The following is a 72089-nucleotide window of genomic DNA, read 5'->3' as shown; positions in this document are numbered from 1 at the left end:
ACCCACATTGGAGAAGGTAATCTGCTTTACTCAGGTTGCTAATTCAAATGTTAATTTCATTCAAAACACCCTCACCGCCTGGCTTGGAATAACGTTTGACCAAATAAATCCGCGGGCACTTCGTGACCCAGTCAAGCTGACACATAAAATTACCATCACACATTGTTTTCACAGGATTTTCCCCACTGCCCAAAACAATCAAGGCGGCTCTCAAAGTTGGAGCTTAGGGTCAGAAGACTCACCTCCTCTGGGGTAGAGTGACATGATGACAGAGCTCAGGCTTTGGAGATAAATTGGTCTGGATTGAAATCCCCACATCTCAGCCACTTTTTAGCTATGTGCTCTTGGACAAGCTGATTAACCTCTCAATTTCCTCACCCACAAAGCACAAAATATCACAGATTATTAGGGGAAATATTTGTGATGGAATTGTCACATACATAAGCATTTAGTACATCATACCTATCATCATTAGTGCTTCCCTCAGGATTTATATATCAGTGTTCCAAAAAATAACTATTCTGCACTTAGTACTTTAGGTAACATAGAAAATAGCGTGTAGATGGAAGATAAATCAGAGTACTTGAATGTAGTATTTTTGAAGGTATGTTCAGTGCTTTTTTTTTTTATCACCAAAATGTGTCCGCAACTTTAAACTTGAAAATCAAACCAGATCATGATATTAATTCTTTATATACTCCACATTCCTCTATAATGTGCTTTGATTTTGAGACATCCTGAATCTTCACTGAGTCTCCAATGTGCCAAATTTGGCAAGGCAAGCCGAGGGCGTATCTTGGTCAGCGTCTGCAGTCAGCAGAGTGTTCCCTCTTGTTTACTGCACTCTCCCCATTAGGTCATGCCCATTTGGAGACTGAGAAAAACATGGTGTTGCGACCACTAACAGTACATTTTAATTTGGCTGTGTAGAGCTTCCTGTGCTGTTTGGGGCACAAACTCATTGTGGCCCAGTGAAAAGAACAAATACTGACCGTGAGGGCAGACGAACACTTGTCTGTCCCATTGACTTGGGATCCCACTCCCCCGCAGCAAAGCTGGAAAAAAGAATCCAGGCTTAATTATAATTGACCTGGCTATAGACTTGACCCTAGAGATGAATCTCGAATCTTGAAGATAGCAGTGGTGGAACAGGGCTGACCTGAGTGGAGCTGTGAAGCAGTGAGTGTTGTCTGTCGGTGACCCTCATTTTCTGTTTTCACACTATTTTCCTCCTCTGCAGGCCAACTTTCATTAAATGCAGTGCCTGGCTGAGAGGTGTATGTCCTACAACTTGGGGTTCAATGCCCTTCTCCATCACTCATTACTTGGTACCCATCAGCATCTCGGTTACTTGCCCGTAAAATCAGGACAATAAAAATGACTTCTCAAGTTGAGTGAGGACTCAATAAGATAACATCTGTAAAAAAAAATGCTTTGGTAAACCTTGGATTGTTAAAAACATTGTTAGGTACTTTTTTAAAGGATTTTATTTATTTATTGAGAGAAAGAGAGAGAGAGAGAGCATGCACAAGTGGAAGGAGGGGTAGAGGGAGAGAGAGAATCTCAAGCAGACTCTGCAATAAGCATGAAGCCCACGACCCTGAGATCATGACCTGAGCTGAAACCAAGAGTCCGGCACTTAACTGACTGAGCCACCCAGGCACCCAACACTGTTAGTTATTTTTATAATTAGATCAATACCACTAACTTTTCCATTGCCCTCACAGGATTCTAGAGGGCCCTGGAGGGTGTCTTGTTCGCCACTGATCCCCAAGGACTGATGCTGTGCCGGGCATTGAAGAGGGATGCAACAACATTCATTAAATGAATGAATGAACGAACGTGTGTACGAATGACAGCCCATGGGGGAAGTGGGTATTTTGAGATCCAGTATTGAGCTGAATGCATCCTCCGTGCATCCCTTTTCTCCCTCGACAGTCCTCATTGGCCACAGAAGGGGAGCAGGGTCCTCTTTTTTGACTGACCAATAAACTGACAATTTATGTGAAGTATTCACCCTTATACATGTTGGAGTTGTAGTTTATGAGGTCCTTTTTCTGCCCACCATAAGCCAAAAAAAAAAGTGCTCAGAAGTAGGCAGAAAAAAATCATTCAATCCTAAAACTCATACTTAAAAGGAAAGGCTAGTAGTATATTTTTAGTGAGTTATTATGCCTATGAATTTTGAGCCAGGATAACCACTAGGCCTGGATATTGAAACAGAGTGGCACCTATTATTTCTGCTAAGTGCCATCCTACATTAAATGTCACTCCTATTTTTTTTTTTAAGTGTAATTATTTCAGAGAACCAAGGGCTAAAATTAGCCTGTGTGAAATAAACATGAAAAACCCCTACCTCCCTGTTAAATCTCAGGCTACAAAAGCACTGGGGGTGGGGCCCAACCTAGGTACTCTGTGTGCTGAGTATCTTCTGTTTCCAGATCCACCTTCCACCTTTCTCTAACCTACTGTGGGCCCACAGAGTCAGCCCAATATGGGCTACACACACAGGGTCCCTCACTTCCAGTTCAGCAGAATGGAGGACAGAAGGAAAATAAAGTTTGGGGTATTTATTTCCCTGGTTTCTTCTCTAATGACTCAGCAAAGGACACAGTGGATGCTAGGCTTTCTTCACATAGCTCCCCTTTCTTAGAATGGGGATTACGTCCTCCTTTTTGTTAGCAGGTCCAGATGAAATAACAGCTCCTTGTTGCTACTGGCCCCCGAGGGTGCACTGTCTGCTGGTAATCCCTACCCACATCTTTGTATAGAGTGCCTTTGTTAAATGCTTCTCAAATGAACCATGTGAAGCATGCCCTATCCTGCCAGGACCCTGACGGATATACTTCCTGTGCAGAGAGACTATAATGCACCTGTTAGTTGGCTTTGTGTCTTAGATCCTTAAATATTAGCAAAAGCCTGGATGAGGGGGCAGCTGGGTGGCTCAGTCAGTTGAGCATTGGCCTTTGGCTCAGGTCATGATCTCAGTGTCCTGGGATCAAGCCCCATGCTCAGCGGGGAGTCTGCCTCTCCTTCTCCATCTGCCCACACCAACCCCCCCCCCCCGCCCCGCTCATGCTCTCTCTTGTTCTCTCTCCCTCTCTCAAGAGAATAAATAAAATCTTAAAAAAAAAAAAAAAAAAAAGCCTGGCTGGGCATCATCTTCTATTCATTTCTCTGAGCAATTCACTAACTACTATCATTTTTATGGCTCCAAGTAATTTCATAAATATTTACATGCCTTCTTTCCGCTGGTCCTGTCTGTGAGGTGGGTGAGCATCAGTAGCATTAGCACATGACACAAGGGCTCTTTGCTGCATTCAGCATCAACAGAAGCAGTGTCACCTGGGACCTTATAAAAATGTAAATTATTGGGCCCAGTCCCAGACCTACTGAATCAGAAACTTGGGGAGTGAGGCCAGCAATCTGTGCAGCTATTTGCATTCTAACAAGCCTTCCAGAGGATTCTAGTACATGCTGAAGTTTGAAAACCACCAATGTAACATATGGTTACATATGCGTTTTAATGTAAAGAACCCGATCCTGTTCTACCCCATCCTCCACTCCACTGGAAAGGACTTTCATTTTTCCAGTTCAGTGGTCTTCTCAGACTGGAGTATGCTAATGCACCAGAATGACCGGTGCAGGAAGCTTGTTCCAGATCCCAATGCCCAGATCCCACGCTGGATTCGGTGAGTCAGAATTTCAAGTTTGAGAACCCCTGATCCCTCCATCAGCTCAAAATGGCAAGAACCACACCTGGAATAGACAGAACAAACCTGAGGGAAGAATGTACATCATCTGGGTGTGGTAAGCTCTAAGGAACCAGAATTGCCTTTGGACCTGACCTTAGCTTGCTGTGGACTGGCAGCAGGAGGAGGCGGTTTCCTATTGTGTACAGCTGGATCATGTTCATGGCAACTGTGGATGCAGACAAGAGTCAAATGTCTGACTTGTGTTTTGAAGGTGGCTGCCCTCCCACTCCTCTCTTTCTCATAGACTCTACTCCCATCCACAGCTCCTGCCGAATGGGCATACCCTACAGTTATCCCAGGCCACAGATGATTGCATCCAATCAAAATCATTGGCTGGCTAGCCACTAACCAGACTCCTTCTCTCAAAAATGGGCACTAAGGCCTAGCTACTCAAAGAGTGGTCTTCGAACCAGCAGCATCAAGCCATCACCTGGGCTTCTCTGGACCCACCTAGACCTACTGAGTTAGAATCTGCATCTTAACAAGATCCCCAGGTGATTCACATGCAGACTGATATTTGGAAGCTTTGGTTAAAGAGACGTAAACATTTTAGAGACTCAGGAGTGGATACCTCAACCCTATCCAGAATTGGTGGTCATTATTTAAATTGAGTGAGAGAGAGCACGAGTGGGGGGAGGGGAGGAGCAGAGGGAGAAGCAGACCCCCCGCTGAGCAGGGAGCCAGACGCAGGGCTCCATCACAGGACCCCGGGATCATGACCTGAGGTGAAGGCAGACACTTAACTGACTGAGCCACCCAGGCACCCCAGTGGTCAGTTTTGATCAGACAAAATTATGATGGATTCTTAAAGAAATTAAGAAAGCCTGTCTGCTGAGAGTGGGTGGCTATTTGGGAAAATAAGAAGAAAGAAGTAGATATTAGACACATGGAGAAACAGAGAAAGTAGCTGAGTTCTTGAATTTTCTATATTAGGCTCCCTGACAGCAGGCTTTCTTTCATTTTTTGATCTTGGATGTCCAGGAGATTTCTGGTTGTATCATTTACAATAAACTTCTTTTTTTTTTTAAAGATTTTATTTATTTATTTATTTGACAGAGAGATAGAAGAGCACAAGCAGAGGGAGTGGCAGAGGGAGAGGGAGAAGCAGGCTCTGCACTGAGCAGGAACCCGATGCGGGACTCGATCCCAGGACCCTGAGATCATGACCTGAGCCGAAGGCAGACGCTTAACCATCTGAGCCACCCAGGCGCCCCATAAACTTCTCTTTTTACTTTATCTAGCTTGAATGAGTGTCTGTTTCTGGCAACAGATAACTTGCAAAGAGATAAACAAAATCGCAACTAAAAAAAAATTAAAACAGATATTTGGAGTCATTTATAGGTTATATTGTATAGGGTATAATTTATGAGTAAATTACCTTTAAAATTTTTTAAAATAATGATCATTATAAAAATTCCAAAGTTTCAGAGAGAAGCAAAATAGAAAAAAGATCTTTCTTCCCCTAAGAGCCTTCTTCCTATTCCCTAGAGGTAAACAGTTAGCAGTGTCTCGTATAACCTTTAATAATTTTTTTGATGTACCTATAACCACCCCTGTTTTTACCCTTGGCACCGATTAAAGAAAAGAAAGCTGGCTCTCGGTCCCATATTGAACTCTAGTTGGAAGAGGCAAGTCCAATCCCAAAGTGGAGGACCATGATTCAAAGGAACGAGAGCAGTTAAGATAACTGTTTATGGGTGGTTTGAGCTTTGAAACTACAGATGATAGTTCAAGAAAACATTTTGAAAAATGATGCATACTTACAGATGGTGCAATGATGAGAGACCCTTCCTCCAAAAAAAATGTTCCAGGGGTTTTGGTTTTGTGATTTACTCTTGTGTTGAAGAGGTAGATGCAACAATGTGTGTCAGACCACACAGGGTTGGTGGGCGTATAGTGGAACCAAAGAGAGCTGTTTCTAGAGAGGATTCTGTAAAGCCCGGTGCCCATCTCACAGTGAAGAACATTTTTGTCGGTGGTATTAAAGAAGACACAGAAGAATATAATTTGAGAGACTACTTTGAAAAGTATGGCACAATTGAAACCATAGAAGTTATGGAAGACAGGCAGAGGGGAAAAAAGAGAGGATTTACTTTTGTAACTTTTTTTTTAAAAGATTTTATTTATTTGGGCGCCTGGGTGGCTCAGTTGGTTAAGCGACTGCCTTCGGCTCAGGTCATGATCCTGGAGTCCCTGGATCGAGTCCCGCATCGGGCTCCCTGCTCGGCAGGGAGTCTGCTTCTCCCTCTGACCCTCCCCCCTCTCATGTGCTCTCTCTCATTCTCTCTCTCAAATAAATAAATAAAATCTTTAAAAAAAAAAGATTTTATTTATTTGACAGAGAGAGAGCATGAGCAGGGGGAGGGGCAGAGGAAGAGGGAGAAGCAGACTCCCCGCTAAGCAGGGAGCCCGATGTGGGACCCGATCCCAGGGCCCTGGGGATCATGACCTGAGTGGAAGACAGACGCTTAACTGAGCCACCCAGGTGTCCTGTTTTTGTAACTTTTGATGATCATGATACAGTTGATAAAATTGTTCAGAAACACCACACTATTAATGGGCATAACTGTGAAGTGGAAAAGGCCCTTTCTGAACAAGAAATGCTCTCTGCTGGATCACAAAGACGTGGTGGATCGGGCAACTTGATGGGTCTTGCAGGAAACTCCAGGGGAAGGGGGGCTCTGGTGGAGGTGGTGGCAGCAGAGGTGGATATGCAGGCGGTGAGGGTGGATATAAGGGATTTGGAGGTGATGGTGGCAACTGTGATGGTGGTGGGAATCATAAGGATTTTGGAAATTATAGTGGACAACGGCAGTCAAATTGTGGACCCCCGAAGGGGGGGGGGCAGTTTTGGTGGAAGAAGCTCAGGCAGTCCCTATGGTGCTGGTTATGGATCTGGTGGTGAAGTGGTGGATAGGGCAGCAGAAGGTTCTAAAAAAAACTCAGAATGAAGGGGCTACGGTTCTTAGGAGCAGAGAGAGCGAGGAGTTGTCAGGACAGCTGCAGGTTACTTTGAGACAGTCATCCCAAATGCATTAAAGGAACTCTAAAAATCAGCCACAGAAGGAACGATGATCCATAGTCAGAAAAGTTACTGCAGCTTGAACAGGAACCCCTTCTTAGTCGAGGTCATAGCCGCACTTCGCAAACAGTGCAACTATTGATTAAAGCAATGTGGTGTCAATTACATGTACATTCCTGAGGTCTTTTAGTGCTGTAACTGTTTCTTTTTCTTTTTCTTTTCATCACATCTGATATATTGCCCTGTAAATTGTGGTGGTGGTACCAGAAATTAAAAATTAAGGAATTTTTAACTTTTCTGAAAGAAAGAAAGAAAGAAAAAGAGAAAGAAAGAGTGAGCCAGCTGATCATCTTATCAGTATGCCTGGAGAGATACATTTAAAAATATCTAACATTTGTTTAACTTACAACTTTTAAAAATGCCCTTCTATAGCTTATTATTTATAAAATAGTCCTTGGAGGCCTGCAGTAGGGCAAACGCTGTAACTGTCATGGATTTAAAGTATGGATATACTCAGGTTTAAAATTATGTTCTCAGTTTTCATTGAGGCTCATTAAATAGTTACGTGCAAGTTCCTATTGGATTTGCTTTAAAATATTTGAAGACATTATCCATAAGCACACATAGGAATTTTCTTTTAGAATTTAGTGCTAGGGAAAGACCGCCACCCCCGAGAAATTAGAATGCTCCATTACGTAGCAGGCTGAATCACTGACCATGGTTTTCACTTTTTGCCTCAACCGCCAGGGTACTTGGAATCAAATCAGAAATTAACCAAAGCAACTGATTTTTCTTTTTCTTTTTTTTTAAAGTGTGCCCCATGCCCAATGTGGGGCTTGAACTCAGAACCCCGAGATTAGAATCAAATGCTCTACCGACTGAACCTGCCAAGCGCCCCAAAGCAACTGATTTTTCTAACTGGAAGATTTTTATTCTTTTCCTTGGCTATGAGCTCCTATTTCTATGTCACTATATCATTGTATATTTTTGTTTAATTATAAGCTGCTCCAAGTATTTTTGTGAAATTGTTACGGGCCTGATGGAAGAACCAAGGGGCACCCGGAGATCTTGGAGGATAGGAGGTTTATTTAATGCCGGCGGGCTCAGAGGAGAGTGGTCTCCAAAGGTCTGAGCCCCAAGCACAAACAAAGGGGGCAGTTTATACATTTCTACTTCCACATACTTGGCACTTCTGGCGTGTGTGCGAAGCGGGGCAGTGAGAAGGACCCAGATTGGTGCGCGTGGGAAGCAGAGCAGGGAGAAGAACCCGGAAGAGCCCCGGGGCAAGGACTGGGACTCTCTCCCGGCTCGGTTGGCCATCTTAGGACATAGAATTTCCTTATCAGAGTAAAGAAGAAGTTTAGATAAATATAACCTTTTAAATGGTAGAACCAAGGCACAAACGAACACTTACCTGTATTTGCTGAGATATTTGCTGGCAGAGCTGGAGATGGAATTGTGGTTTACTAACTGCTATTTCATGCAATTTCCTCTGTTCCATGTGAGCTGAGTAAGTGGCAAGCTTTTTCCCCTTAACCGTAGAACATATTATGTTTTTAAAAGTATGGCAGTCCTGCAAATATTACTGCTGAATGTTCTTTGAATTGAAAATGTGCTTTAGCTTTTGAAGGCCACCTGGCTTGCCTTAGGCGTTGTTTTCAAAGGCAGTTTCTTCACATCTAAGGACCCACCCAATGCTGGGTGCCTGCGGTTTGCCAGCAGGCACAACAAAAGATAACGGTCCTATATTTTCTGCTGAACTAAATGGTCTTTCAAAAATGCAGAACACCATTTTTCTGTCAGCTTCTTTCCAAATGGATGGCAAGTACCTACCTTGAATAAAAACATGTAAGAAGAAAAGATAAACACTTTGGTGGGCCAGGAGGTGAATCATGCTTTAACAAAGATCAATATAAGTCCTTTTTCTGTTTTGTTTTGCTTTGTTTTGAGAATTCAGTCATTCTCTATCAGGTACTTAATGAGGATTTTAAAATCTCTCTACTTTAAAAAACTACCCAACTTAATTTATTCTGTTATGAAACATAGCATGGCTTTTTATTTACCTTTGATAAGTATAACATGTTACAGAAAGCTGCTGGGAAATCTTTTTTTAAAAATTCCAGGTGAAACACAACAATGTGGAGGATGGTTAATGCCATCTACTTTCATGAGTGTTCTCTGCTGGCAGTTGCCTTGAATTTAAAAATATTCTATGGTAGACTTCAGGATTTCATTTGTTGACCAAGTAAGTTTTGTTTGTTTGTTTGTTTTAACAATTAGGCCTGTACCTCTTTATTTTATTTTATTTTATTTGTTTGACAGAGAGAGAGAGAGAGCACACAAGCAGGGGGAGCATCAGAGGGAGAAACAGACTCCCCACTGAGCAAGGAGTCCTCCGGGGACGCGATCCTAGGACCGCGGGCAGAAGGCAGATGCTTAACCGACTGAACCACCCAGGTGCCACGACCAAGTAAGTTTTTAATGCGTTATTAAAAAGAAAAAAAAAATCTGCAGAAAAACAAAAACAAAACAGATTTTGTCTGAAGGATATAAATAAGCAAATATATTAAATATAACAGTATCAGGCATAATTTTATGTTAGGAAGAGAACACTGTTTTACTTTGTAGAGCATAAGAACATTTGTTCAGCAAAGATTTCTTGAGTGGTATTCTGTGAGAGGGACTGTGTCAGCCATTGGGGTGACGAAGGTAATGCTGGCATGACCCCACATCAAGGATCCCACAGTCCTGTGAGGGAGTCAGGACTGCTAACAACTACCACCCGCTGTGGGTTGAGTGCAATGTGAGACTGATGAAGGATATTGGAAGGCAGCTTCCTCCACCCCCCCCAAGAGGAAACAACCTTTGAAAGGATTTTGCCCCACCTGGGAAAGGAGCCCTCCACCCTTTCCCACGTGATAGATAAATGACGAAAACCTAATTGGATGAGAGGTGCAGGGAGGGTTAATCAGATTATAACAGCCTGTCAACAAGCCCATAAAACCCCCTAGACTTACAAACTCTGGTGGCAACCCCTTTGGGTCCCCTCCCTCCTCCGGAGCTTGGTACTGTCATTGTGCTATCACGCAATAAACTTTGCTTTGCTGCCCACCCCTCTGTCTGGTCTACCACTTTATTCTTCGAAGCCGTGTGACCCAGAACCGCAGGCATTCAGCGAGGGAGAAAAAAAATCCTGCAACAAAACCAAGGAGGAGGGATGCCTGAATCATCCCGAGGAGGGAGGAGTTAGGAGAGGTACTCTGGAGGAGGCTGGGAAAGGAAGATGAGGAAAGGACAAAGGGAAGAGAACACATAGCGGGTATTTCGAACCATGATAATAAGTTCAGCATTGGCGGGCTTATAGCTTAGCACAACATACAGGGCTTGCCAGGAGATGAGGTTGTACAACAGCGGAACTCCAATGTTTTGGTCTCAGGACTTTACATTCTTAGAAATTATTGAGGACCCAAGGAGCTTTTGTTCCTATGGGCTTTATTTATTGATGTTTACCATATTAGGAATTGAAACAGAAATTTTAAACATAGTTATGAATGTATTTAATTACATGTTAAGTTTAAAGTATATTTTATGGAAAATGAAACGCTAAATTTTCCCAATACAAATGAGTGAGGAGTGTGGCATTGTTTTACATCTTTGCAAAAACCCTTTTCATGTCTGGTTTAATAGGAGCAAGCTGGATTTTCATATCTGCCTCAGCATCCCACCTGTTGAAACACTACATGTCTAGTAGCAGCTGGGAAACTCCACTCATGAAAGGAGAACAGTGGTGAAGGCAAGTAACATCATAGTATCATTATGAGAATTGTTTTGATTCTGTGGGCCCCCAGGCGTGCCTGGACCACACTTGGAGAACCGTGGCAGCAGAAGTCTGCGGGGGCGGGACCATGAGGGGGAGCGGCCATGAGGGGGCGCTGTGCATGTCACATTTGGTGTCCTGAACCTAACCAATGGCCTGAAGGACTTTAAGCTTGGAACTAGAGCAGAGTGTCCAGGCATGGAAAGAAGGCAATGGATTTTGCATGATTGAGATATACATATCTCATATATAAGTATATTTTTATACAAATATTTTGTAAATATTAAATACATATATTTTACCTACAAAATATTTGGGAAGTAGAATTGATTGGACTTGGTGACTGACAAAGTTGAAGGACTAAGGGGCGCCTGGGTGGCTCAGTCAGTTAAACATCCGCCTTCGGCTCAGGTCATGATCCCAGGGTCCTGGGATCGAGCCCCATGTCGGGCTCCCTGCTCAGCAGGCAGTCTGCTTCTCCCTAGGGTCCCCCCTCCTGCTGCTTGTGCACATGCGCTCTGTCTCTCTCTGTCTTTCTCTCTCTCTTTATAAAGCACTGGGTGTTATATGAAAACAATGGATCGTGGATCACCACATCAAAAACTAATGATGTATGGTGACTAACGTAACATAATAAAATAAAATTTAAAAAAGAATCTTAAAAAAAAATTTGAAGGACTAAGGAGATAAAGGCAACCCGCACAGTCCTAGCTCGGGTGACCAGAGAGAGGGCACTGTGACCAGTGAAAGATAGGCCTAGATAAGGCTGGCCGATGCAGAGGGAGAAGGCAACGCAGGTATTTAGTCTGGGACTTGTGTACCAGGGCTATCAGATGGCCCAGGAGAGGCATTTAGAATGAGGGTGAAAGCCTGAATCTGAATCTTGTGCAGGGGCAGATTTACCATAAAACTTGAGCTTAGGGCCCCTCACATGCATGGGTCCCATTCAGGGAACTAGAGGGACCCCACTCATAAGTGCACAAGATTATTGCCTTTTTTAAATACACAAAAGTTAAAATACCTTTAAACTGCAGTTGCTTAGTGTCAGTGACTCCACCCCAGTTTCTCCATCACAAATTCCCTAGGTGTTAGATGCTTAGAGTGGCTGCAGACATTTTGGGGGATCCAGTCAAGGGGAAAATTGAGCTGGCAGTGCATTTAGCTTGGGTTTAGTGGGATATATTTATGTGATTCTCAGCTTCTTCAGCTATTGCTGACTTATGCAGTAGGGGAATAACTTCCAGGAATATCCCTGCCCGTCCCTCTGCTGAAGTACGAGGCCAGATGTATTAAAATATGAACTATTGCACCAGCACCAGAAGTTCAAGGGGTAGTGGAGGAAAAACAAGGTTAAAAAAAAAGAATGTACGGGGTCAGAAGTAATCTATGGAAAATTCTCCCCATCATCCGATGTACTATAAATGTAAGCAGAGGATTTTGTTCTTGTCAATGACTGGCTGAAATGAAAATTCTCTCCAGGCAGGAACTGTGGTGCATTAAAGATGACTTTAATTCTTTGTCACTCCTTCCAGTAAGCAGTGGTGTCTGCTTCCCTTCCCCTTGAGTCTGGGCTAATCCTATGATTTGCTTTGACCAATGGGATATGGTAGAACAATGCTGGGCAACTTCCAAACCTGGATCTTAGGAGGTACAAAGCTTCCCACTTTTGCACACTCAGAATGCTCCCATCATGAAATCCGTATGCCATGCTTCTAGAATTCTAATCCAGGAGGAAAGGGCTTGTACAGGAGAACCGAGTCACCCAGCTAATGGCCGGCAACAAATGCCAGGCACGTAGGGAGCCATCATGAGGTTCCAGCTTAGCAGAGAGCACTCTGACTACAGCCCCAGCGGATGGTCCGCGGGGCTAAGCTTAGTCAACCCAGAATCATGCAGTAACAAATGGCTAGTGTTTTAAATTACTCAGCAATAAATAACCAAAAGAGTATTGCAGTGTTTGGATCGGAAGGAAGATAAAATGGAGATAAAGGACCAAAAGAGAGTTTCTTCTGGACAGGACAGATTTGACTATCTTTATAGAGCTAAGACGAAGGAGTGAGTAGTTCAGTGAAGAGTAAAAGGTCCAGGAGAAAGGGGAGGTACTTTAACACGTCCTTGAATGAGACAATAATGAATTGATCAAGGAGGCAAATTGAGATACTGGCTTGATAGAAGACGGGGAACTTCATTCTATGAGAATGGTAGAAATGAAGTCAGCAGGGGTGATATGAAGTTACTTAGCTTGGTAAACCTTTTATCTTCCAGAAGATAACTTAAAATAAGTTTTTTTTTTTTTTTTAAAAAAAGATTTTATTTATTTATTTGACAGAGACACAGCGAGAGAGGGAACACAAGCAGGGGGAGTGGGAGAGGGAGAAGCAGGCTTCCTGTGGAGCAGGGAGGCTGATGCGCGGCTCGATCCCAGGACCCTGGGATCATGACCTGAGCCGAAGGCAGATGCTTAACGACTGAGCCACCCAGGTGCTCCAAAAAACTTAAAATAAGTTTAATCTGTGGCCAGCAAATAAATATTATTTATAGCATGATTTTTTTTAAGTTTTTAAATTTTTTTTTTTTTAGTAATCTCTACATCCAATGTGGGGCTCGAACTCACAACTCCGAGATCAAGAGTTACAGGCTGTTTCCAGCTGAGCCAGCGAGGCGCCCCTATTGCATGAATTTAACTGGAATAAAGAACACAGAATTTGATTCCCTATTAAAAAATAATGAGACCAGAAAGAAGACAATCTCCTAAAAGTGGTAGAATTGCTGTAAATGGTTTAAACTTTCTCAAGTTCTTAAGTTGACTTCCATGGAACACTTGGTGAAATGTGTTATATGGATCATTCTTTAGGGCAGTTTGCAACAGTTTTACTTAACACAGTAAAAACCTCAGTCAGTATCTGTTAAGAAAAACACAGGAAGGACTTGAGCTATGGAGGGAAGGAAAATAAAAAGACTTCATTTTAACTGATGTGATATAATGTTCGGTGTCCAGGAGCGAACGGTCACGAAAGAATTCTTGGGACACTTTCAGTGCAAAAAACGTGGTTTTAGTAAGGCATGGGAACAGGACCTGTGGGCAAGAAGAGCTGCAATGGGGTTGTGACAGGTGACTGATTATATACTTTTAAGTTGGGAGGGGGTTAAGGATAGTGTATGTCTCTAAGGAATTTGGAAGCAAGGTTTTCAGGACCTTGAGGGGCTAGCTGCTGTTTAAGATAAGGTCATTTGCTACCGTCTAGTAAAACCTTAGTCTTCAGAGCCTTCACATATATATCAGTGCACCATATGTTAGGAAGATGATTGCTACATGTATCTTGGGGGAGGAGGGTAGAGATAAAGCAAGTTTGCAAAAGGATTTTTATATGTTAAAGAAGACTCACAGGATCCTGGAGGTCAGGCTAATGTCAAGCTTAGGTTGCCCTTTGCCTCTAGCAATGTATTAATATTGAGGCAGTTGAGTTCCTGCAGGAAGGTCACCCTGCCTGTCTTTTAAGTACTTGTCAGTGGGCTGCAAAGGAAATTTAATTTTTTTCTACATTTCTTTTGCCTTTGTTCTCCACATCATTATCCATGCTCTCAAAAAAATTTTTTTTTGCTTTAAAATTTAGTGGTTAAAAACAGGTATGAGATTACTTTGAATTATTTAATTTTTCTTGGGAATGTTTAGTTTTTATGATAAGTAATTTTAGTCTAAAGTAGTTTTTTATATTTGACATAAACTTAATTTACTTCTAAAAGAAACACATGAACAATAATAACCTAATTCTTATAAGCTCAGTTTTTCTCAGTGAGGATTTATTTGTTCAAAAATGCTTCTTGAGGGGCACCTGGGTGGCTCAGTCGGTTGAGCATCCAATTCTTGATTTTGGCTCAGGTCGTGATCTCAGAGTTGTGAGATTGAGCCTCGCAGCAGGCTCTGCACTGGGAATGGAATGGAGTCTGCCTGGGATTCTCTCTCCCTCGCCCTCTGCACACACACTGCCCCCCCTTTAAAAAAAACAAAAGCAACACATTTTGATAGTCCACTGTGTGCTCTGCTCTGTTCTAAGTGCTGAGGAAACAGGAATGAACAAAATAAAGTCCCTGCCTTCATGGAGCTTACATTTAAATACGAGGAAAACAGAAAACAATCAAATACCGAGAATTGCAGATGGAGAAGTGAGCTGGCAAACGGGCAGCAATCGACAGCAATCAGAAGGGGCTGAAGAAAGCCTGGTGCCTGGAAGGGTTGGGTCTCGTCTGGGCAGACAGCCTCTCCAGAAGGTGGGGCTCTCAACCTCCTGTCAACAGTGGGCCAGCTGTGAGAAAATCTGGGGGAGGAGCCTCCCACACAAGACACAAGATGTCGCCAGCCTCTCTAATGACACGAGATGCTTGTTCTAAAGTGACATGGCTACGCAGCCCATGTATGCCTACCAGAAATCACATTTATGTTGCCAATCTCTGAGATCTGGGGACACTGGTACTAACACCAACATCTTCTAGATGTTTAAATACAGGATCTATTGGAAAGTAGGAGAGGGTATTTAAAAAAATGGGGGATAAAAAAATGCCAATCACAAGAGAAACAATATTAAAACACACAGAGTACATCTTCAATGCTCCAAAGAATTGCTGGAACTGTTAGTGGGTCTCTCCAACAAAATATAGCCCTACCCCAGAGATTTTGCTGGAGAAGATGAAAGAAACTATAATTGAGTAGAAAAACATAATTTACGCACAGGTATGTGACCGTTTAGAACCAATATGAACAATTCACTTTGAATTTTAAACATTCCTAAAACATTGATGTAAACTCAGCATAATAAACTCAAGTGTGAAATTATTAGATTTGCTTGTAATGTCAGGGTCAATTTGAAACCTTGCCTCCAGTGAAAGTGATACTTCTGTGGCTAAACTACTTCAAATCTAAATTCATTTGCACCAGGGTCATCCCCTTCTAATATGTGTACTAAAAGTCCCCAAACAGTCTCAGGGCCTGCCTCACTTTGGCAAAGATTCTAGCCAGTCCAAAAGGATTCCCCAACATGAGCAGCACATACTGGATCCAGACACAGAATGAATGTCATCAAGGAGGCCACTGACCAACCTCTCAATGATCAAAAGGCAGCTGGGGGACTTCGGTGGGCAGAAGATTTGGGCAGAGCTGTGGCTAGGGATCCGAGATACAGAGAGAGAGATAGGAACCAGAAAAGGAGACGAGAAGAAGTAAAAGAGGCACATTCCCAGATGGAGCCATTTTATTTCTAAACTTGAGTCGAAACAGATACAGACTTTCCTGCCTCCACTGTGGATTTTCACCTTATAAAATAGATTTGCTACCAAAATCCTTCATAAAATCTGCCTTCCTTTTGGCAGTGGGAAATAAGCAAAAAGTCAAAGGTTAAGAGGTCATGCATAAAATATCATAGCCAACAAGATAATTATACAATGGTCTCAAATTCTTCACAAATAAATGATAAAACGTTAAGACTAATTTACACTCCACAATATTCGCAGCACTTCAAGGTTTTTTTCTTCATATATTTATGTTCATATTTCACAAACAACAGTACTACAAAAAGACTATCAACTTTTCCATAAAATAGGAAAACAAAACAAAGCCATCATACTATAAAATAAATCTGCGGAGCATAAACTTTTTAATATAAGAACAAAAATTAAAAGACAGCGAATTCACCCCAAACTAGGATATCTTCACCATAAAATCTGTAGGCTTCCCAAAGGAGTCCTTAGCACTCAGAGTTTTGGTTGGTGTAACCTGTCTTGTACCTACTGGTTTTTGTGTATCCTGATCCCAACTGTTATTATTCCAGGAAGAATTTCAAGAAAGAACTTCAAGCAAGGTCTGAGGTGGGATCCAGTGCAAGTCATTAGACAAATTATTCACACACATAAAAGCTTTAATGAAACTCAAGTGTTTCATTCGAAACAGTGGTTGACCCTTTTTCTTTCACTCCCTTCTCATCCAAGAGAACCCTTTAAAGATCTAGAATCATTTGTTGTCTGTAATTACTACAGCATTTGACTCATAATTCTGGGGGAAAATATGCCATTTTAAGAAACTCTTTGCAGGGCGCCTGGGTGGCTCAGATGGTTAAGCGTCTGCCTTCAGCTCAGGTCATGATCCCAGGGTCCTGGGATCGAGTCCCACATCGGGGTCCCGGCTCAGCGGGGAGCCTGCTTCTCCCTCTGACCCTCGCCCCTCTCATGCTGTTTCTCTCTCGCTCGCTCTCTAAAAAATAAATAAAATCTTAAAAAAAAAAAAAAAGAAACTCTTTGCGTGTATATTTTCCTTGCTTTCTAGAGGTAGATAACCTCAAACTAAGGCCCAGACATTGGTCCCTTCAAACGGTATTAAAAAAACCAATAGTATTAAACGAGGAGAGTAGCTGTCAAAGAGTAAGAACCAAAATCCTGGTTTTTTAGAAAAACAAAATCTTTGATGAGATTTGTGTCTATGTATGTGAAAAAATGACCTACAAAAAAACCCCCTAGAAAACAAACAAACAAACAAACAAAAAACCACTGCAGAAGAAGCCAGTACAATTTTCCAGTCTGACAAAATGGTTGGAATTTACAGTTGGAAGAGACCTCGTAGATTAAGTAATTCAAATCACTGATTTTAGAGGAAAGGGGGAAAAAGGCCCAGAAATGGTCAATGACTTGTCTCCGTCCATTAGCATGTTAATCGGCATGATTATTTTTTAGACATACACAGGCACACATGCATACACACATATTTTGTACATAAAATGCTACTGGCTTGTATAACAAATGAAAAATAAGGGTGCACATTTTTCATTGATTTCATTGCGGAAGTGGGAAGTGCCCCCCTTTCAAACAAGCTAAAAGGTTTCACTTTCTCTCCACTCCATCCTGTCCACTGATGGATGGGCCGTATCATGACCTGCTGTCCTGCTCCCTTCTGCAACCCCTGCAAAGGGCAGGGGTGGGGGGGGGACGGGGGGAGCATGGTCAGAATGGCAGGAAGGAGGGCAGGGGTACTCAACCCAGAACTGGAGTCCCTTGCAATTCTGAAGATGTTCCCACTGGCAGTGAAGGCTTTACATGAAGTCAAGGTTGGGCTATCGTAAATTCGAGACCAGGCTGGAAGGAGATAAAAAGAGGTGCAGGCACCAGGTGCAGATGTATGTGTCACCCAGGAGAATATGAGTTAGTGTTCCTCTGACCATCGAGGGCAGAAATGAGCAGTGTGTGTCTTACCTAAGTTACTGAACTATAAACCGAGATGACTTTACCAGGTGTAGTCATAGTTTCTAATTATTTTGATTTGTGATTGCTTGTGAACATCAAAATATTTAAGCCTAATGTGCAGTAGTATTAATAGCTACTTTACCTCTTTCCATAAAATTACATGTGGATATAATTCTAAGGTAGTTGTTTTTAAAAATATTATTTTTAATATTCATTATAGACGTTATTCTGAAAAATCTTAAGTTTGCTGCATATATTAACATTAAGTAACTTAAAAAATAAACAATACATTATATATACCAAAATAGCCCCATTTTAAAGCCATGTAAGTGAAAAAATTGAGTTTTTAAGAATAAACTAGACCCTCTAAAGGTATTTTTCATAATTTCAGTATTAAATGTATCTTCTTTTCTGACTATGCCAAATATATTACACACTGCTCTTGGTAATTTACATCAGAAATATTCATTATGAAAATAAATAGGTTGGTTCATTTGTCTATTTTACTTGTTCTGTAATGGAAAATTTATCCTACAGCTAAATGAATTTACTCCCAGAAGATCACCCCCACGGAGATAGCATAACCAAAAAACTTAACAATGTAAAGATATCCAGTCCATGTGACTCTATATTTTCTAATAATAGTGGTAAAAAGTAACTTTCAAGTATCATTCTAATCCAACTGGACTTACAGATAGCTATCAGGTAAAATTAACGCTCTAAAGGAAGAAAGTCATTTGAGAAGCTTGTCCTTGCTAGAACACCTTTGGTGAAATTCCCATAGGAAACAGGACCATCTATCCATAAAGAACAGAGGTCACTTGGTACCCAGCACGGACCTTTACACGCACACAAGTAACACTGCTCTGAATTGAAAGCAAACCCTAGCAAGTTGAAGAGCCCACATTTTCTTTACTCATTAAGGGTCACTATGTCATCCACAGCTGGAAGAATGTCTTCTAGAAAGAATTTCTTGATGAAGACAGAACCCAAAGCTACTTCAGCTCCTCGTCCTGCTCTCTGCAGCCGTGAGTACTGGTAGTAGTTTGGCTAAAACAAAAAGAACAAAGTCGCTAGCCCCCTCGGAGAACCAGCTTCAGACATTTTGTATGGACGTTAGTCAGACACATTTCCAAAAATTAAATTAACGTAAGGTATGCAAGGAATAGAGATTCCATCACTCAGAAGTCACAAGGGGAAATCAGTCAACGAAAAGGCGCATCTTTTTCCAAAGCAAGTGCGGGAGGTCAGGAGGGGCTCAAGCATTCTAGAAATGTCACTTGTTTACAGGTTTTGATCCAGCCACTTGATGTAACTATCCCTAGTCCGGATTCCCACTGAGAAGTTGGTGGGCCAGCTGGTGAAAATCATGCAGCCATGGAAACCATCCTCAAAGTGGTCGAGGGTCACCTGCACACCCGCGCTCTCCAGACGCTTGGCATACATGATCCCATCGTCTCTTAGGACGTCATGCTCGCACGTCAGAATGTAGGTCTTCGGCAGGTGCCGCAGGACTTCCCGCTCTGCGATGAGTGGGGCTGCCCGGGCATCCAGCAGCTGAGGGATCTCCTGCACAATCCTGGCGTTGCCAGTGGTCTGCACGACAGGCTTGTAGTCCTTTGTGATGGAGGCGGGCAAGAGGGACGTCCAGTTTAGACGGGCCCTGAGGGCAACCGCCTCTTGCACATCAAGTGACGTGTGGTTGTTCACCGTCATTGCCTGGACAAAGTCACAGTTGCCTTGGAGGTAGTCCAGCCAGTACTTCACCATAACATGACGCGGCAGGACTGGTGCGTTCACATTTTGCTGATAAGAGGGTGTGTTAAAATCCAAAGCTTGAAGAACCGGGTAAATGAAAGCTTGCACCTTGAGCTTGTTTTTGAGGTTGGCATCTTGAGTAAACTGGAGAAGAGGGAGCAAGCACATTATTTCTTTTGGCACGGCTCACTTTACAGAAGCCACACCTTGTAGAGTAGCTTGATGCCTTACTTCGCATCAAGCAAAGGGTAGAAGTATGAAATTTCCACCAGCCGTGGGACTAAGTAATGTAGCTTGAAGAATAAAACTTCCCTACCACTGACCACTACCACCACCCCAATCAAGCTGCTGGATATTTACTAAGAAAGATATGATATTTGAGTGGACCCTGCAGATGTATGCGACCCCTTAGGTCTTCAAACCCCCACGCACACTTTACTTGTCCCTATTCTTTGGTGCCAGCACACCTTGCGGGGTAAGACGGATGGATAACGTGTGAACCTTATTCAGTTCAGTACTCTCTGCAAGGCCCCAAAAGGCAACGGCTTCCTGGAGAGAAACAAACTAGTCTGACCCTTCCAGAGGAGAGGGGTAGGAAAAGCTAAAGGAACAGACAATGGGACTCCAAAGTGCCTGAGAAGGACCTCGGGACATCTCCTCTGACGAGCAGTTAGTATTCATAAATGGGTGAGAGAGAATTTAAATGGTGCTGGCAACATGCCGTCCATTCTCCTTAATGAGCATGCGCCCAAGAGTTGAGGTTGAAATGGGAACGTGAATGCATCTCCTACCTCAGCAGATCTCAAGTCCCCCAAACCCCCGCAAAATGCGAACATACTGCCTCATTTTAGACACTAGAACTGTGTCTAAAACGATACATATTTTCACGTAACCTCTGAGAGGCAGCCAACTAGGTCACTGTGTTTCATAGGCAACTAAACAATCTTCAATGTCACTTTAGCCACATACAATTTTGTTTCACGTCAGAGTTTAGAACCCCATCCCCAGGGAAGATGTAACTGCTTTGCCAAAGCAAAAGGAAATGATCGGTTAATGGTACTATTGATACGTGCCAGGAATTGTATATACATCATTTCACTAAGTTCTGGCAACAGCCCTGCAATCAGATGGCATTATCCTCATTTTCCTGTGGCTTAGAGATGTTAAGGTGCTTGCCCAAAGCCCTATAGCTCTCAAAGCAGGGGGACTGGCTTCCATCCCAGTTCTCATTGTAAAGCCCATGATGCTCTCGCCCTGCTACCTCAGCAGTTTCTTCTTACCACATTTGGACACAGGTACAGCAACCCCGCCAATACCAGAGAACAAAGTTCTTTACATACATGTAGCAAAGGAGAAGAAACCAAGGTGCACCACAGATAAAAAGGTAGATGCTATTTGAGAATACCAAAAGAAATTTGGAGGCGAGAAGACAGAGCTGGTGTTCTAAACTTATTTAATCCATCACAGGAAGAAAATGTACTTATCTTTGAATTTATGCAGCTGCCCAAAATTCTGGGTGCTCTTAGACCTAGATAGTTTTCAAAGAATTTAACCAGGTAAGCTCAGATGAACTTGTGGGATAACTTTCGAAGTGGCTGACCCATTTTAATTTTTTTCGTTTGTATTTAAAAAAAAAAAAAAACAACTCTGGGAAATGCTTTTTAACTTTTCCATTTACCTCAAAGTTCTAAGGAAGCAATCTTAGCAATTGGAATTTAAGCCCAAAGACCCCCATTTTTCAGGTCCAACATGGACAAGAAGCCAGGGATACTTGATTTCCATGCATATCCCTGAGCAGCAAGAGAGCCCTATAAAATAGTAGCCCTTTTTTTCATATTAATCGTAATCAGGGCCTTTCCAAGGACTGAGAGGTGACACTTCTTTCATTGACCCCTCTTCCTACTTCAAAAAGATCTGAGAGCTCTCCAAGTGCAGGCTTCTGAATAACGTGGCCCCCTACCGACCAGCCCACCTGCTACGCCTTTGCCGGACGTGGTGGAGAATATTTGTCCATCTGTCTGCAGGAGGTTAGCCGGCGCCCTCCTACCTCCAGCACCGAAGGGCAGTATCTGTTACCTGCTGGCCCAGAGCAGCGGCCAAATTCCCACCAGCACTGTCACCAGAGATGCCAATTCTGTCTGGGTCAACCGAATACTTGTGTAAGACTTCCGGCTGCAGGAAATACTTCGTGGCACGCATAACATCGTGAATTTGTGCAGGAAAATAAACTTTTGGAACTAGCCTGTATCTGTGAAGACAAAAGTTGTATTCATTTAAGGACTTCACCAAGTCTTTATAGGCCATTTAAGGTTTAAGGGGAAACTGGCTCTTTTGACACAGAAATAAGCAAGTGAGGAATTAAAATAAATATAAAGGGGCGCCTGGCTGGCTCAGTCGGTACAGCATATGACTCTTGATCTCAGGGTTGTGAGTTCGAGCCCCACACTGGGCACAAAGCTTACTTAAAAAAAAAAAATAAAAAATAATAAAATAAATATAAAAATGAACCATTCATTTTCTTTTTTTTTTTTAAGATTTTATTTATTTATTTGTCAGAGAGAGAGAGAGAGAGAGCGCACAAGCAGGGGGAGTGGCAGGCAGAGGGAGAAGCAGACTCCCATCCGAGCAAGAAGCCCGATGCGGGGCTCGATCCCAGGACCCTGGGATCATGACCTGAGCCGAAGGCAGACGCTTAACGACTGAGCCACCCAGGCGCCCCATGGAAAAACAAAATTTCAAAGTTAAAGCTGGGTGTTGATTATTAAGATATGGGTAGAACCACAATAGATTTTGACATTTTATTTCTGGAAGTCAGTGTTCCAGTTCACAACACCGATGGATTAGAAGGTGACCTGGCAACATTAACCATTTCATTAGTCTCATGTTCAATGGCTCCATATGGTATCCTTCATGATTTACCTGAGAAATATAGTAAAACTGTACTCCGATGAAGAGGTCATGCCAGCCTGACATGAAACCCAGGCAATGAATTCACTCCCTGGGAGGATGGAACTGAAAGGCTAGTTGCCAACCAGCAAAAAGGAAGCCAAGTCTGCCAGATGGCCAGGACAGGCCCTCTGGGACACTTCTGAGGCTTCTCCTATCACCCCACTTTGTAATATCAGAGTCCCTTTGGGACCCTACTCTGTATACTTTGTAGGATTCCTATGCCCTTAAGAGTTCCAAAGAACCTAGTTTTGTCAAACGCCCCACCCATAATATCATTTTACAAATCCGTATTTGCTGGTAGACGGGGCCTGGAGGATCCTCTCAATCTCCTCCTCCTTTCCTCCTTAATTCTCACTCATCCTTTAATCCTTATGCAAGGGTTTGGCCACCTCCAGGTAGAGTTCCTTGATTAAAACTCCACTCACTTTCAGGGCTGAGCTGGGTACCACTCCTTGATAATTCTACGTGCTGGGGTAGATTACTGTTCTTTCTGCCTCATCTTAAAATGATTTCTTTATGTATTTCCTCTAAAAAGTGTGTTCTCTGATATCAAGACTGTGTTTTATTCATCACTGTGTTCCCAGTATCCATCCATGTGCTAGGCACATATCATGCATACAGTAAACCCTTTTTGAGAATTAACACCTTCCTTTTGCAGACAAAAGAAACGAGGCACCTACAAGTTACTTTATTTGTTTTGTTTTGTTTTGTTTTAAAGATTTTATTTATTTATTTGAGACAGAGAGAATGAGAGAGACAGAGAGCACATGAGAGGGGGGGAGGGTCAGAGGGAGAAGCAGGCTCCCTGCCAAGCAGGGAGCCCGATGCGGGACTCGATCCCGGGACTCCAGGATCATGACCTGAGCCGAAGGCAGTCGCTTAACCAACTGAGCCACCCAGGCGCCCCAAGTTACTTTATTTGTAAAATAAGTCAAAGCACAGATAAAAACAAGGTGGGATAGAAACTAATTACTTAAACTCTAATAATATTAAGAACTCAGGTCTTTTAATTTCTATTTTATAATTAACATACTTATTCTCGGAAACTAATTTCTCCCCCATCTAATATCCAACTAGTTAATTAAGTATCTTGACATTCAGTACAGATACAATCAAATGGACAAATATTTGTGAAATACTCCAAGAAGTAGTGATCATTGATCTGGTTACAAAAGAATGACTGCATTTTGAAAATTCTAAATGCAATAAAAAAATTCCCTTAGTGGTTGCCTTATAACGGACTAAATGATTTTTCTAACTTCTTTTTTATTTTTCCATCTGTGGATCAATTAATCATCCAAAATGTGTTTTTCTCCCGTTGAATTTCATCACGTCCTACAGCGCCTGCTATACTATTGGTTAATGAGTGAAAGGAGTAGGATTACACCACTTTTTCCACTAGATGGCGCCATCTCATAGGATTCCATTTACCCCCAGTTGTAGGACAAGATCTCAATTTTCAACTTCAGTTTCACCAAGCTGAAATTTTTTTTTTTTTTAAGAGAGAGGGAGAGAGAGGAGGGAGGGGCAGAGGGAGAGAGAGAGACAGAATCTTAAGCATACTCCACGCCTAGAGTGGAGCCCTACATGAGGCTCCTCAATCACACAACGCAGACATCACAACATGAGCGGAAATCAGGAGTCAGTAGCTCAACTAACTGAGCCATCTAGGCGCCCCTTACCAAGCTGATTTTTTTTTTATTAAGATTTTATTTATTTATTTGAGAGAGAGAGACAGAGATAGGGACAGAGACAGTGAGAGAGAAAGCAGGAGATCAGGGGAGAGATAAGATCCCCTGTAGGGAAACTGACCCAGGACCCTGGGATCATGACCTGAGCTGAAGGCAGCTGCTTAACCCACTGAGCCACCCAGGCACCCCCAAGCTGAACTCTTAATTCTTTCAATGAAATAAAAACAAATGCACTTCATGACTCAATGAAGTCATGTGACAATAAAGTCACAAGTGTGACAATAAAGTCAATGTGACATGTGACAATAAAGGCTATTTTGTCTTAGCAAGATTCCATATATCATGATAAACTGTTTTCCAGGTAGCCCAGGATGTCAGAACATATTCTACCAGTATACACACATGAATTGAATCTTCGGATGTTGTTTCCCTAAAGGTCTTCGTGACTTTGAATCAAGGGAAACTGGTAATCTAAAAAAAGCCTTGCTACTGCCTCAGTCTTATCAGTCGATTAATAATTGGCTCAGATAACAAAGTAAGCAACGAACAGGTCATAATAGAGTCTTCCTGGTACCCTTAAAGATCTGCCTCCTAATCCCTCCTATCTTTGTTTAAGCTGGAAACTTTCTCTAGTTTTATTCAATAAGAAGGGACACTATTTTCATAGATTGGAAAATAGAGTGAGACTATATACTTCTGAGGTCACCTGGTGTAAGATAAGCCTTCAAAGTAACTTGAAATTGACCTGAGAAGTACAGCAAAAGTTCTGTAATATTTTTGGAGACACAGAAAACTCAGAGTCAGGAGAAAATTTATGAGTGCTAGAGCCAAAGATAAATAAATTTTACATATATATGTAAATATATATAATATATTTATATATATTTATGTATAGACATATAAATATATATATTTACTTATATATATAAACAAATATATTTATCTGATGCTTTTATTTAAAGATATGTTCCTGCAAAGTATGAAAAGAGGATTCTGACTTTTTTAAATTTCAAAATTATAGATCTTGAGTTGAAGCACCTGCTGAATTTGTGGCAAATATGGTCTTAATTTGCCCAGCTCACTGCAGGGATAGATAACTCTGCAGAGCTGGCTTCTGCCTATCTGTTATTGCACACACCTCCTTCTAGCAAAATTTGGTTGTGAACCCAGGAATGAAGCTTAATCAATTTAATAAATGCGTACACTCTATAAATATTATCTTATTCCTGCTAGGTGAGGCACCCCCCCCACCCCCTGCCAAGTACTCTGTAGATGTGTTTCACCCAAATCGCAGGGCAAACTTGTGGGTGTAAGAATGAGAACGTGAGGCTCAAGGAGGGGTAACTTGTTTACAACAGCTCGTATGGGGCAAAGCTGTGTGGTGAATTCACCACTGACTTCAAAACCCACGTGTAACCCCCGTCTTAGAAAATATTCTCCTTGGGGCGCCTGAGCGGCTCAGTGTCGGCCTTCGGTGTCAGGTCATGATCCCAGGGTCCTGGGATCGAGCCCGCGTCGGGCTCCCTGCTCCAGGGGAAGCCTGCTTCTCCCTCTCCCTCTCCCCCTGCTTGTGTTCCCTCTCTCACTGTGTCTCTCTCTGTCAAATAAATAAATAAAATCTTTTAAAAAAAGAAAGAAAGAAAGAAAATATTCTCCTTCAGAAACCTACAGCCTTATAAATGTGTATGAGTACATGTGTTTTCTCATTACCTCACCAGAGCAGTAAATTCTCAGAACTACAGATTTCTGACATCCCAGAATGTGTCTCATGATTTCAGTGGTTTTGCGATATTCTCAAACAAACCACCTCCCACAGTGCCTGGCACATGGTATATCTTTAATAATATACTTTTCTTCCTTCCACACAAAATTTTAAAGATTTATTTTGTAGCTTTTACATATAAAATATGTCATATAGCACTTTCTGTGGTGAGACAAGTAATAAGCCATATGGCTTTAAAAACATAAAAAAAGAAATTGTTCCTAACCCACCCACTCCCCGGACACATCTCCAAGAACTCCACTTCTTGTATTCTAATGCATAGCTCAGAGTTTCTCAACTCTGTGTGCACCTTACAATAATCTTGGGAGCTTTACAAAAACACTGAGGTTTAAGCCTCTCTACAAAACATTCCAACGTATTTGATCTGGTGTGGAGTCTTGCATATCTGTATTTGAAGGGAAATTCCCCCCAATAATTCTGATGCACAGCCAAGGTTCAGAAATATCACTGAGTCCAGCCATACTGTCACTGTTGTCTGAGCAGTTTCCCTGTTCCCATTCCCAGTGCTTTGTTGTCTCCATCCTCTGCCCTTCCCCAGCAAGTCTTCATCCAATGTGCCTGTCCTGTAAGTCTCATCTCAAATGCCGCTTCGCTGTGAAACCTTCTGGAGAGCCCAGCCAAAAGTCACTCTCCTTCCTTGGAGCCCTCGAAGTCTCTCTGACAATAGGTCACATCAAGGACACCTCTGTTTCCTCTAGTAGTAGATGGAAAGTCATAATTGCATACTAAAGACTTTGATGTCGGCCCCTGCGATAGTTTGACCATAGTCATTCAGCAAGGGAGAGCTGAGATTAGGGAAGGCTTGACCCATTGGGTAAGAATGACATTCAAAACAACTGACAGAGGTCAGGATGCTTTGCCAAAATCCTAGGAGTGATTGAGCCTAGAACTGGGATCCACTGGGATCTGTTTAAACAATGTGATTCTCTGATGCACAGTTCACAATTGAAGACTTATCTAAGTACACCGTGGGGATCTCCCCAAGCTCTAAATGTGGATCTAAACTACCTCCTCCCATTCAGATGCAAATTTTGCCTATAACCTCAAAGGTAGATAAAGAGCCAGAGCACTCCCAGGTGGCTACAAAAGCCCAAGTAGGCTTGGTGCCTCCTCCTCCTGGCCTCCTCTCCTTGTGTGACTTTGAGAGCTAAACATTTTCTCTAGTCCAGGTGTGGCTGGAACTGAACTACACACCTGTGGGGTGCCTTGTAGTCATGGTGCGCTGCAGCTACAACTCAGACTTGTTGTAAAAGCTCCCATTACCCCCCTAACCCCCCACACCGGCCGCTCCCCTGAAATTCTCGAAGACCTAAAACCAGCATAAAAATCCCATTGCTTATAACTCTGTTAGCAGCAAACTTAGATAGGTGCTCCAGCTTCTTTTCTGTCTACTTTAGCAACATTCTTTATAGCTCTGTAAAGTTTTAAGGGCTCTGTGCACAAGGCCACCTGACATTTGGTGGAATGGGACTAGGTCTCCATCTACACAGAGAGTTTGAGTGTAGTAAAGATTTAATTAAAAGCAAAACACAACTTAAAACAGTTTCCCATACCCAAAAAGCCACCTAAATGCCTTGTAGAATTTAATTATAGAATTAAGTAGATTTATTAAATAGAATTTAATAATATCCAACATGCCTACTTTGCTATTATCCTGCATTCTATCTTAAAAAAAAAAAAAAAGAAATTAAATCTTTCTTTTCTCTTATGTCTTATGGTTCCAGTACTGTGTCTTATTATATAAGCTACAGGTAAAAAGGTGCAATGTTTAGCTAACCTGCACTAAAATTTATGAAAATAGGTTTATGAATATAAAAATAGGACCTTCTTAGATTATATAAATGAGGATACATCCATGTATCTTGGGTAGTATAAGATGAACTTTTGCATTTATTTAACAAATACTTGTGCAATTAATATGTAAAAGCAGCATGGTATTATAGAAGCAACTGAGCAGAGGCATGGCCTAGTTTTATAACTTGAGACCTTTATCTACCTTAGTTGCTGGGTCCCCAGAATTGTGCGTGAGCCAACACCAGCAACACGAATGGAGATGTGCCAGCTCCCAGTACTGGCTTCGTGGGAGCGATTCCATTACTGGGGCTGACCCCAGCCCTTGCCTACCAGCTTCCTCAGGTTATAACCCTCCCCAGGGCCACACCACACAGGAACTAAGCCATGCCACCACCATCTAACTCCTGTGGGCCTCACGGATAAGGAGAAGTTGCCCCCAGACAGCTCCCTGCTAGAAGGTAGAATTCCAGGAGAACCAAGGGTCTATCATCCTCCTAAGGCTCTCAAGATCATCTGCTTTTCTTTCTTATTTTCCTTAGTCATCACCAGAAACCTCTCCATCTGTCTTCTCTCTTGTTTTGTTCCCTTAGGGCTCTCTGCTTCCTTCCCTTCCTCCAAGCCCTCTCATTACACCACTTTGGACTCTCATGACCAACTCATTTTGTCGAACTAGATTCTGCTCATTTTTAGGAGCTCAGTGCAAACACTGCTTTACATTGCTTTCTTTAAGGGATGAATTTTCTGACCCTTCAAACTAGGTAAGATCTTACCTGTTTGATGCCTCCTTACTACTTAGCCTTCTACTTCACATCACTTATCACAATGTAACATTACTTGTTCACTGTTTATTTTCTCACCTAGACTGTAAACTCCATGAGGGCAGGAATTATGTCTGTCTTACCCTGTGATGTTAGCCGAGTGTAACATAGTAACTGGCACATAACAGAAGTTCAATAAATATTTCTGGAATAAAAGAAAGGGGAATGAGATGAGCACTGAGAAGAAATAATGTTCCCAAGGTAGACCTCTGAATATACTTTCCAAGAGAACCATGATCACGTGATGTTGGCTATGCATGGTTATGTGGCTCTTTGTGGGCTGGCTAGCCTAGATTCTAACCACTTTCACTCTTGATTTCTGCCAAGAGAGCTGTGAGCTCCAAACAGGTGCTGATGAATAAATTTGTAAGTTGGACCATTCCCTTCTATGGACTACAGCACTAATGCTCCAGACTTGTCTAGTGCTTTAGAGTATCTAAAGCCCTTTTAGCTCAGTTGTCCAAACCAATTCTCATGACAGTTCTCTGCAGTCATTAACCCAACTCAAAGTATGTTTACTTAGCATATATGTTCTAAGTCTTCAGCTCAGTGATGGGAACCAGAGGAAGGAAGACAGGATTTCTCTTCCCAGTAGCTCACATTCTAGACACACAGGAAGGATTCCTCAGCCCAGTTTGCACATGACATTAAATGATTTGCCTGAAGTCAGATGGTCATGGGTAATGGTCCTTGCCTACTGCTGTGGTGCCTCCCAGTGATAAACTTGTGGATACCGTACCACCGACATGGGGCAGAATGGAAAGCTAAGATGGAAGCAGTCCCTTCCATATTTAAAAGAGATCTTCTTCAAAACATCCCATCCATCCTTATATGTTGTGTAATAAGCCTAGACTTTAAGAGAACACCTATTTTACTGGAGACAGATGCTCACAGGTGGAGACGGGCATCGAGGAAGAATTTAGACATGTTGCCCATTGTTTCCATTGAAGCCCGGGATGGTAAGGTCCTGTGTGGAGAATCCTCATGGTGCCAAGTAAAGCAGGTGCAGTCTCCCTCCCCGTCCTCAGGCCTGTGAGGAGCCAGAGCTACACAGGAAACCACTGGAAGGCTAGTTCCGCAGCTCTGAGCTATAGGGCCTTGCTCCATAAGGGGGCCCAGCTACTTCAGCAGACTCTGCTTTCCCCCGGCCAGCTGCACTGGCTAGATGCAAGCCTTCACTAGAAGGCTCCTGCATTTCAAAACTGCACCACGGGCCCTTCGGTGATCTGGGGGGCCTGTGGAGAGGCCAGAGCCAGCCAGGAGCTGTCCAGAGCTCTCTAGGAGGCAAATCTGCTCAAGAGGCAGGCGCCGCACTGCTCTGTGTGACTCTAAGTCTCATGTTCAAGGGTCATCGCTGCCCAAATGACTTGGGAAACCAGCCCTTCTGAGAGACTACAGATGAAAGGATTCTCTTAGGTCTCAGATCTGAGGCAGGCACACAGAGGGGATGAGCCATGAACAGAAGAACAGCGGGCAGAGAGAGGCAGAGGGAAGAGGAGCTCTGGATAAGCTCGGAGTGTGGAAGGTGGTCAATGTGATCATAGCCCTGTCCCTTGGCATTATCAGCGTCCGTCCTTCAATACTGGCTGGACACTGGGTCAAAGAGTGTAGGGGCCTCAGGATGTGGGCTTAAGGCCTCACTCTATTTATATAACTGGCTAGCTCTGTGACCTCATTTCCTCATCTAAGAGAAAAATATAAAAATATTTATCTTGAATGATTTATATGAGAATTAAGAAAGACTCCTATTCAGGGCGCCTGGGTGGCTCAGTCGTTAAGTGTCTGCCTTTGGCTCGGGTCATGGTCCCAGGGTCCTGGGATCGAGTCCCACATCGAGTCTCACATTGGGCTCCCTGCTCAGCGGGAAGCCTGCTTCTCCCTCTCCCACTCCCCCTGCTTGTGTTCCCTCTCTAGCTGTCTCTCTCTCTGTCAAATAAATAAATAAAATCTTAAACAACAACAACAACAACAAAAAACAAAAAGAAAGACTCCTATTCATTCGTTCCATAAACATTGGTTGAATGCTCACTATCTGCCAGGGATGTTTCCAGGCGCCAGTGATTAACAATGAACAAAACAGGCCAAAATCCCCAAATTTTCTGTCTCCGCAGAACTTACTTCGTCTATTTCAACCCAGTACAATAAATACCTAATAAGTCAAACAGATGATCTCTCAGAGGTTGATGACAGTTTTGGAGAAAAATGAAACAGAGGAAAAGTGGGTTGCAATTTTAAATAGCAGGATCAAGGAAGGTCTTGCCGGAAGGATGATATTTGAACAAGGATCTGAAGGAGGAGAGACAATGTATGTAACAGCACCCATACAACACCTGCTACAGAAGAGGCAGCAGGGTTTTGTATTATTGCCATCACCACAATTGTTATAATTCTTACTCATATTCTTCTTAATACGATTAGTAATGATGACAACAATAACTGCATTGACCGAGATTGTTGAACACATTCTATTTACAAGGTCTGAGTTACAGAATGGAACTCCAGGGGATGGCTTTTCCAACTCTGGATTGGTTTTTAAATTTTAAAAGGCAGTAAGCAAAATCATTTGCTGTAGATAACCGATTGCGTATTTTTCTTAGTTTCAGTTAATTCCTTTTCCAGAAGTTTGCAAAACTAAAATAAAAAGAGAATTCAAGGTGCTATAAAGCTAGTTCAAGAAATTGCTAATTGTATCAGAAATCATTTTGTGTGACCTTGGGCAAACCCCTTCATCTTTTGTGTATTTTGTGTATTTTGCACTGTATTTTCCTGCTTGTAAAATAAAGTAAGTAGATGGCTATCTAAGATCCCTTCCTAAAAACTATTTTTCCTATGACTAGTATTTTTCTTTTTTTTTTTAAGCTTTTATTTATTTATTTGAGAGAGAGAGCGAGAGCACATGAGCAGGGGGAGGGGCAGAGCGAGAAGCAGACTCCCCACTGAGCAGGGAGCCTGACTCAGGACTCCATCCCAGGACTCTGGGATCATGACCTGAGCTGAAGGCAGACACTTAACCAACTCAGCCACCCAGGTGTCCCGTATTTTTCTTTTAAAGAAGGAGTATGCACAGGGGGGGGGGGGGGGGGGGGGGGGTGGGTGCGGGGGTAGGCAGAGGGAGAGAGAGAGAGATCTTAAGCAGGCTCCATGCCCAGCGCACTTAACCCACTAAGTGACTCAAAGCCACTCAGGTGCCCTCTATGACTAGTATTAATTACTTACTCAATGGAGACAATGACAGCATTCAGTTCTTCAGCCATTGCTGTACACAGTTCATCATAATACCGGATTTCTAAAAGAGACAAAGGAACAATCAGTATTAAACAAGTTACTTAATACTGTCAATTCTTAAATTCTGCTCATTGTGGATTACTTTTAGACTTGGACTTAAGATATTAATAATAAAACTAATAAAAAGCAAATGTGAACATATGTCTTATTTATAGGGTTACATATACAGATGTAAAAATTAAATCTGGTTTCTGATAAAATGTAATTAGTATAAAATAACAGGAAATTCACATTAGATTACCCTTGAATGTGTTTTTAACTAACTGGACATGTATTTCATAATAGACTATATGAAATGCACCAAATTAATTCTGATTTTGTAGCTCTTCAAACGTACGCCTTTCCAAAAATCACAGCAAATAAACAGTTTCCTCCTTGGAGGAAATTTTTGTTTTAATACCTTCATTTGCTGCAATTCAATTGCATTCTTCCAATTTAAAGAACAGCAAATTCTGTTAAAGCCAACACATAAAAACTAGAATTTTAGGAAATCTTAGCATTTCTTAGAAGGAGGATCCAAAGGTTTGCAGTGACAGAAACAATTTTAATAACTACATAACCATCTGCATAGCGTCTCCAGCCTGAGCTCTTCCTCTGGCAGGAGTGATCAAAATCATGTGGACAAGGCCAGCTGGATTTGTAATCCATGCCATTCCTGGTACTTACACTTCCTGGCCTCCAGGGGAATGTCTCACTTGGCAAGTGTCCAATACTATAGATGCAATCATTTCTGTTACTCACTTCTGTATCCTCACCCCCTAGCACATATTGGGATAGCCACAGGTATAGGTTTGTACATAACTGTTCGAATACTGAAGTCCCGAACCCCAGGAAACCCTGCAGTCCTGGCCAAACCTATGTACTCCATAAACATCTGTTGAAAACATGAACAAATCCATGAATAAAAGAATAAATAATGAATATGAAATGTGATTACTAGAAAAAGTTATACTTTTTTGGCCTTTGTCACATTTTAAAAAATGCTATTTAAAAACACAAACAAGGGGTGCCCGGGTGGCTCAGTTGAGCATCGGACTCTTGATTTCAGCTTAGGTCTTGATCTCAGGGTCGTGAGTTCAAGCCCTGTATCAGGCTCCACGTTGGGTATGGAGCCTACATTAAAACAAACAAAACCCACAAACAAACTAGAACAAGTTGTCATTACCTTTAAACCTAGGGGATGCCCAGGGCACCTGGCTGGCTCAGTTGGAAGAGCATGTGACTCGATCTCGGGGACATGAGTTCGAGCTCCTGTGGAGCGGACAGTTTACTTAAATAAATAAAACTTAAAAAAAAAAAAAAGAGCCATAGGGGTTGCCAGTAGCTTTGGGCTGAACACTAGAAAGTAGCTCCATGATAATTACAGGCAGAGATAAGGCCCTTACTTCCTCCTTGGTATGCTTTCTGCTAGGCTGTTGCACTTGGCTGCCTGCCTTTCATAACTCATGAAAGTTACCAAGCACCAAAGAGAATATTCTTGAATTTTGCAACATTGTTTCCTTTTAATGGTGGTATACCTTTTATATTTTCATCTTTGGTTTCATAAGCAGATGAAATGTGGATGAGTTATCATGTATGTTCATAAATACTGGTCCTACTTCATAGAAAAATGTTTTCAAAACACAAGTCGGCAAAAGATAATTTCCTCATATTCTGGCCCAGCGAAACTTTGGCTTGTTTTGGTGCTGAAAGCTATCGTCAGCACTTCACATAAGTTAGCCTAGGATATAGGTCACAGGAAATATTTTCAAAAGAGTCTGCCTGCATTAACAAGCAATAAACAGGTAGGCAAAACCTTTATGTAGGGTAATCATATAATTAATCATCCAAGACAGGACCCTTTCAAGTGTGAAAAGGGGACACTATTAATAATTCTCCTGGGATAATAGGAGTAACTGAGACTGTTCAAGGGAACCAAGTCAAATGGACCTCCTCTCCTCACCCAATAAGGAAGTCAAACTCAATCACACATCTCGCTCAGGGCAAACCACAGCCCCAAAAGACCCGAAGGTGACTAGGACGTACTTGCACTGGCCAAAGCCCAGCCGCCTCCGTGGATGTAAACAACGCTGCGTCTCAAAGGCTCTTCTGGCTTTGGGGAGCCCTCAAACACTCTGACTTCCACACCGTCAAAGTCAGTGTCGGTCACCTTCACCTGGGCCGATGACCACGCGCTTTTCTTGCCAAAAATAACGATGATAAAATTCAGTGCGAGCAGATGATGGCTCAGGCCCAGGTTGTGTATCAGGTTGCTCTGCAGGGCAAGGGAGGGAGCACAGAGGGAGAACACGAGTCAACTTTTTCTCACCAACTCCTGGTGTTTGAATTACTACAAGCAATTGCCAATACTCTTCAGGACTCACTGGCCACTTTTAATCCAATAACAAATTATATTTACTTTTTGCCTTTAGCATTTGCAAAGTATTTTCATACATGAGATCGTATTTCTTGGATCAGCTCTGAGAGGGGCATTGGACAGGTATCATCAGTCCCATTTTATCAAGGAGGCTTAGAAATTAAGCAAACAAGAGGCTCACAAGTGTCAAAGAGTGACTGGAAACTTTCCTGGCACAGGTGCATGAATTTAGATACTGTATCTCCTAGTGGCTCTCAAACCTAGGGTAGAGGGACAGCTAGAGAGTAGCAGTGCCCTTCTGGAAAATATGAAGCAGAACACTGATGATTAGTGAAATATTTAATGCCATCATAAGGTCAAGGAAACAATGTTACTAGTAGCAGAAATCAGGACTATAAAAAGTCTGTGATACAGCATAATACGGCTTCCCGGCATGTGCCTGAGGCACACTGGTGTGCCGTAATACTGATCCCCTTACCCCTGGGGAGCCAAGCTCCTGAGAGCCCCTTACCCCAGTGTCCCATGTAAAATATTATTGTTGTATACATATGCCCAGCCATGAAAAGAGTTGGAAATCACTGCATTATAAAACCATTGGCCAGTGGGACGCCTGGGTGGCTCAGTTGATTAAGCAGCTGCCTTCCACCCAGGTCATGATGCCAGGGTCCTGGGATCAAGTCCCACATCGGGCTCCTTGCTCAGCAGGGAGCCTGCTTCTCCCTCTCTCTCCCTCTGCTTGTGCTCTCTCTGTCAAATAAATCAAATCTTAAAAAAAAAAAAAGAAAAAAAACCACAAACCTTTGGCCAGTGTTTATGAAAAATGAGAACAACAGGCAATTAATCTAACCATGAAGAGCTATTCCAGTAATTTCATTAATATTTGTTTGTTTGTAATGTAAGCAGCAGAACAAATAAATATTAATAAAATAATTCAATTTCTTTATTAATTGCCCAAATTTATTGAAAAAGTTAAACAACTGATAATGTGCTTGCTATGAAATAAATGTGTGTGATATGAAATAAATTCACACACACACAGAATTTGAACCATTAATTTAAGGTTTTGTCAAATTGGGAAAAGGCAATCATCCTTTGAGTTTTGTGGTAAAATGTCAGCTTACTGGGGAATATTGATTTCTGCCAGGACATAGCTAAAAATCACTGCATTCACGAAGATTTCTAGAGTTCACACATAAACCCTTCTCAATATCATTATCAATTAACAGAGAACACACAGGATCCATCCCATTTCTCACAGAACAAGTAGCTTGATAAGCATGAAATAATGAATATGAAGAAAATCACAGGCTTGGCTGTGTTACTTTCTGGACTTTTTTTTTTTTTTTTTAAGTTAAATGAAGATTACTGAATACTTACGACAAAGTATATATGAGTTTCTTCAACTATAGGAAAGCTGTAAAACAGGTGAATTGTCTTTACAAGACAGATTAGAGAAGATTGTTCATTTTACAGAGTCCACCTCGGGTTTCCTTTATGCACTGCATGCTCTGAGTGCATGCAGACTTGACTCAATTTGTCCATATCTTTCCCAAAATACTTCTGCCATGTCAGCTTATGGTCATTTGCACTAACAGAATTTCTGAACAAATATCTGCCTTGTTCACAATACTGCCAGGGTGGGGTGGGGGCAGAAGTGTTGATTCAAGGGGCGCCTGGGTGGCTCGGTCGTTAAGTGTCTGCCTTCAGCTCAGGTCATGATCCCAGGGTCCTGTGATCAAGCCCCACATTGGACTCCCTGCTCAGCGGGATGCCTGCTTCTCCCTCTCCCACTCCCCTCGCTTGTGTTCCCTTTCTCGCTGTCTCTCTCTCTGTCAAGTAAATAAATAAAATATTAAAAAAAAAAGAAGTTTTGATTCAAGAAGGGACAGTTTATATGGGAAAAACAGATGAGCAGATGGGGGGTCAGGTAGGGTCAAACAGGTGCTAAAAGTCGTGCTAATGTTTGGAATTGCATTGATAAATGAGAGAATGAAAAATAGTTATCCTCCAGAAAATACCAAGATTATTTCAAAATTTGAAAACAGAGATACTCAAACAGTAATCTGTCACCAAACACTCTTACTATTGTTAATAATAGTGATCACTGTCTAAGCACCTATGGTGCTGGGGTAGTGCTCGCTTCGGCAGCACATTACTACGGTGCTGGGGTAGGGTAGTCCTATTCAGTATGGGATGACATTCGCATGTCTGGGTGATATCATGTGGCATGATAAAATTGTAAATATTATCTAACCTTTTCCTCCAATATCTACTGTTTCCCTTAGCTCTTTTTTTTTTAAGATTTTATTTATTTATTTGACAGAGAGAGAGAGACAGCAAGAGAGAGAACACAAACAGGGGGAGCGGGAGAGGGAGAGGTAGGCTCCTGGCTGAGCAGGGAACCCGATGCGGGGCTCGATTTCAGGATCCTGGGATCATGACCTGAGCCAAAGGCAGCTGCTTAATGACTGAGCCACCCAGGTGCCTCTCCCTTAGCTCTTCTCACTATCCCAGTCTTTCTGTTGTTGTTACTTCAGGGAAGGGGTATGAGAACAAATAGCAAAGAAGCAGGAGTGACTTCATACTTTTGATTTTCAAAGCCTATATCCTTGGGAGAATTAAAAAATAGACACTGATTTAGAAGATCACATGATGAATAAGAAGTCTCCTGGAATAGAAAATGATTCTCCAAACTAAGTAGTGGGAGAGGGGAGGAGAAAGTGTTGGAGATGAAGTGAGGAATGTATGGATTGATATCTGAAATCCAATCAAAAGAGACCCCTGAGACACAGCAACTCCCAGATATGTCTATGGAATCTGAAAGCAGTAGATATACGCCCCATGCCCAGCCAGAACCTTGGAAGGAGGCAAGACCCTAGGGAAGAGTGGCTGCAAGGTATGTCTAAGAAGATGGTGCCTCAAATGACCTCAGAGAGTTCCTCAGGCCTCCACTAGTGCAAGAGCAGCTGAATGATTCCATAGTCCAATAAAGGCATAAAAGTGGCAAGGGCTGCATGAGTGTCTTGCAGATGGACCTGAGACCACCTTTCCATTAGCCATGGTCCCTTATATGCTCTCAAGGGTCCAATGGGAATAGAGGGAGAGCACTAATGAACCTAAACTGCTCTTATAAATTAGAACAAAGGATATTCCAGGGCAATGTATGGGACTCAAACACCAAAGACTGCATGGAACAAAGATGTAAGCCAAGGATGAGTACCCAGATGGCCTCCCCTACTCGTTATGCCTCAACATTATACAAGACCCTCCAAAACCTAAAAGTAAAGAGCAATTAGGGGGAGTTTATGGGAATGAAGTTCTACCTTAAAAATGTAGACTCGAAATACAGATGAAGTTTTATTTCTTGCATCCTTGAGTTTGTGAAGTGGGATTCAGATCCACCCAAAAAAACATTCCTGAGTTAACAAAGTTTCCTGAAATCTCCTTAGAAGTAGCTGGAAAATTCCAGTAGCACAAAGAAGCAGGCCAAGTTTTTAGAGCCCCACAGGTTGAGAATTGACCAATTCTTGGCCAGCTGAAGGACTCTAGGGCAGTGGTATGGGTCTTAAACTTGCCCCCATAATCATTCCAGGATCTGGGGGAGAAATTCTGCCTGAGGACATGGAAGGGATAAGGGTACTCGTTACACCACAGTGGAACCAGACACAACAAAACAGGTGGGCCACTGGGTCCCTACCCAGGTATTATGGCCGAAGATCAAAGGACAAGCAAGAAAGAATCAAAGGAAGCAAAGCAGAGGCTGTACTCCATTTACCAATATACAAGTTAGTTGTTATGTTTGTGAATAGGGTTGTTTTCTGTTAACTCATTCAACATGTAAATTATGAATTCAATTCTATGGGCAGGAAAGCTTAAGGGGGAAGAAAGAGACAATTTTTGGGAGCTTAGGGAAATAGAGGAGAACCAAGAGCTATTGTTAGTTAGCTAAGCAATACAAGCAGTAAGGGACATCTAGATAAAAGGCTGCATGAGCTCAGAGAAGGAAGGAATTACTTCTGTCTGTTCTTCCTGGGATGAAATCCAGTAAGGTTTCTAGCCTACATTGTGGCTTAATGGAAGATGAAGCACAGGTAGCAAAGAAAAGGGTTGGAAACCAAGATGTAAAGGTGTTGGGCAAGTGCTATAATTCAGACACCTACAGGAAGATCAGGTACATAAGGGAAGTGAAGGCAGGGGGGGGGTGTAGAAATAAAAGGCTCCACCTAAGAGGCACGTATAGTGCCAAAGTCAACAGCACAGACTCCAGTCCTAGAGCACCTGAGTGAAAAGCCCAGCTCCCCCACTTTACCAGGGGTGGGATCTTGGGCAAGTTACTAAACCTCTCTGTGTCTTGATTTCTCATCTATAAAACAGAAATAATAATACTAACTTAGCCTGTGGTCAAATTTCAACATGAACCAACAGCATTAAATACTTAAAACATCTCTTGTAACTCACTACCCACGTCATTTCCCATATTCAAAGGTTTAACTACTTTTAATTTGCATGGAGAGCACTCCACGGCCTCTACTTCATCCCTCCCCCTTCCCTACTCATTCAGATCATAGCACAGTGTTTCATGGTGTGCACTATGAGGTCAGTTGGCCAAGGATCAATTCTGGTTCTGACACTTTCTAGCTGGGTGATTCTGAGCAATTCACCAAACCTCTGTCTGCCTCAGTTTCTTTATCTACTTTATAGAGCTTCTCAAAGGATACCTGACATAAGACTTAGAATATAAGTGCTCATAATGTTACCTCTTTTTATTTGCTTATGTCAGGCCTTCATAGCATCTTAGCCTGTCATATAATGTAGTCTTGCTACATTAGCTTGGAAGAGCCAGGCTAAATCACCAGCTTCATGTTCCTAAACTGAGTGATACAGAAGGACTTCAAAGTAGCAAAGCTCTTTAACTGATATAAACCCCATCTTCAAGGCTTCCTCAGAAGAAAAGGCTGTGAAGAATCAGTTTTCATTATCCCTGACTTGAAATTCTTTGAACAAGGGCAGAAAGGGTTAAGGAAAAATGATTGAGAAGAAAGAGCACAGACTTTGCAGAGAGACAGATCCTGGCTCCACCATTTATTAACTACATGACCTGGGCAAGCTTCCTAAGTTCTCTGGGCCCCAGTTACAAGATAAAAGAGGAAAAAAAACTGCATGTGAGGAGGAAATCCACATTACTTATTGTTTGTTCCCTCTCTGCCGAGGTCCTGAATTGGCAGAAGCCTTGCTCAGGTCTTTGGCAGATCCCCATCTGGTTAGGGACCCCTCCTACACCTGTCCTTCCTCTCTTACTTCTTTTACCCAGTATTATATATTTGTATATTATAGATACAAAAAAAATAACTTCTGTCTCACACTCTGAGAGTAGGCATGGACCAAAAGAGTTCAGGTTGGGCCACAGTTGCACTCTCTCCATACAGCAAAGCACTGGAGAGAATTATTTTTTATTATTATTTTTTTTAAAGATTTATTTATTTGACAGAGAGAGACAGCGAGAGAAGGAACACAAGCAGGGGGAGTGGGAGAGGGAGAAGCAGGCTTCCCGCTGAGCAGGGAGCCCGACGCGGGGCTCGATCCTGGGACCCTGGGATCATGACCTGAGCCGAAGGCAGACGCTTAATGACTGAGCCACCCAGGCGCCCCACTGGAGAGAATTATTAAGCCAACCTGTGAAACACAAATATAATTATGTAACAGTAGGATTCTCTGATGAGATTGTTCTATTACAAAATTTCAAATTGGTTTAGCCTCCTATTCAAGGATTTCATTACAACTACAAAGCAAACCTGAGGAGAATCTCACTGCCATTCAATTAGCAAGGTAACGTAGAACTATAGGATCTGACACCTTCACCCTTTCACACTAAAACTTTCACCTTGTCTCTCCCAGGGTTGCAATTCAATCTGGGGTAGCACAAAAAGGACAGGCTTGTCTCTTTCCAGTTGCTAAACTTTTTTAGTTTTTACTATGACCCAGAAAACAAATAATTCTACATTGCCAAGGTGCTTGCTTAGCTCCAAAAGCCTCCTACATCCTATCAAGGTATATCAAGATACATAATGGCTCACAACGTACTGATATCTGCTCTCCGCCAGTCACTGTTCCCAGTGTTGCCAGAGTCTCAGACCAAGTCACACAGGCAAGAAGTGTGGGCTGGATTTGAACCAAACATTCTGGTTCCAGAACCCTTAACCATCACCCTCAACTGACACTCAAGAGTCAATGTAGTTTCAAACATATGTCAGAAAACTGGAAGATTTTACATCTGGAATGAACATTTAGCCTCCCGTATTACACAAAGGGAAACTCAGGCCTGGAAAGGATAGGCTACATGACTCGCCCAGGGTCAGCTGCTCTAGCACAGTCTAGCCTTGACCACTCAGGCTGAAGAGGCACCCTCCATCTCCCCCTTTCCTCCAGCTCTTCCTCACCAGCACATTTCTCTCTCTGGGGTCCTGTTTCCTTTCTCACTCTTCTCCATACACACACCCATGACAACTGAAATGAGACTTGAAAAAATTACTTTGCGTTCTTTTTTTTATTAAAGATTTTATTTATTTATTTGACAGAGAGACAGGGAACACAAGCTTTATTTATTTATTTGACAGAGAGGGAACACAAGCAGGGGGAGTGGGAGAGGGAGAAGCAGTCTTCCTGCCGAACAGGGAGCCCGATGCGGGGCTCATCCCAGGACTCTGGGATCATGACCTAAGCCCAAGGCAGACGCTTAACGACTGGGCCACCCAGGCACCACTTTTGTGTTTTTATTCACATTTCTGTTATCTTTAATAGCAATAACTAATTGTGAGCTCCTTAGGACAGACACGGTCGGAGTCTTGGGGATCAAAATTTTTTTCCAGTGCCCCATGTACAGCTGGTCATAAACAAATGTCCTTCATGAGGCTACTTGAGCTGCTAAAAGCCTCCCTTGACTGCCAGGACAAGAAGCATTTGTTTTCATTTGAGTGTTCCAAAAAACAGCTGACTAAAGACAGCACAAAAGAATGAAACTTGACAACAAAATCTCCCAAACTCCCTTCTGCTATACAATTCAGAGCTAGCCCACTCCTGCCTCCCGCGTGACTTCACAAGTGTGTTACACTGGATAATCCAGAAATTGGGGTAATCTTCTGCTTTAAGTAAAGTGCAGGAAGCAGCAAATTAGATGTGACCTTTGAAAATTGTTTCTTAAATGTCATATAAATCCAAAAGATATAAAGCAAATGATTTTTATAGATATCTACAGATGTCTGAAGGGCCAGATTCAGACGATGATTATAATAAATTAAGACTCCTTTGTGTACATTCAGAACATGATTATAATAAATCACTGCATACTATATAAAACATGTAATAAATTATAAAAATCATAATACTCTTTTGTACAGTGCTTTGCAGTTTCTGACCGCTTGAATTTTCACCAGTTTGAATCTCACAAGGACCTGTGAAATAGGAAGAGCAGGTATTACACACATTTTATGCTCATCTGAGGCTTAGAGAAGTTAAATGTCTTGCCCAGGATCATAAAGCTCAAAGTGACAAAGCAAGTACTGGAATCCAAAAGCCCAACTGACTGACCCATCATGCTCAATGTTAATACTCAGAGTTCAGATGAAAATCACTAACCAAACCATTATTTAAAGCCGAGTCTCTCCCATCACACAGGTTTTGAACACTTAAGAATGAAAGGTTTAAAATCAGGGTGAGAAAGGGAAGTAGGTCATGAAATGTATCTCAAACTCTATTCTGCTAGAGGCATATTTGCCAGCAGATCTGCTAGGCTGGTTAGCAGGACCTGTTTGCCAACTTTAACAGTGCCTAAGAAAACTAACAGTACAAGAGCTTTACAACACTTGGAATTTCTATAGCCAGCAGATTCAAGTTAATGTAGCTCAGTCATTCCTTGGCCCATCAGTCCCATTGTGATAGAATCTGGAGTCCCTAAAAATGGAGGGTTTTACCTCTGCCCCAGGAGAGGTTTCTCATTTTAACAGACTCAGGAAACAGAAGAAATTTACTCCTTACAAACATTTAGTCAAGATCCACAATTGCAACAAACAATCTAATGTGTTTAATATCTAAAATATTAAGTTTATTTTTGAAAAGATTTTATTTATTTTTGAGAGAGAGTGAGAGACAGAGAGAGAGAGAGAACAAGTGGGGGAGGAGGGTGGGGCAGAGAGAGAAGCAGACTCCCTGATGAGCAGGGAGCCCGATGTGGGACTCGATCCCAGGACTCTGGGATCATGACCTGAGCTGAAGGCAGATGCTTAATGGACTGAACCACCCAAGTGCCCCTAAAATATTAAGTTTAGATAAAAGTATCTATAACACCAGATGACTGTATTGCCCTCCTGAGGTGAATTTACACGTGAGATATCCCACTACAAGGAAAAGAGGATGAATCTATTTGTCATCCACTTGTTCAGCAACATTTGAATGTTTATTGTATACCAGACCCACCAAGACTAGTAGGGAGATAGGGGTAATACAAACATAGCCTCCATCCTTAAGAAGCTGACACTGCATAAGGTGGATATATGCAATGCAATACTGTGATAAGTACCAGGGATACATACACGGAGAAAGAAATAACAATTTCTACCCCTAGGAGCTTGCAGTGTGTCCACAGCATTGGTGACATTTGAGCTGTGTCTCTAAGAACAAATAATTTGCCAGGAGAAAAGGGGGAGAAGGACATTCCACCCAGTGGAATAACATGGTAACACACAAAGGTACAGAAGAGCAAGGCTTATTGGAAAGTTGGGATGGACTACTGTTCTGTGGCCCTAAGAAGAATAGGGTTGGCACTGTATTTTAACGTACTGAAATAGCTTTAATTTGATGATTTTGCATCTGGTCTTTATGATACTTTTTAAGAACATCTGTCCCACCACCCCCATCCTATCCCCAGGACAAAACCCAAGGAAGCCGAAGTATGGCTCCACTAAAAGAGAGAGCTCCCAACTGAAGAGACAAAAGGAGCTTCGCTCACCAATAGATTAGCAAATCATTAATTTTAAAAATCCACCTGTTTTAACAAGTTATTAAGAACCAGTTTTACCTCCGGCGCCTGGGTGGCTCAGTCGTTAAGCATCTGCCTTCGGCTCAGGTCATGGTCCCAGGGTCCTGGGTTCAAGCCCCGCATCGGGTTCCTGTTCAGCGGGAAGCCTGCTTCTCCCTCTCCCACTCCCCCTGCTTGTGTTCCTGCTCTCGCTGTCTCTCTCTCTGTCAAATAAATAAATAAAATCTTAAAAAAAAAAATAAAACCAGTTTTACCTCATCTCTATGATCACTGTTAAGCAATCATACAAATTGTCTAATCCAAGGCTATTCAAAGAGTGGTTCAAAGACTAGCAGCACCTGAATGCAAATTCTTGCTCCCCAACTCTACCTGTTTAATTAGTATCTCTGGGGGTGGGACTTTGGAATCTCTCCAGATGGTTCTTTTCCACGTTAAAGTTGAGAAATATTGGTCTAGTTCAGTATTTCATTAAACAAGTTGTGTTTCTTTGCTCTTTTTAATATCAGCTCTACACCCAAAGAGGGGCTTGAACCCACAACCCTGAAATCAAGAGTCACATGCTCTACTGAGTTAGCCAGGTGCCCCTTTAGCCAGGTGTCCTAGAGAGCTCTTGTTACTGATTTTCATTGCAACCGTAATGGGTGAACGGGTTTGGGACAACGTTGCTAAGAGCAGGGCTTGCAACGCAAGGCACCGTAGAAGGTTTGAAGGAGCACTGCTGGCCTCCCTCAGGACTGAACGGTCCGTTCCCTGAATTCCTATTTATCCTTCCAGACACCTCCTCTGTGAAGTCCCCCACCCCCGAGCCGCCCCTGCTCCGCAGAGAACAGTCCCGCTCTGCAGGCTCCGTGTGGCGACGTGGCTCGAACGCGTTTCCAATGCCGCACCTCTCCGTTCTCCGTGCGAGGTTTGGTCTATGTCTGTCTCCCCCGCGATCTCTGAGAACGGAACCCCGGTTGCGGCCATCCGCGCGCACCAGCCCGGAGGCGGGCGAGCAGCCGGGGCGGGGGGATGAACGGCTGCGGAGAGGGCGTTAGGTCGCCTGAAAGCCGACGGGGACAGGAGACAGGGGAGGCCTCTCCCTCCTGGCTTCTCTCGCAGCGGAGGTTTGGTGCAGCCTCTGGGTCACAAAGGCCGGCCGCTCCCAGCGCCTAGCTCCCGCTCGGCCGGCCCCTCCCCTCCGGGGGCCCTCACCCTTCCGGCTCTGCCTTTCACCTTTAACTCTCGTCCTCCAACTTGGCCGAGACAGGGAGCTGGGAGCTCTGGAGCGCCGCCAGGCGGCCACGGAGGTCAGGCGGGCAGGCGGAGCGAGGAGCGGAGACTGACGGCGCGCTGGGCACTTGGCCGAGGAGCCCAGGCCTGGGCAGAGAGGGCACCAAAGCCTAAAAATGCCTTTCGTGAGAGCCCGCCTCACTCTGTGAAAGGCCCAGTCCTTGCCCTCAGAGAGCTGCACGAGCAGCGTGATCAGGTAGAGGCCAAATGTAGTAAGAGTTTCAGACTCTGGTAAACAAGTACGATGACATCTCTTAAGATGGTACTTGTTAAAATCCATGAGCTCACCGAGGATGGAGGGATAAGGATGGACCTTACAGGCTGAGGGCCTGACAAGGTGGGAGCAAGAAGACGAAGAGGAAGAAGAGGTCCAGTCTAATGAGGAAGATCTCCACTCTGCAATGTCTCAAGACTCAGAGAAATAAGAGGGGGCAGAAATTGAAAAGGAGAAAGAAAATGAAAAAAAAAAAAAAAGAAAAAGAAAAAACAAACACTAAAATATTTTAAAATATTGTTGGACTTGAAAATAACAATAAAGAATATAATAATGTGATATAAACAATGAATATAATAGTAAAATAACAATGTGAACCTATTCTGACATTGCTAAATTATATTAACTGGAAGCAATCAGATCTTGGTCAGCCCTTTAGTTTCAAATTTGATTTTCATTTTGAACACAATGTATCCAAAGTGTTGGAGAAGAGTTAAACTTATTCTTTAACCTCCTCACACCTGTAACAGCCCTGCTGTTTTACAAATCAAAATTTAAACTGAATTTGAATGAATTGAATGATTTCCCTCTATTTGGGGGCCAGAACCAGGGCCCCAATCCAGTTCTGAGTCCCAGGCAGGGCCTACTCTGTTATTCTAAGTATTATTTCTCCTCTGCTGGATCCAATTCTTTCTGGTCTTCGGCATGTCTAGTGTCCAACCCTTTGCTGGGGATAGACTACAAATGTTCATGTAGTGTTCCCATGGGGGAAGGTGAGAAAGGTGGATGTTTGATTTTATCTCAGCGTGATCCTGTATCTAATTAGAACATAGGACTGTGCTGGGTTTCCTCAGTTAGCCAACTTCTATGCAACACTCAACACTGTAGAAGCCTTAAACTCATGTCTTCAGGGGCCACAGCAGCTAATGCAAATGAGTAAAATAGGTTATTAGACATCAGAGAATGGGAGGCTTGTGGCAAACTGGAGAAACAAGGCCCAGAATAAGGATGAAGCTGCTGCTTTCCCTAGGTGATCGTGTGATATGGAAATTCTGGCCTACCATTGCCAGATGATCTAATTTTTCAAGAGAAGCAGGAAGCCCAGATTGTTGTGTGAAACATTCTGAATTTTAGGTGTTGGCAATGAATTTAAAAATGTTTAATATACAGGGGCACCTGGCTGGCTCAGTTGGAAGAGCATGCAACTCTTCAGCTTGGGGTCGTGAGTTCAAGCCCCACGTTGGGTGTAGAGATGACTTCAATAAATAAATAAATGTAAAAAAAATAAAAAATAAAAATGTTTAATATACAATGTGGACCAAAAATAACATAACTGCAGGTCCGTCTGTGGCTCTCAAGTTGGTGGTCTGAAAGTCAGAACATATTTTTTCATACAAACAATATGCCTAATTGATAGTCTTCTAACTCCAAACCTGGATAATAATAAATAAAACCAAGGCATAAAATCAGAAATATTTGATTGTGGGTTTTGTTTATTTGGCATTTTAGGTTGCGATGATGCATAGAGGCAGTTTAGAGAGCAATGACAATGGATATGGGAATTATGGATAATCTGAGTGGGACTTATGGGTTCTCTCAAGGACTGCAGAGGCTGATGCACTTGTTTCTTTTTAAAATTTCTTTTCCTTTCAAAGCAATAATAAAATAAAAATAAAATAAAATAAAAATTCTTGGGCGCCTGGGTGGCTCAGTTGGTTAAGCGACTGCCTTCAGCTCAGGTCATGATCCCAGGGTCCTGGGATCAAGTCCCGCATCGGGCTCCCGGCTCAGCGGGGAGCCTGCTTCTCCCTCTGACCCTCTCCTCTCTCATGCTGTTTCTCTCTCACTCGCTCTCTAATAAATAAATAAATAAAATCTTTAAAAATAAATAAATAAAAATAAAAATTCTTTTCCCTTCAAAGCACATAGATTTCCTTATCTCTGATTTGAGTATAGTCTTCTTGTCAGAGGTAATTATAGTCATTCTTAGGGGATTACAAAAGAAATGGGGGATAGGGCGCCTGGGTGGCTCAGTTGGTTAAGCGACTGCCTTCGGCTCAGGTCATGATCCTGGAGTCCCTGGATCGAGTCCCGCATCGGGCTCCCTGCTTGGCAGGGAGTCTGCTTCTCCCTCTGACCCTCCCCCCTCTCATGTACTCTCTCTCTCAAATAAAAATAAATAAAATCTTTAAAAATAAAAAAATAAAAAAAAAGAAATGGGGGATAAAGATTAATTTTACTGAGATAATAAACTGGGTTAGAATTAGAAGACAAAAGGGAAATATGGGTTTTTTTTAAGATTTATTTATTTATTTGAGAGAGAGAGCGTACACAAGCAGGGGGAGGGGCAGAGGGAGAGAATCTCAGACTCCCCGCTGAACTCAGAGCCCAACTTGGGGCTTGATTCCACAACCCATGAGATCATGGCCTGAGCCGAAACCAAGAGTCCGATGCTTAACCAACTGAGCCACTCAGGTGCCCCATCTTTTTTTTTTTTCAAAAGGGAAATATGTTAAAGAGAATATAATATGATGTAGTATAAGTATGAAAGAAAGTGCAAGCTGCCTAAATACTGTCTCCTTCACCACCACCCCCCAAGGATGCCAGGAAGTGGACTATTTACAACTGGGTGTTATAATGGTAGGTCCCCAGAACTATGCTAAGGGTCACTGGTCCTTCTCCTTGAGGTTGACAGATATGTTAAACACTTGGAAGTGCTCTTGACATACAGGGCCCTACAATATAAGCAGGGGTGGAAGCTAACAATCCTCACATAAACTGAAAACCAAAGTCTTTACTTATTCTTGAAAAATCATACTTTTGTTGTATGTTTTCATAATTTTCATAATTTTACTGTTAGCTTACCTAGAGTTAGCATAATTAAAACAGTGAAATAGATCCTAACACAAGACTGGGACTAGTTCTACCCATGGTTCAGCTACATAAAGATCTCCTTCAAACTTCTTATACCTTTCAGAATCTCAACAGAAGTAGCTTCTGGTAGGCACCATGCTGGCCCACCTCAGAATTGTACACCTGCTGTTTTCCTGGAATACCCTTATTTCTGCATCTGTCTGCTGTTTTTTTTTTACATTCTTTCAGACTCAAAAAAATGGATGGTGGGGGGAATGGCATAAAGACATTTAAACACTGACAACACCCAAATGAAAGTCCAACTTTTTAAGCAGTTAAAGTTCTATGATTTACCCAAAAATAGGCTTTTATGGATTCGGGAAATCATGTTTTTAGAGAAATTGAAAATCACTGCCAAACAGATTCCTTCTGTAGATATAACCAATAACAATGTTCTTGTTTTTATCCAAAATATCTTCATTTAAGTTGCAGAATTATGCCAATTTGAATTTGCTATGTGAAGAAATAAGACTGACAAGTTACTGGTTTTAGTCAGTAAGGGCTTCTGTGGTTGCTAACTAAGGCTCGAATCTAGCACATGGTGTGTCCTAAAAAATACTGGCCCACTGTTCTTGACAAAAGTGTAGTATGTGCATTTTTATGGTATACAATTAACTATGGTATACTATTAACTATAGAATTAATAGGCATCAACCTACAGGGGAGAAAGTTTAATATTCATCTGATGTGAACGTCATTTTGAAGCAGACAGAAAAAGCTACTTAGCTTGTAAGACTCCACATTTTAAGATAGGTTTCCACATAGATGAACCAACCAACATAAATTTAAAATTAGCTCTTTGGGGAAATTAGCTATTTTACTTTTTCTTTCTGCCTTTGTTGGCACCACCTCTTCTCATTCAACATCATTTTTATTTTTAAGCACTCTCCATACCCAGCATGGGGCTCGAACTCATGACCCTGAGATCAACAGTCGCCTGCTCACTGACTGAGCAAGCCAGGGGCCCCTAAATTTTTTTAAACAAATAGTTTTTAATCTACTAAATAGTTACATGTATATAATTTTTATATTTATTTTTATATATAGCTATTTAGTACCTCAGTAATATCCATCAGTAACTTCCATCTCAGGTTTTAATCATAAGCTATAAAGTTTATTTTGGCTATTTCCTGTGAGAAATGATAATTCAATAAGATGAGCATTACCAGTCAAAACATTAGTTTTGGCAGACATCCTTGAAATCATTCTAACAAACAGGCTATAGATTGAGACCCTGAAATGTAAAATCCACAGTTGCTTGGGAGTACATCTGTGGCTGATACCTTGAGGAGAACACCAGGATGTAGAGCTGATGGGCCCCATTCCATCTTCATGTCCCTCAATCTCTCAGGAGAATTCAACACAGTTGACCACCCTTTCCTGGTACTACTCTTTGCTGGTTTCTTTAACACTTTATTTCCCCAGTTTTCCTCATTGTTCCCTGTTCTGTCCCCTTTGTTGGTACCACCTCTTCTCATTCAACATTGTTTCCAGAGGGGATTTCATGTCTTTATAGGATTTCAATTACCATCGGCCTGCCAACAAATTTCTCCATATTCACTATATTTTCTTGCCACATATATTTGGCATTGGATTGTAGCTTTAGGAAGGCCAAGTGCCGTGTGTTTTGTGAACTGCTATCACCCCAATGCCCAGTATATGGTTGTTACCAAATGATAGAGGCCATTGTGAATTTCTTCTGTTATGGTATTCGACTGAAGACACCTGCCTTTAATAACTTTAGAAGTCAAAGTCATCTTTTCCATAGGTACAGGAAAGATCTCTACACCCAAAAGATGGCAAGCATTTAAGCAAATCCAAAGCCCTTTGTTGAGAAAAAGATCAACCCTGCTTGCAAGTACTTCTTCACCACTTTCACAATGTGGCAAGATGGCCCACCACTGAGACAGAATTCAAATAAAGGACTTTAATTTATATAACAAAATGTCATGTCACCAACTGTACCTTAGATACCTAAAGCCTAAGGAACTCTTTTCAGGTGACATCATGTTCTAAAACGAATTGATACCTTGGCAAACTCCAGTGGAGATCTTTGATATGAGAGAGTGAAAGCCTAAGAGACATTCAATTTCTTTGACTTTTAGAGCACTAACTACAAAGACAGAGTGCCTGAATTAGAGTTTTGGCTCTGGGTGTGTGACTTGGGCAAGATACTTAACCCCTCTGTGCCTCAGTTTCTTCATTTACAATATAGGAATAGTAATAGTACTTACGTTACAGGATTCTTATAAAGATTGAGTATATACATAAAACAGAACAGTATGAGTTAGCTATGAGGATGATGATTCATAGATCTATTCAGTTAGAACATCAGCAAACTCAGCCCATAGACTCTAAAACTTTAACCATAGGAAGCAGTTTTTAGTCTTGCTTTACAGCAAGGATTGTGCAAGAATTTTATATATGCAATCACACACAGTCCATATAACAAGCCTCAAGGGATGCATTATCATTATCTCACTTTTATAGGTGAGAAAACTAAGGTTAGAGTTCAAGTAACTTGCCTAACTAGTTTTTTTTTTTTTTTAAAGATTTTATTTATTTGACAGAGCGAGATACACAGCGAGAGAGAGAACACAAGCAGGGGGGAGTGGGAGAGGGAGAAGCAGGCCTCCTGCAGAGCAGGAAGCCCGATGCGGGGCTTGATCCCAGGACCCCAGGATCACGACCCGAGCCAAAGGCAGACGCTTAACGACTGAGCCACCCAGGTGCCACCTTGCCTAACTAGTTTTACAACTAGTTAGTGCTGAAGCCAGGAGTTAAACCCAGTAGCCACAGCCAGCAGAAGTTTAATATAGATTCCAGTCTGCCAGTAAGAGCAGTAGTAGACTGACAAGAATAACCGTGAAAATAAAAGAATACAAAACAGCATATTACTATTGGAGTATATTGCAGACAGTTGTCAAAACTCAGATCTGGACTATATATATATATATATATATATATATATATATATATATATATATTTCTTATGTCAGGTACTGTTCCAAGTCCTTTACGTATTTCTTTAAAAGATTTTATTTATTTATTTATTTATTTATTTATTTATTTATTTGAGAAAGAGTGAGAGAGAGAGCATGAGCAGGGTGGGGGGGGGAGGGCAGAGGGAGAGGCAGAAGCAAACTCCCCACTGAGCAGGAAGCCCAATGCAGGGCTAGATCCCAGGATCCTGGGATCATGACCTGAGCTGAAGGTAGATGCTTAACTGACTGAGCCACCCAGGTGCCCCAAAAGCAGATCATTTTCTACCAGCAGAATTGACTTGCTAAGAAAGTCAAGGAAATTATTGCTGCCGTGGACTTGCTTCTCACTAACAGGGAAGAACTGTGCCATGAAATGGAAGAGCCTGCAAGCATGGGACAGAATGATCTTAAGAACTGAGGCATAAACTAGGAAGAGTGAGATAAACATCTTGCATTTTAGAAGAGTAGACTTCAGAACAGTGAAAGTAAAGGTAATGTGAATCCCAGAGCAGGGATGATATTATGGGACAGGCAGCACAGAACAGGGTCAGTCAAATTAATTTCTCATGAAGCATTTGTCAATTATCCATTCAAGAGGAAAAGGGAAAGGTAGAGCAATATCAAGTGAATGTGGGAATTCACCAGTGATCTTTTTAAGGGAGTGGCCTAATGTTTAACTAGAAGCAGCCAAATAAATCATTACAAATTCAAAAACAAGCATCAATCTGCAAAAACAATAATGAGGAAGTTAGAAACCCAGAAAACAGTGAGGCTTGCAAAAAAAAAAAAAGTTGTTGGGTAGCAAAAAACCGTTTGGGGTTAAATTCAGAGTCACAGGCACATGGGAGCACTAAGTCTGCTCTTTGGGGCAAATGAAGTAATATAGAAGACTGAAAGTAAGCAGAACGATGAATTCCTGTTTTATCTACAATGGATGATCTTCAAACCAAAACCAAACCCTGAAACAGGTAAGAGGGGAATTATGTCTATGATAGCTGAGAAAGCCTAGAATTTGGTGGGGAGCTTGTACATAAAGAAACATCCACCTAAGGAAAGAAACATATATGGGCCCCACACACATGAATACCAGCAGAGTATACAGGACAGAGAGATTAAGGCTCATTGGGGAAAAAGGAAAGTTTCTAAAAGAGATACTTTTTGAGTGGGTATTGAAAGATGTGTGGAATGTTAGCTAAAGGCTACAGTGAGAGGGCATGGGAGGCAGAGGTAACAGGAAGAAAGTTGTCAGATACAAGCGTGCAGACATCGTGGGAATACTGAGGCTAGATTCAGCAATGTGGGACTGACTGGCAGGACTGACTGTACGTGCCACTTAAGGAACTTAGTGGTTGTATTCTGCCACTATTGCAGGGGACAGGAAGCCAGGGGGTGAGGGAAGGGATGGGGGGTGGTTCACTGGAGGGTTAACAGTCAGGTTTGAGGAGAAGACAGAGCCCAGGAATCATTCTACAACTTTGACTTGATTATGCTAAATGTTGGCAAGCGGAATAAAAGTAGACTGGGCCTCTGTCCAGATTTGTTTGGGAATAATTCTGGTTTAAAACAGTTGTCCCGGCATGATTATTAATAGCAGCCTCTATCACCTTTAAAAATGTCCTGGTTTGGACAATAAGTTATAGGACTACCTGGATAGATGTACCTTGGGGACTATCTATGTTCAATAGCAGTAATAATGAACTTGTAGTTCATTATTGAGAACTTATAAACTGTAGAGAGGAGAGCTTCCCAACAGGTGTGCCACAAATGGATTACAGGGGGGCCACAAGACATTGACGTTTCAGTATTTCATGGAGGTAAAAACTCAAAACCATTTTTTATAGCTACTCAAAATTGATCAGCATCCATATTCTATTTGAGAACGATTTGTATAATCCTCTATATAAATCTCACAAGTTCTATCATTCAAGCCCATAGAGATTGATTCCCTCCTTATTTCCTCCAGTTCCCCCGGCATACTTTTACAAATGTAATCAGGCCTATGGCAGGAAAAAAGATTGGGAAGCACTACTGAAGATTAATTTAGCTGTGGGAGCTCAGAAAAAGGTCAGGATTCAGTGAACTAGTGTCAAAGTGATCATGAGCACTCCCACGTGCGTGGCCGCAGCTAGGAGGGGTGAGTCAGAGACAGCACCAGAGACAAAAAGGGGAAATCCATCATGGAGGACTTTGTTTTCAGGTCAGCCTGGCTCAGCAAGTGAGAGCAGGAAAATAGGAATCCAGGACATTCGATTCTAGTCTCACGAATCATGTGATCTTGGGGATGTCACTGACCCTCTCTGAACCTCAGTTTCCTCACTTGATAAATGGAAGTAATTCACGCCAGCCAATTATTCATCACAAAAATAAAATGAAGGGTGGGGCGCCTGGCTGGCTCAATTGGTGGAGCATGTGACTCTTTTTTCTTGGGATCGTGAGTTCAAGACCCACATTGGGCATAGAGTTTACTTAAAAAAAAAAAAAGCTTAAAACACATCTTCTGTTTTTTAAAGATTTTATTTATTTATTTGACAGAGAGAGATAGCGAGAGCAGGAACACAAGCAGGGGGAGTGGGAGAGGGAGAAGCAGGCTTCCCGCGGAGCAGGGAGCCCGATGCGGGGCTCGATCCCAGGACCCTGGGATCATGACCTGAGCCTAAGGCAGATGCTTAACGACTGAGCCACCCAGGCGCCCTTAAAACACAGTTTCTAAAAAAGATTTATTTATTTTATTTGAGAGAGAGAGGGGTGGGGGAGGGGCAGAGAGGGTCTTAAGCAGATTCTACACTGAACACAGAGCTGGACTTGGGGCTTGATCTCACGACCCTGAGATCATGACCTGAGCCAAAACCAAGAGTCGGATGCTTAACCAAGGGCACCACCCAGCTGCCACCCAAACACAGATTTTTTTGGAAAAAAAAAGAAGAGATTAAGTGAAAACTTTTGTAAAATCTAGAGCACTATATAAATGTAAAATATAATAAAAAATCATGTTCGTCAGGGTCTCATTTCTCCTCTCCCTGTGTGGCCACTGGTATCCCCCTGAGGTATTCCTGGTAGGATCTCTCAGTCTTACTCTCACTCCATTCCCCCTACTTCCACCACCACCCATTCACCGACCATTCCCAAATCCATGTCTCCAGCCCAGCTCTCTCTCTCCTGGGCTCTGGTCTTGCACATGCAAACTATTTATGAAAAGCTGTTCTCAGACTAGTCCCACAGACATTTCAAAACAAGATCCAAAACTCTACGATCTTCACTTTCAGATCTGCTCTTCCTGAAGCAGGGTCATCGTCACTACTCAGCCAGGTACTCCAGGGTCTGTCTCAGGAGCCACCATGAACTCCTTTCTCTCCTTCACGCCATACTATCTCTCCGTCAGCAAGTCTGTCAGCTTCACTGCAAGTTCATGCTCTCACCTCTCATCTGGATTGCCTCCTCAGTGGATGCTCACCTTCATTTACTTTCTTCAACTCCAGTCTCTACACTGTCACAGAGAAAGACTGTTCTAGAACACAAATTTGACTATGTGATTTCCCTGTGAAAAATCTTTCAGTGGCCCCTTTCTCAGACCACAGAGCCCTTCTTTATCTGGCTTATGCTTCCTTCCAGCCTTACCTCTCTGAGGTCTAAGCCACTTGTAGTTCCTTAGCTCTATCATCCTCTCCCATTGGAATGTCCCTTCTGGCCAGAATGCCCTTCCACCCTCCTTTCTCCCCACCTCTTCTCCTCCACCTCCTTCACTCAGCTCCTATGGAAAGGCAAGCTAGTACAATGGTTAAACTCTTGAGCTCAGAGTGAGACAGGCAGGAGTTGAATTGTGAGTCTACCTCTCATAAACTGTGTATCTTGAGCAAGTTAGTTTTCTTTGCATTTCAGTTTCCTCCTTTGTAAAGGAAGGAGATTAAGGACATCCACCTCATAGAATTATAGCATGGCCTAAATGAATTGCATGCCAAGCACATAGCACAGTATCTGGCACAGAGTAAATGCTCATTGTATGCTTAAGAAATGTTAGTTTTTTTACTGTAAACAATCAACCTTGATAACTCAGATTAGATGCCAATGTGAGAGGGAAATAGTCCTCAATGCCTGTGGCCTGGGTCTACATTAGAGGCCCTTTTTAAGGCTCTTGGAGCAACCCTTAAAGCCTCTGTCAATAACTCTGTCATTCAAGAACACACTCTGTAACTGCCAATAGGCTTATCTTCCCTTCACTCTACTGTAAACTCCTTGAGATTAGGCATGTGTCTTTTTCATTTTTGTTTTGCCAGTTCTTAGCACTGGTGTTTAGTTAGTATTTACTGAACGAGTGATGACTTCCAAAGGGTAGGATTTTAATTTTATTTTGGAAACACTGAAAGATAGATTGTTAAAATTTCATAATAGGATACAAATTGGGTGTAGAATATAACTAGGTTTGCCACTTGGACATTCAATTACATTTCTTAATTCTTTATAAACATAAAATGGAGAAAATAAGTATTGATCTCCCACATCATTTCATTTAGCAGTGAAAATTTATACTCTGTATTTTAAAAGAAGTAACTGTGCATTAACAGACTGTTTAAGAATGATTACTGCACTTCCATACCTTCCAGAAATGTCTTCAGATCAAGCCCAAGTCACATGTTAGAAATAGAATGTCCCACTAAAATAAAGTAATATAGCATTCCTGTGCTGAAGGCTATATTTATAGAGGTCTAGGAAAATTAACAAGGAAAGCTATAAATTAGGCATTGTCTAACACACCTGGTAGCTGAATCAATCTGACCTTAGTTTTTTTTAAGATTTATTTATTTATTTGAGAGAGAGAGAGAGAGAGTAGGGGGAGGGCCAGAAGGAGAGAAGGAGAGAGAGAATCTCCAGCAGACTCCCCACAGAGTGCAGGGCCTCATGCAGGGCTCAATCCCATGATCCGGAGATTAAGACCTGAACCAAAATCAAGAGTCGGTCACTTAATGGACTGAGCCACCCAGGTGCCCTGCCCCTAAAGTATTCTTAAAGCATTTCTGCTGCGAGGTGTTTATAAAAATTCCATCAAGTTAGCTAAAAATTATTGTGATTGGTGAAATCTCTAATTAAATGAAGAAATATGTATTACAGCAAGTCTAGAAGGCGGCGGACAAAACTTACTATTTACTAATGTTTTTGAGTTAAATTTACCTGACAACAGTAAACGTTCCAGTTCATGAAAGGTTATGAAAAAGGTTTGCAAATTGGAGTTCTGCATGGCATCCAGCTGAGCTGGATTTAAACCACACTTTACACAGCCCGAGAGTGCTCGCTTCGGCAGCACATATACACAGCCCAAAAGTACATTCCTGCATGGAACACCCAGGTTAAGTCATGTTGCATTTTGATGTCTGGAGACATTTTACAAGATGAAAAACCTTGTTCAACTGGTTCAAAAGCACTGTCATCCATAAGAAACAGGGGGAAAACAGTCAGCAAAAACACCTGTTTTACATTATGTCATCAAAAAGATACATAGTAGAGGAGGGCCTGGGTGGCTCAGTGGGTTAAGCGTCCCACCCGAGGTCATGATCTCGGGGTCATGGGATCAAGCCCCGCATCAGGCTCTGTACTCCTCTCGGAGTCTTCTTGTTCCTCTGCTCCTCCCCCACCTGCACCCGCTCTCTCTTTCTCTCTCTAAAATAAATAAATACAATCTTAAAAAAAAAGATACATAGTAGAGGAATTAGTAAATTGGGAAATGATCAAGGTAAGCCAAGCCCAGCCCTTGCTCTGAACTCTCTTCAGGTAACCTATTGCCTTTAGCCGCCATCTTTACCTTCCTCTAAACCGTACATAACCTCTCCCTCCTATGAGCTTCTGGAACTGTGCCTCTTCAGTAATGCCTGTCAGCAAGTACCTTTTTAATAGCTATATATTAACATGTCTTCTCCATTTTACCAGGCTATCGGTTCTTTTAGGGCATTTTGGCATCTCCCTAAAACCACACATAGTGGGCTTTCCATCTGTGTCACATCTAAGTGACTAAGCATGAAGCATGCCACTATGATAGCTGTATCAGGGGATCCAGGATGCTTTTTTTTTTTTTTTTTTAAAGAAATCTGATTTTCGGGCGCCTGGGTGGCTCAGTTGGTTAAGCGGCTGCCTTCGGCTCAGGTCATGATCCTGGAGTCCCAGGATCGAGTCCCGCATCGGGCTCCCTGCTTGGCGGGGAGTCTGCTTCTCCCTCTGACCCTCCTCCTCTCATGCTCTCTGTCTCTCATTCTCTCTCTCTCTCAAATAAATAAATAAAATCTTAAAAAAAAAAAGAAATCTGATTTTCTTACAGAGCAATTACTAAAATAGTAATCACATTGGTATGTGTGTGCATATCAATTCCTCTTTAGAAGTAGGAAACCTACAAAAATTTTTTTAATAATTTCTTATTACTACACATTCATTGTAGAAAAGCTAGAATATATAGAAGTGAAAATTGAAGATGGCCCAGAAAAAAAAGACACTACATTTTAAATCACACCCTTCTGCTTTTTCTCTAAGTATAGATAAATCGATATATAGATATACATAATTATATGTTTGGCATATAGATATACAGAACTATATGTTTTGGTATATATAAATATTTTAAATGGGATAATGGCATATATGCTGTTTTGTTGCATTTTCCCACTTAACATAAAGTACGTATCTTTTGTAGGTCTTTAACATTATTTACGACCTAAATGTTTTGACTCTATAGTATTCAAAAAATGCGTGTTCCATAATTTATATAATCTCTTAATTTTTTGCTTTCATTTTTTTTAAAGATTTTATTTATTTATTTGAGACAGAGAGAATGAGAGACAGAGAGCACGAGAGGGAGGAGGGTCAGAGGGAGAAGCAGACTCCCCGCCGAGCAGGGAGCCCGATGCGGGACTCGATCCCGGGACTCCAGGATCATGACCTGAGCCGAAGGCAGTCGCTTAACTAACTGAGCCACCCAGGCGCCCGCTTTCATTTTTTTTAAAATGATGCTGCAAAACAAAACAAAATAAAACAAAACAAAACAAGGTTGCTGAATGTTCCCCCATATTTCTCATGAAACAGCAGTGCTGGGGCACCTGGGTGGCTCAGTCAGTTGAGTGTCAACCAACTAATCTGATAAACTAATCCATGTAATGCAAAAGGGCTCATTTCCAGCAACATGTGTGCAAGATAACTAGTGCAATTTAAGGAATATATATTATCTGATCTGCAAGGCCTTTGATTTACCTTAAAGAGGAGTGGTTCTCAAATTTTACTGCACATTGAAATCACCTGGGGAGCTTTTAAAATTGATGCCCGGGCCTCACCTCCCAAAGATTCTCAATAAATCTGGTATAGGACAGAACTTGGGCATCAGGACTTTTAAAGCTCCCTAGAGGATTTTAATGCAGCATCCGTGTTGGAGATGACTTTAGAGAAAGATCTCAAGTAGCTACTTCTCAGGCAATATTGGAGGATCCCAAGGAAAAAAAAGTACAATGAATAAAATCTCAATGATCTGACTCATCTGCACAAGAATAAAAGCAGCATTCATATTTCTTGATGCTGGGCACGTGCCTACTGTGTTAAGAAGTAGGCCAAGCTTCACCTTCTGAAGTAGCTTCGGTGGCTTTTGTAATCGAGCAAATCAATTCTAACGAAAATTGCTTGGGTAACAAACTTTATGCCATGCAATTTAGTGGTAGCTCCTCAGGTTTCAATGAGATAATTCCCTTCCAGTTGACATTTGTTTTACTGTTTCAACAAAGTTGGGCAATCCCACAGATTCTCTCCACAATCCATAGTGGACCTTTGGAACAACTCTTAGAGGAATAACTACAAGTTACAGGTATTTAAATACATTATTAAACCTCATGGCAGCCTTGTAAGGTAGATGTTAAGCCTATTTTACAGGGAAAACGGAGGACCAGAGAAGGTTAGTAAATTGCCTGGCCTCGATGCCAGTAAGTGGCCTGGTTGGGATGGGACTCAGGGAGGCATACCTCTAGCAGTCATGTTCGTATTCACTTACAATGTGTCAAGTCACATTGCCTTTTCCCCGGCACAATTTGAAGTGACATTAGTAAATTGCTTTACTGGGTAGAATATGCTAATATGGCCTGAATGATCTTTCTGATCTTTCACAATTTAGAAGAAAAATGATGAGAGCCACTTCTGGGCAAACCCACTCTCAAGCCACAGTGTCAGGTGAGGATAATTGGTTACCTCATTTATCTCCATGACCTGGCTTTACACACATTATCAGTCCCAAACATCAACTGAGGGCACATTCTATATAGAGGATCATAGGGTACAACGGCCTTGCCTTTGATGGGTTGACAGCCTATAGTTGGGGAAGAATGGCTTTTCTCCAAACCTGGCTATTCCCCAATGACACATGATGGGGAAGACCTCTTTGGTGACCTGAAAACTAAGAATAATCTCTGCAGCCAACAGAGCAGTTTGATCCTTTTTTCATGTTTTTCTTACTCTTCTAACTAGTTCTTCTTCTTCTTGTTGAAGGCCATTATAACCCACCCAGGTAAAGACCATTGTACCCCAGAACCTTTAAAGGATATCACTCCCAAATTACATAATTTCTGAAGGAAGAGAGGGACTTCAGGGCTTGCTACAAGAAGACCACCTTTCTTGGGACAAATGCTAGAGAAGGGGATGGTCATTCTTCCACCATGTCAGCATTACAGTCAACAGGAGGGAAGGAAGGGGCTGTATAACTTCATAGACCATTCTTAAGAGACAACAGGGAATGGAAAACATGGCTGGATTTAAGAAAAACAAATCTCTGGGATGCCTGGCTGGCTTGGTAGGTGGAGCATGTAGCTCTTGATCTCGGAGTTGTGAGTTTGAGCCCCACATTGGGTGTAGAGATTACTTAAAAATGAAGTCTTTTTAAAAATTAATTTAAAAAAAAAGAAAAACAAACCCTTAGTAGGAATGTGCTACAATACCCCACTTCAGGGGCTTTGTGATAGGACAAAGCCTCAGAGACTCAGTGATTTTACACACAATTAGAATGGACAGGGAAAAGAAACATCAACCCTCTAGGAAAAATCATGATTTTTCCCCCCTCTTTCTCTAGTCACTCCTGAAAAAAAAAAAAAGGAGCTTACAAAAATAACCTGAGATTAAGAAGGGTTAGAATAATAGAGCCCAGCCTTGGCTGCAGATTGTAGTTTAGATTTTAGATTCTCTGGCACTAAAATTAATGTCTCTTACTATAGAAGAAACTGCAGACAGTTACATTGTATGGTCTACGGGGAAAAGAAATCCATACCCATGATACAGTAGACAGAAATGTTACCCTGCAAGGGTAAGTAGGAGTATCTTGGCCCAGGTCAAGATCATCTCCTTGACAATCAAAGACAGAAAATAAATGCTGCAGGGCAGGCGGAAAACAAGTGCATCATGCAAACCGCGGCTGCCGCCCCCTCCACCGCCTTGTCTTCAGCCAGGCCACCAGGCCTCCTGGCCTCCTTCTTGGGCTGAGCTGATAAGCACCACGCACAAACCGGAGATCCCTGCGGTTACTCAAGTGCTTACAGGAGCCCTGCCTTCTGCCCCCAAGAATGGAGAGCTCCACAGTCGGGGGACCTCAGAAGATCGCCGGTGCCCGCTTCCGCTTTTAAGGTGGCTGCACACTACCCGGAATCAGAGCCAGTTTTTCCCCACAGCCTTCCTAAAACATTTAACTCACTCTCTGCTGGCCCCTACAGAAGAAGGAAAATGGGGAAGGGTGGTTTATAAAAGGCTGAAAGATGGGTTTTTTGTTTTTTGACATTGCGAACCAAGAAAGAGGAGCGATATTTAAGACAAGACGAAGGGTTAAACAGTTGTCAAATTCTATTCAAGAACTTCACCTTCACGGTCACCAACACAGAGAAGATACAGGTCTAGCCCGCGGCTAGCAAGGAGGCAAACGCGAAACCCTGAAAACGCCAGACTGAACCACCTTAAAAATTGATCGCCTAATTGCGTTAGAAAAATACGCGTTCTCGTGGGACGCGGTCCGGAAATCTTGCTTTCCCCTTCAAATATTACTTAAGAAGAGGGAGAGAGAATCAGCTCTGGGATGCGTCTCACCACTTGCTGTGCGCTCCGGAAAGTCGCGTCCAGCAGCATCAGCTTCCAGGGATCGGACACGGAGCTGGGCAGGGGGATGTAGATGTAATAGGCGGCCAGCGCCACCAGGGCGGTGAGCAGGACACAGGATGACCTCATCCTCCCGTGGCTCGGCTTGTCGGCGGGTGGACGCGGAGGAAAGGTCTGTGCCACCCAAAGACCTCCAGCAAGTTTCTGCAAGGGTCAGCGGCTCCTTCACCGGTTTCTTATACGCCTAGGAGCCAATCAGAGTCGGCGTCGGGAGGAAGTCGGAGCGCTGACGTGCCTCCTCTTCTGTGTCCTTGCAAAGTGTTGCAGACACGCAAGGTTAGAGACCCGCTCCGGGGCTGCGCTAGGCTCAGCACAGCGGACTCTGGAGGACACAGGTCTATATTGCACGTCTGTGACTAAGGGCTCCCTCCGCAAGATCCCAAACTGAAACCCAGAATAGTTTCAATATGATGAGTTTCTGTGTGTGTGTGTGTGTGCGTGCAAAGTCCGTGGGCCACTCTGACTCACAGTGGAGATACTGAGAAAGATAATAAAAATCCACTGTCTTCTAGAGCCAGACTTGCAATGGAATGTAAATTCTAGCTGATACGTGGTGAAAAAAAAGATAATAAATTCCTATAGCTCAGTCAGGGACAAGCCAGTAGTATATCTAGCATCCAAGTCTTGGTTTCCAAATTTCATTTGCCAATAAAAAGAACCAGGACTGGGGCGCCTGGGTGGCTCAGTCGTTAAGCGTCTGCCTTCGGCTCAGGTCATGATCGCAGGGTCCTGGGATTGAGCCTCGCTTCGGGTTCCCTGCTCCGCGGGAAGCCTGCTTCTCCCTCTCCCACTCCCCCTGCTTGTGTTCCTGCTCTCTCTGTCTCTCTCTGTCAAATAAATAAATAAAATCTTTAAAAAAAAAAAAAAGAAAGAAAGAAAGAAAAAGAACCAGGACTCTGCTGGCTCTTTGGGGAAAAAGGTGATTCCAAGGCTGGGGCAAGTCAAGTACAAGACGAGTCTGTTGTGCTAGAACATAAGGAAGTGCTCAAAAATGAGGGGACTGGTCAAAAGGACACAGGTGACAGCCTGAAGGATCTCCCAATAGTTAAAGCTGGGGTAATTTTAGCATCAAAATAAATAATTAATGGATTATAAATAACATAAAAACCAGGAATCTATACTAATATGCATGAATAAATAAATAGGGGAATGCCACCTGAAAAAAAAATTCTTTCAGTGGGTCAATGAGAGCAGAAAAATCATTTGAATCCAGATTTCCGATGGGGGAGAGGGTAGGTATAGAATGAGACAAAGAACGTCACCAGCAGAATTAAAACCAGAGATCCAGGAGGAAAATATTTGGGAGAACTGTTTTAAGGAGGTGGTATGAGAACAGCTCCAAACTTATTGAACAAGGACTTAAAACACCTGGTACACATAATTTTGTACCTTAATATAGTCATTTAAATTTAATCTGATCCAAAGGAGTGAAATAGCCATAAGTTTGGGACTGAAAATGAGATTATTAGGAGAAAATGTGTTTCTTGTTCAGAGTTGGAAGAAATAAAGGGCACACTTCAAGCATTCAAAGTTGAGATCATCGTTTGTAGCTGTTGTTGTTGATGATGATATTTATTGCTTAAAATCAGGCACATTCTATTTTCTAAGAACTGCTGTGCTCTCCAGGGAACTGAATGTTATTTTCGTGTCCTTGGTGGATCTACCTATGAGAAAAGGTGTGGCCTATGTAGATGACTGGGCGTAGTTGTTGGTCCTGGGTTGTATCTGATGGAAAGTAGGGAACTGGTAGTAATTACAGTTCCAGGCAGTCACCTGTGAATTTGAATATCCTCTTCAAATAAATTCCAAACTCCTTTCCAGACCTCAGTCTGGGCTGGGCTGGCTGCCCCTGCCTACCTCTGTAACTCACCTCTTGCCCTCCCTACCTGTCTTCTATGCTGCAACCAAACTGGCTCCCTTCCAATCAGATATACTAGGGCTTTTCTGCCTCCGGGTCTTTATGTATGTCATTCTGTGCTGTTTCCTCTGCCTGGCACTCTGCCCCCTACTTTCCATCCTAGTTGGCTCATTCTTATTATTGAGATATCTGCTTAGATGTCACTTCCTCAGAATGACAATATTTTGTAAGGTTCAGCATGTAATTGGGCCCCGAAGTTTGTAGGTACCTTCTATAACTGCTAAGTAACCACCTCGCAGTAAGAGTCTTATCTTTCTTACAAAGCTAATTTAAATGACCCACCTCTGAGGGAAGATGGAAATGAGTTAGATGGAAAGAGAGTTATGTTTTTGGGTATTTATATCCTGAAGGCACCTTTTTAAAAGTAATTTTCAATATTTCTGAAAATACTAAAATGATTTTATTTCAGAATCTTGTTTCAGAAAGACTATTGAATGTTTGCCTGCTTAAAAGCCAGTCTTTTAGGAGTGTTCTGGTTAAGTATCTTTTCTCCATTTTCCATTTTTTTTCAGATTCTCACACTGATGCAAACAACTCTGGGTAACATATTTAAGGCTTATCTTCCTATGATTCCCGAGAAAGTGACCTCATAATTTTTTGATATAAAATGGCTGCTTCCATTTTATGTGTACATTCAAGAACCAGATATCTTTTCATGGCATATGTGTGAAATTATGTATCAAGGAATTGGTCATATTCAAGCTTACATAACATCACAATGTGTTATAATTACCTTGTTATCTTTGGACGTAGATGTCATTTATTTTTTGACATTTACCAATGACCTATTAAGTATTGAACACTGTATCATGCTTGGGGATGGGACAATATCCCTGCATGGGAGGAGTGCTCAGTCTAGTAGAAAAAAAAAATAGTAAACAGGAAAATAAAGGAAAACTTGCTAAGTGCTATATAATAGAGGTGTAGAAAAAGTAGTCTTCAAAGGTGAGTAGAAGCACACCAGACAGACAAGGGGAGAAAGGCATATGCAAGCATACTGTGTAATCTAAGGTTTGTGGCGAGAGCATGATACCTTCAGGGAGCAGCTTCTGTAGATTTTATGAACAATACAAAATAATAAAATTTATCAGCAGAAGTTTCAGGTCTGTTGTTGTTGTTGTTTTTAAGTAGGCTCCACACCCAATGTGGAACTCAAACTCGCAACCCAGAGATCAAGAGTCACATGCTCTACCAGTTGAGCCAGTAAGGCACCCCTCAGGTCTGTTCTTAACTGAACTACCAGTGGAAAAAGAGATAGTGATATACAATCAGAATTTATTTCACTGATTTAATTGAATTTATATAAATCAAAGATAGGATAATCTGCGCACGCTTCTCAGGAATAAATGACTTCTATTGATAAAATATACTTTGTAATAATTATTTAAAATATCCACTGGCCTAAGTTCTTATAATAATTATTTAAAATATCCACTGGCCTAATTTTTTAGGGTGTCTAATTGCTAAAATTTAAATGTCATCCTGACATTTAAATTTTAGCAATTAGACACCCTAAAAAATAAATCAAGTGGGTTATATATTTCAGTTAGGTTTCTCTACTGTTTCTTGGTTTTTAAATATGTACTTATCTCAGAAAAATAAACCATTGGTTAGTTCGTTTGGGCATTTACTTTTGTTAGGTCCCTAGAGTATTCCCAGAAGTTATTCTTTTCAAAAATTTGAACCCAGAATTTAATCTCTTACCTATTCCAATGTCTGCCCTAAGCTCTATATCCAGGTCCCAACTCAGTCCTAGCCACATAGCCAAAGTTCAGTAAATATGTATAGCTGATAAAGTCTAATACTGAGATCTGAAGGTCTGACAATGTGAAAAAGAAATCATTACCTCTCTTCCACAGCTAAATATCATCAGGTAACAAATTGAATATGACATAGTAACTAGAACAATATGTTTACTAAATTCGAATCTGTTTTTTATGAATGTATAATTTTGGAAAGTAATCCAAAACTTTGAATATCTCCTCTGAGAGAGAGAGAGCACTTGGAAATACCCAAATCCTTTTTTTCTTCTCAAGTAAAATTTTTATGCCTGTGTGTTATTTTTTCCAGATTTATTGAAATATAATTGATATGTTACACTGTATAAGTTTAAGGTATACAACCTGTTGATTTGATACACTTAAATATTGCAAAATGACTACCCCCAAAGCATTAGCTAACACATCCATGGTGTCACATATTATCATTTCTTGTGGTGAGAACATTTAAGATCTACTCTTCCTGCAACTTCCAAGTATATAATTCATTATTATTAACTATAATCACCATGCTGTACATAAGATCCCCAGAACTTAGTCATTTTATAACTGGAAGTTTGTACTTTTTAAGCAACATCTCCCCATTTTCCTACCTCCTCCCCAGGCAACCACCATTTTACTCTCACTCTCTGAGTTTGGCTTTTTTCAATTTCATTGAAATTGTCATTCAGCATTTTTCTTTCTGTATCTGACTTAAAACTGGAAGTTTGTACCCTTTTACCAACCTTTCTCTATTTCCCCTACCTCCCAGCCCCAGGCAATCATTTTTCTACTCTGTTTCTGAGTTTGACATTTTATTTTATTTTTTTAGATTCCACATACTAAGTGATATCATGCAGTGTTTGTCTTTCTCTGTCTGCCTGATTTCAGTTAGCATAATATGCCCCCAAGTTCCATCCATGTTGCTGCAAGTTGCGGCAGATTTCTTTCTTTCTCACGGTTGAATTAGTCCACTGCGTGTGTGCATATGCTCATGCTTATAACAGACCTTCTTTATTCAGACATCTGTTGATAGACATAGATATTTATGTTTTTTTACATATCTTGGCTATTGTGAATAATGCTGCAGTGAACATGGGAAGTGCAGTTATCTCTCTGATATTCTGTTTTCATCTCATCAAAGATATTGATCTCTAGCTTTCTTTTCTTGTACTGTCCTTATCTGGCTTTGGTAAGGTAATGCTGGCCTGTAAAGAGAGTTTGGGAGTGTTCCCTCCTCCTCAATTTTTTGGAAGAGTTTGAGAAGGATTGGCATTAATTTTTTAGATGTTTGGTAGAATTCTCCAGAAAAACCAACCAGTGCTGGGCCTTTCTTGTTGAGAGGTTTTCTTATTACTGTTGTCAATCTCCTTACATGTTACTGATCTGTTCAGATTTTCTATTCTTAATGAGTCAGTTTTGGTAGTTTGTATGTTACTAAGACTTTCTCCATTTCTCCTAGGTTGTCCAATTTGTTGGCATGATTGTTCACAGTCGTCTCTATGAAGCTCTGTATTTTTGTGGTATCAGTTGTAATGTCTCTTCCTCCATTTCTGAGTCTATTTATTTGGATCTTCTTTTTTTCTTAGTTTAGCTAAAAATTCAATTTTGTTTTTCTTTTCAAAAAAAACCAGTTCTTAGTTTCATTTTTTTTTCTATTGTCGTTTTGGTCTCTGTTTCATTCGTTTCTGCTCTGATCTTTGTTATTTCCTTCCTTCTACTAATTTTGGACTTAGTTTGTTCTTTTTCTAGTTTCTTCACGTGTAAAGTTAGGTTGTTTATTTGAAATCTTTCTTTTTCTTAATGTGTTTATTACTATAAACTTCCCTCTTAAAACAGCTTTTGCACTATCCCACAGATTTGAATATGTTGTGTTTTCATTGTCATTTGTTTCAAGATATTTTTTCATTTCCATTTTGATTTCTTTGGCCCCATTGGTTGTTCAGGAGTGTGTTGTATAATTTCCACATATTTGTGAGTTTTCCAGCTTTCCTCCTATTATTGATTTCTAGTTTCATATTATTGTGTTTGGAAAAGATACTTGGTATGATTTCAGTCTTCTTAAATTTGCTAAGACTTGTTTTGTGACCTATCATATGATCTATTCTGGAGAATGTTCCGTGTGCACTCAGGAAGAATGTGTATTCTGCTGCTGTTGGATGGAATGTTCTGTATATGTCTGTTAGGGCCATTGGTCTAAAGCATGGTTCAAGTCCAGTGTTTTTTTATTGCTTTTCTGTGTAGATGATCTATCCATTGTTGAAGTCCCCTGCTATTATTGTAGTGTCTATTTCTCCCTTCAAATCTGTCAGTGTATAGCTAATATATTTAGGTGCTCTAATATTGGGTCCATATATATATAGGATTATTACATCTTCTAAATGAATTGATCCCTTTATCATTAGGTATGGATATTGTGTCAGCACTGTTTTAGGATCTTTTTCCCCTGAAGTTTGTTAGTCAGTTGTGATAATTTGATATACATAGTAAAAAATGATATGGCAGACTTTTTGATGCATTTCTTTAAATATTTTAAATTTCTGTTATATTAAAGTTTATATCAATATACAAATCCATTGATAATGTAAGTACATTTTAACAATCTTTATATTCATGTGGCAGAAAATACAGTCAGTAAAGAGATACACAGGAAAATGTTTAACCTTACCAAGAGTCAAGGAATGTAAAACAATTTTCAGGGTCCTGTTTTTTCCTCCAAAAAATTATGATGAGAGAATAGATCATAGATGAAAATAGATGTTATGAAAGGTAGTTAAATACATAGTATCCAGTTTCATCTTATAAATGATGCCATGAGTCTTTATGTAGAAAAAAATTCCTTAATAAAGATTATTTTAAAAATTATATATATTTAAAATATATAAAAATAAGTTTCTTTTACATATTAAAATTAGTAAACATTGTATCTAAATGTACATGGAACACTTAGCCCTTAAAATAATTTAAAAAGCAGGATACTACCACAAACAATTGCTTAGGTTATAATAAGTAAATATGTATTACGACAACAATTAAGTTTAAAGAAATGCAAAAAAGTTTAAATACAACTGGAGGTAAATATACCCAAACCTCAGATGCATTTATGTTTATGTAGTAGAACTATGAATAATTTTAATTTCTTTTTATTACTTTGAGTTTTTCAACTTTCTTCATTCATTACTATATAATAATGTTTTAAAAATAATGTAGAAACAGAGGTTAACAAAAATACCTAAGACAATTGGTATCAGAACCATCCCATACCAGATAAACCTGAACTTTTATTGAAAGTTATATCTATTACATTTATTTATCTAATTCAAAAATTGTATTTATAAAACAATCCTTTATATTTGTCTCAAACTGCCTGTCCTAACAGAAAGAAAGTTGGCTGGAAATTCTTGACTAAGCTCTATCATTGGCTGTCTATATGACCTTGGGAATGTTACCCAACTTTCTTGACTCTTAGTTTCTTCATCTGTAAAATAATGGTTTGGACCCAGGATCTCTAAGATTCTTTCTAGCTTCAAGAGTTACCAGTTATATGAGAATGCAAACACAAGGTAAACATATTACAAAAGGCACTTTAAATAAGGCTCTACAGCCATACTTTTATAAGAAAAATGCAAAAGCTACCGGGAATAATTAATTAATGTGTGAAAAAAAAACAAGGAATAGTTAAGATATAGCATTAACTCAATAAGTGATCATGATCAAATCATAGAAATGTATGTTGGCAAGAAATTCTATCATTGGGAAAAAACAGAACATGATTAAGGTCTTCTAGATTCACTGGCCTAAAGTTATTTTTCTTTTCCTTTGGTAAAATAAATCATTCAGTTTTTGCAATATTCATGATTAACTCATTATAAATTACTTTATAGGTGTGTGTATACACACACATACACACACACCAATATATATACACATATACTGTTAATTGTATATAATGGCCTATTTATATTAAATGAAAGTCCCATTAATTTTAGAAATTATTTGATAATCTACTTCATAATAGCTGCACCTGACTAGTTTTTTTTTAAATTATCTTTTGGGCTTAGTCGGTCCAGAGTGCAACTCTTGATCTTGGGATCGTTAGTTCTAGCCCCACGTAGAGCTTACTTTAAATAAATAAATAAATAAATAAAAAGAGAATTATCTGACTTTTCATATGTCTTATAGTGAATATGTTTGGGGTCATATGAATGGGACATCATTCCAAAGAAAACTTGCATGAGCATCATAGTGAGCATTTGCTATATCTGTGGCCTCCCAGAATCTTTTGAACACTCTTGATCAATGTTGGTAATTTCCCACATTGTGAGTCCTAGGTCTGCAAGCTGGAGGCTATATATGTCACTTTCCTAGTCTCTCTCATATCTCAGACACCCAGCATGTCCCCTAGATCCTGCCATTAGCAGTGCTCATGGAATGCCTTTGACTCAAAAGAGCATCATGAAGAAGGAGGTGTTGTGTGGAGTCCAGCTGAGAGGCACTGAGTTCTTAGTGGCAACAGAGGTAAGGGTAGCTGGTAGTGTCTGTGCTCCTTGTTCCCAGAGCACCATGGACAATCTAGTGGTGGCTTTGGGTATTGCTCCAAGCAACTTTGGCCTCTGAGAATGATTGGGTTTTGTTGTTGTTGTTAAAACTAGCTAGTGTGCCTTGGTTTGTTTGTAACTGAAAGCCACAATTATGGCTATCAGTTTTGTTTCTCTTGTCTCTCACACTGGTCTTCTTTTTAATTGTCAGCATCCTTGGTCATGACTATAAAATTATGATTCCTAGATTATTAAAAAGGGTATCTTAATAGTCTGCTTGCCACCAGTATCTGATTCCTTTTCTTTTTCTTTTCCACATTTAGAAAGTGGAGTGAGCAGAGACTGATTTTAAGGTGTTCTTTAGCTCTAATATTCCATGATTTATTCTTGGCTGCTCTTACTGATTCTGACTCTTCTCTGCTTGAAATACCTTATCCTGAATTTCACATTAGAGTCTTTGCCACAGAAGTATAAACTGGAGATCAGTAGCTAGGATTTGAAGCCAGGCCCAGTACACTGACAATCCAGATTCTGTGACCTTGGCTACCTTGCACTGACATTTTTTGGTTGTTTTATTTGGCACTATACCCCACAAGGTAATTAATATTCTGTAACCCTAGGAAGGCAACCCCTAAGAGGAATAAGAAATAATAATAAGAATAGTATAGAAATAATGAAAGCATAAATTTAAATCCATAGTATTAATACTTTTTTAACTACTTGAAGTATAAAAGTAGTAATGTTTTATAATCAATATAATTTGTGTGTAGTTTGATAAATGAGTATATAATATTTAAGAAAATCTGATATATCAGACTTGTGATTTTTAACTAATAATTATGAAACTTCAGTTATGTGTTTCAGTGTTTCATTAAGTAAATAATCAATGTTTAAATTTAATTCATTTTGATTTAGTATCTTCTAACTCATATTTAAATAATTAGCGTAGTGGGACACCTGGGGGCTCAGTCAGTTGAGCTGCTGTCTCTTGGTTTCCGCTCAGGTCACGGTCTCCGGTCGTGGTCTCTGGGTGGTGGGACCCAGCCCTGTGTAGGACTCCACGCTCAGCAGGGAGTCTGCTTGAGATTCTCTCTCTCTCTCTCCCTTTGCCCCTACCCCCCACCCTCCCCTCAAATAATAAATAAATCTTAAATAAATAAATAAATGGTATAGTAAATTAGCATGAAACAAAGTACATGTAGGAGCGAGCGTTCCTTTCCAAGAAAAGCTCCAGGAATTGAAGGTCCTCTGAGCACTCTCCCATTTAACCTCAAGGAAGTAAGCCATTTTGTTTTGGAAGCACTGGAGGGAAGGAGAGGGAGAAAACAGACCAGTTCTTTGAGGTGAAGATGGATTCCGACTTCTAGTGCATTTTTCCTGAGCATGGTGGAGGCAGTTCTAAGAGGGAGGAAGATCTCAGACGCACTCTCATGCACCACTCCTAGAGAAGAAGCTGCTGAGTACGCATAGTTTGGGGATGCGTGAGGACTGAACACTACACGTCGTGATTTGGGGAAATGAAAGATATTCTTGTTCAAGCATGGCATAAAAGGAGTAGAGTTATCTGCCTACAAATGATTTATGCAGGGATCAAGAATTAACATTTCAAAGGTGATCAAAATGGACTGAAGACTAGAACCCTTTCTGCCTTTTTTTCCTAGATTGTATATGATGACCCAGATTATTTATGACCTAGAGAGGGGGTGGAGCCCATCTGTCCTATCTTCTTTCTCCCATAAAATCAGTTAAATAAGGTGGATTAAATTTCCCATTTAAAATTCCCTGATGAACAGCAAGCTTAGGCAGATACATCTAATTTAGAACACTAAAGAAAATGATGTTTTTTTGTACCCAGTACTGTAGAGCAGATTCACATCCTTTATAAAAGTAGTGGAACCAGAGGTTCTTGGCTGGCTCAGTTGGAAGAGCATGTGACTCTTGATCTCAGGGTTGTGAGTTCCAGGCCCATGTTGGTTGCAGAGATTATTAAGAAAAAAAGAAAATAAACTTAAAAAAAAAAAAGTAGTGGGGCCAGTATATTTTGACTCAGCCTAAGCTATTCAAGACCCATGGGAAAGATACCACTGTGAGATCCCTGGTTCCACAGAATGTGTCCACATTTGAGAGGAGATATAAAAAGGTGAACCAACTGAAGCAGGTGGAGGCATAGCCCAGTAATGTGCTATAAGCCAAGGACAATGAACTAGAACTTAGCTCTTCATCTGTATGGCTTAGGAAACAAAGCCTATGCTTAAATCCCCTTCTCTTGGTTCAAGAAGAGGAACTGTACTATAATAATCAATTTTTTTCTGTCCAGAGGAATTTTAAAGTCAAGTCAAGAAATCAAGCCAGAGCTTCCTCAAGACAATACAATGTTGGTTTTACTAAAAAAAATCCTTCCTTTTGATAATCTTGTGATAATCAACTCAGTTGATTTTTCATTAGGGAACTAAGATAATAAGATGGTAAATATATTCATTATAATTCTAACAAGATAATGGAATAGACTAATAGACTAGAAACTCAAGCTTTTTCTTTTGTTTTTGTTTTTGAGATTTGCACTATTACTTGTAAAGTTTATGGATAGATGATTTCATTTCTAATTTTAAAATTTCAGATAAATATATGAATTGTGGTTTCTACCACAAGGTATTCCAAGAATTTCCAGGAAATGGGTCTTTTAACTTATGTTTCTTAGTTTCATAGCATGGAAACATATTTGTTCTATCTGCTTTGGGGGAGAGTTGGTAAAAGACCTTGAATGTTCATGGGACAGTGCTTGGATGTATGCTACTGATAACTAACAGGGAGTCAAGGGTTTGATAAGGAAAATGGCACAATTGGGGTACTTTTTTCCCCTAACTTATAAATTATAAAAGTAATCTACATTTACAATTTTAAAAATCAAGCAATGTAGAAGTGCTGTCTAGAGGTATCTACTGTATGATAACATATTGGCTTTTAATTTCATGTTGGTGTTCCCAAGAGCAGTAATTTAATACATATAAATTCTTTGGTCAGTCATATTCATGCAAAAAGGAAAAGAAGACAAACAAAAAATATT

The 72089-nt window shown here is 41.3% G+C and overlaps 1 protein-coding gene and 1 pseudogene across 1 annotated transcript; one reads left to right on the top strand and one right to left on the bottom strand.

Moving 5' to 3' along the window:
• The first annotated feature begins 5415 nt into the window (after positions 1-5415).
• LOC110591765 lies at positions 5416-6690 on the top strand (annotated as a pseudogene).
• Positions 6691-18824: 12134 nt separating this feature from the next.
• Positions 18825-60941, bottom strand: NCEH1 (neutral cholesterol ester hydrolase 1). The gene is made up of 5 exons (XM_021702616.2): positions 60744-60941; positions 33922-34150; positions 31828-31897; positions 21653-21824; positions 18825-19720 (listed from the first exon to the last, which is right to left on the bottom strand). The coding sequence occupies exons 1-5, from the start codon at positions 60879-60881 to the stop codon at positions 19103-19105; spliced, it is 1227 nt and encodes a 408-aa protein (XP_021558291.1). The 5' UTR covers positions 60882-60941; the 3' UTR covers positions 18825-19102.
• Between the last annotated feature and the right edge of the window lie 11148 nt (positions 60942-72089).

Source organism: Neomonachus schauinslandi, chromosome 1, assembly GCF_002201575.2.
Source record: "Neomonachus schauinslandi chromosome 1, ASM220157v2, whole genome shotgun sequence".
Taxonomy (NCBI): domain Eukaryota; kingdom Metazoa; phylum Chordata; class Mammalia; order Carnivora; family Phocidae; genus Neomonachus; species Neomonachus schauinslandi.
The sequence above is the reverse complement of the archived record's forward strand: the minus strand, read 5'-3'. Positions and strand labels throughout refer to the sequence as shown.

Excerpts from the sequence above, each read along its gene's own strand:
- NCEH1 (XM_021702616.2), bottom strand. The coding sequence starts at position 60,881 with ATGAGGTCATCCTGTGTCCTGCTCACCGCCCTGGTGGCGCTGGCCGCC. Across the intron at positions 34,151-60,743 it reads TCCGGAGCGCACAGCAAGTG|AGCAACCTGATACACAACCT; the intron begins GTGAGACGCATC and ends CTTGCCCTGCAG. Across the intron at positions 31,898-33,921 it reads CTGGGCTTTGGCCAGTGCAA|AAATCCGGTATTATGATGAA; the intron begins GTACGTCCTAGT and ends TGTCTCTTTTAG.